Consider the following 72089-nt stretch of genomic DNA (forward strand, 5'->3'; position numbering starts at 1 on the left):
ATTTAATAGAAAATATTTGATTAATGTTGTTTGCATTGCTTACAAGGAACTTGGAAAAACTACTTTGTTGCCAGTGTGAATACTGAGTTTCTCTGAAATGTTAAACTTCTGGCCTTGTCTGACCTTCTTTTCACGTTAAATTTGCCTTGCATGGATCTTACATATCCTCCTTTGGGTAGAGAAATTACATGTGTTTTAAAACTTGCTGGCTAGCACAGTTTTGATTTTTATAAGTTAATATGAACACTGATCATAGTAAATCATAAAATATTAACATGTGGAATATAAAGTAACCCTGTCTTTTCCAGGCAGGGTTCTAAGTACACCAAATAATTTAAAATGCTAATAGTTACTTATTTTACTCTACCTACTTGTGGCTTCCTTCTTGCCTTTCTTAATATTGCTGTCAGGCAAGTCTCTGGCACCAAATGCCATCTGAAGCTCATTCAGATATGGAGAAGTTACTACAGGGTAAGTCTTTGGCCAATAATGATAGAGCTCATTAAACCTAATAAGTTTTCTAAGCATATTTCTTACCAGCTAAGTAGAAGAAAGTGACCCTCTACAAAGACAGAGCTGAAAGTATTTAGAGTCAATAGCAAGTCCAAGATGTATGAGTTAGGGCTTGTCAGAGTCAGAGTAATACATGGTGCAGGAGGCTGGGCACTGTTCAAGAAAGTCAGAAAAAACACAATGAAGTGACTGAACAGCAGCAAGCAATGGTGAACATAGCCTTCAGTGAAGCTAACAAAGAAAGTTTCTTTTGGACCTGGTGGTGGATGGTGGGACCTGGATTTCTGCCCAAGACTGTGGCTCTGGCTGTTGATTTCCAATATGCTCTGAGAAACAGGACATTGCAAGGGCCTGGGTATTAATTACATAGACCAAAAAAAAAAAAAAAAAAAAAAAAAAGAAAAGAAATAATAGCAAAGGGATTGGGCTTTGTCTTAACAACAAAGAATAGGATGAAAGGGATAACACATTGCTTTGTGGCCAGTGCCACAGTAATGAGTTTGCTGCAGAATAAAAGGAAAGTGGGAATCTATAGCTTCTACACCACAAAAGCATCTCAGAAGACAATTCCATCCTCATTACAGTTTCAACAAAACAATAACTTTCACTGCCTGTCCAGATAAAGAAAATCAAGCACTTCAAAAGTCTTGTCTGTAGCAGGTGAAATGGCATCTAACCAGATCCTGGGGTCACACTTAGGAAGCAATTAAAGTACTTCAACTAAAAGCCCATGACCATGGCCTTGCATCAAATTGGATAGATACAGTGGAAAATTGGTCTCGTCCCTGGTACCTGCTTTCTGCTGAGCTGAGCCAGGGAAGGATCCTGACTTCTGGGTCACAATAGAAACAGGTCAGAGGTGGTGCCATTGCATCCACCTTCCCAAGAGTATTTTTCCTATGTGCAGATACTCCTCATCTTTGAGGAAATGTTAGATTGTTAGATTTTTTTATAAGGGCTGAAACACTAGAACAGCCCTGGGACATTTTGTTCTTTGTCTTAATCTTTAACTCAACCTATTTAACTCAAGCCAATACCTTGAGCAGGACTGCTCACTTCGTATTCTGACTGAAACCATGTGAATGCTGTCTGACAGTCTCTCGGTGAACTAGTAGCTGGAATGTAAATAAACTCAGTTACGTTAAGAAAAGTCCTGTTATATCACTTTCCTCTTCCAGTGGAGAAGAGAGATGGATATGCAGGCTTTTCACACAAAGCCTTCTTTCTTGGAGGACTAGAAGAGGGTTGGCAGCTTACACTGGATTTTGGATATCACATCTCTTACTGAATATCATTGCTCACTAAGTGCCTTCCTTCATCTCTGGTCCTTAAAAGCATGGATATTCACCTTCTCAGTGACACTGGTCATACCCTGAGAGCTACCAATACTGGCTTGACAAGCCACATGTTCATCACAGGATGAGATCTGCTGCCCTTGATGACAAAGAATCCAACATCCTTGTCTTTTGTTGAAAAAGTCAAAGAATGGTAATAAAAAAAGCTTTTCCTAAAATCCTGCAATACAGAATTTCTCCCATGACATTTTGAGAGTTACCATAATTTTCACAAAGACTGTAAATGTAACAAAGACCTAACTGGAGTTTCCTAACAGACTTGGAAATATGCCTACTAAGTACAAGTTAAGATTTTGTTTTATTCTAGAATTAAACTGAAAAATATTTCTCAAAATAGAGGTTGGGAAAGCAGTGCGGATGAGCAACATTTACATATATCACTCCAATCTTCAGAAAAGGCAAGAAGAAGGACCCAGGAAACTATAGGCCAGTCAGCCTCACCTCCATCCCCAGAAAGGTGATGGAGCAGTTCATCCTAGAGATCATCTCCAGACATGTAGAGGACAAGAAGGTTATCAGAAGTAGTCAACATGGCTTCACCAAGGGAAGATCATGCTTGACCAACCTGACACCCTTCTGTGATGGTGTGACTGGCTGGGTCAACGAAGGCAGAGCAGTGGGTGTTGTTTATCTTGACTTCAGTAAGGCATTCGACACTGTCTCCCACAACATCCTCATGGACAAGCTAAGGAAGTGTGGGTTAGATGTGTAGACAGTGAGATGGATAGAGAACTGGCTCAACAACAGAGCTCAGAGGGTTGTGGTCAACAGAGCAGAGTCTGGATGGGGGCCTGTCACTAGTGGTGTTCCCCAGGGGTCTGTGCTGGGTCCAGTCCTGTTCAATATATTCTTCAATGACCTGGATGATGGGATAGAGTGTAACCTCAGCAAGTTCGCTGATGACACCAAGCTGGGAGGGGTGGCTGATACACCAGAAGGCTGTGCTGCCATCCAACAAGTCCTGGACAGGCTGGAGAGCTGGGCCCAGGGGAACGTCATGAAATTCAACAAGAGCAAGTGCAAGGTCCTGCACCTGGGGAGGAACAACCCCATGTACCAGTACAGGATGAGGTCTGACCTGCTGGAAAGTGGACCTGTTGAGAAGGACCTGGGAGTGCTGGTGGACAGCAAGCTGACCCTGAACCAGCACCGTGCCCTTGTGGCCAAGAAGGCCAACGGTATCCTGGGCTGCATTAAAAGGAGTGTGGCCAGAAGATCAAGAGAGGTTATTCTCCCCTTCTACTCTGCCCTAGTGAGACCACGTTTGGAGTACTGTGTCCAGTTTTGGGCCCCCTGGTTTAAGAAGGACAGGGAACTGCTTGAGCAAGTCCAGCGCAGAGCTATGAAGATGATCAGGGGACTGGAGCCTCTCCCTGATGAGGAAAGACTGAGAGACTTGGGTTTGTTCAGCCTGGAGAAGAGAAGACTGAGGGGGGATTTCATCAATACCTATCAATATCTAAAGGGTGGGTGTCAGGATGATGGGACTAGGCTCTTTTCAGTGGTGCCCAATGACAGGACAAGGGGCAATGGGCACAAGCTGGAACACAGGAAGTTCCACCTAAACATGAGAAAAAACTCCTTTCCTGTGAGGGTGCCAGAGCAGTGGCACAGGCTACCCAGGGAGGCTGTGGAGTCTCCTTCCCTGGAGACATTCAAACCCTGCCAGGACGCGTTCCTGTGCCCCCTGCTCTGGGTGTGCCTGCTCAAGCAGGGGGTTGGACAAGGTGATCTCCAGAGGTCCCTTCCAACCCCTACCAGTCTGTGATTCTGTAATATTGGACATTCAAATTATGGGACTGTTATTCTAAGTTTTTCATACAGAAGGCAGAGGAGCCATATATTCTCTTCCATTTGTCCTGAGAAAATTTTTCCAGGAATAATGTGTCCATTTAAAAAAAGGAGTTGATGGAAAGCCTGGAAAAGAACAATAAAATTATCTGAGAATCAATCAACATGGCCTATGAATGTATTCAAAGAATTTGGTTTACACAGATCGGAAAAAGCAGGATAAATGTGGGACAAGATAGCAGCCTTTGAATAAGTAAAAAGTTATTACAAAGAGAGAAAAACTGCCTGCTATTTCTGTTGAGTAATTTGCAGCAAAGAAGATTTAAGTTGAATGCAAGAAATAAAACTGAAGAGGCTGCTAAGAGAATCCCCTTCAGTGGGAGGATGTAAAAGCAGGTCATGCACCCTTTGTTTAGTCTGGTCAAAGTGTAAGCTTAAGCCTGTTTCTGAGGAAGGAGTGGGAGGCCACTTGAGGTCCCTTCTTGATGGCAGGTTTATGAGTCATAGTGGCAGCTAGAGAACAGAATTAACGGGCACCTGCCAAAATTACCTCCGGAAAGTGCTTTTCTTATCAATCATCTAGAAATATTGTTGCTGTCGTGTCACACTGGTGTGGTGTTTTCTTTCTGTCACTGACTCAAACTCCATAATTACTCTTAGGAAAGTGGATTTGCAGAGGACAATTATGTTATAATTTCAGAAATCCAAAGGAAGGTCCTGTTGTAAATTCCATAAATACTTACAACTTTTTTTAATCCAGCTTTTGAACCAGCTGAGAAATGCCTCTCACAGGTTATTCCTGGTACTTGTCAGCAGAGGAAGCACAAGATGAACAGGACTAATGGGCATTCAACCGCAAAAGCAAACCAATATTTATTACCACCAGCTTAGCAGGAGGCAGTGTCCCAGGCCCAGGTCTGGCAGGCTAGTGTCTTGCATTCACAGGTAGGTGCTTCTATTGAGAAATCGGTAGTGTAAGGAGAAATATGGAGTCTCCCAGTTTGCATCCAGAAAACATCCCAACATTTGGATAACATTGGTCACCACAATGTTAAGCCATAGCTGATTACCGTGATGCAGAAACACCAACAGATCATTTCTTACCAATGGTTCCCGTTGTAAAACTCTCCAGAGCTTTATAAAGAAAATAGCATTTTACAGGCTTTCTAAGCTGGTATGCCTTTTATACACACCTCTGTACACCCATATACCTTTCTGTAACTTATATGGAGGGTTAGGCAAGTTATATAAGAAAAGTTAAGTTTTTTGTTAGGCCAACCATTATAATTTTTAGAAATTTTCTCACAGGCAGTAAATTATTTCAGGCTCAGAAGCCCTCAGCTGGTTCTAAGGAATTAGGACTTTTTCCTTCAGGTATGACACAGAAATTCAGAAGTATCTTTAGGCCTATTAAATTAGTCACCATTTTGCAAGGTGATGTCAAAGCAGTATTTTAAAGGCATTATTTTTTGCTTTCCCAGCTAGTGGTTTTCTTCATCTGAAGGTTATTCAGACTGATAATGTGTGCTTGACCTTTGGTTTGGGAAGGGAGAAAATAGGCCCAATACCTCCATCTGTATTTGTCTCTCCATTAGCATTTCCTTTCTTTATAAATCACTCACAGGTCTAATGCTGCCCTAACTGTTGAGAAAAGACAGGCTGGAGAAATCAGCTGGTGATCAAGGAAGCACTTAAAGGTGATGGGCTGCTGCTTCAAAAAGCACTTGCATAAATAAATCTGCAGCACAGGGCAGGAGGGAAATCAAGCTAGAAATCTGGCTGACTGCCTGCAGTCCCCAGGCCCACGGCAGTGTTACTGCTAAGTGAGAACAGGTGGAAACAATTGTATGTTTTTGCCTTCCTCTCTTCCCTTTGGACATGCAACGGGAAACCAATGAGTCCATTCAAAAGGAAACTGGTGAACACTGGCAGCAAGAGGCGTTCCTTTCTCCCATGAGATCCCAAATAATGCAAGGTCAGACTAAAGCTTAACTCCCCCTCCAGCCCTGCCGATGTCAGGTGAGCTCTGACCTCCCTGTTTTTCCTCCAACAAAGTCACTGCTCAGCCTCTGGCGTGTAAAACACATTGCAGGAAGATTGTTTCAACATAACTTTTATATTCCTTACAAAGCTGGGTGGTTCAGACAGCAGGACAAGACACTGAGGTGTCCAGCTGCATGAAGGCAACAACCCTTCCCAGCAGGCAGAAGCCACAGATAGAGGCAAGGGCTCTTGGAACCACTATATATGGAGAGAAACTCTAAAGAAGATGCAAACGGTATGGGGAATAATATACGATCAGGGACAATTTAAGTATATATGACAACAAAGCTATTGTTAGAACAAAAGCCAGCTGAAGGGAGATGATTAATAACGATTATGGTGTGTGGAAGAGCAGTAGGAAGTAAGAGGTGCAAAGGACTGAGGGAGAAAGATTAGGATGGCTGTATAAGCGAGCACCATGCAAGAAGAAAATGGGTACAATATGGGCAGCAAGAATGATTTAAGTAAAAACAATAAGTAAAAGATCTTCAGAAAATCTGGGCTGGAACAAAGCAAATCAGATTTGGAGAGCACCAGGCATCACCAAATTAATTAAACAGGTAACAGAGCTGCTGTAAGCATGCCATTGATTAGACCTGTCATTGATATACAGAAGGCAATCACAGGGCAGTTCTCTGACTTCCTAAAATGTTTCCTTCAGGCTGTACATGACGCTATATTTAAAAAAGAAGAGCAGGTTTTCTTTCTTTTTTTTTTCTTTCTTGAGCTTTGAAGTGAGGTGCAATCACTTCATTTAGTTTGTCTCCCATGGCTCCCTTCTGGATGGCTTTTAAAAGATACCTTCAAAAGTACTGAGGTTTAATGATCTGACAGTGCTCCCACTGAAGTCACTGTTGAAATTCCCATTGACTTCAGGTTCTAAACAAGCTTATGAATAGGGTGAAAAATAAGTACATGATATGTGAAAGTAACGCTATAACCAATGGGCATTTTCATTTCGGTTCCAGCAGAACAAGGTTTTAAATAAAAATAGAAGCCAGGATTCCCATTTCCTAGATGACTGCCTAGGCACTTAGAATCCTTTCTGGATATCAGTGTTGTGACCACTTATTTGCTCTCTGCCAATCAATCTTTCACTTCAGAAGAGAATGAGACATTTTTGCAATAACAAAAAATTGCCATGATGAACAAACCACCTTCATCAGCTAAACTTTATGCTTTTGTTTCCACATGTCCTGGCAGAGGTGAGCACGCCTTTGTGGGGAAAACACATATTGTCTGAGGCCTCTGACCAAAATAAGACTTTGCCCCTCAGCACCTTTCATAGGGACTCATAAGTTTCCTTACCTGTTGTCATTGTACCGTGACCTACACAACACTGATAGCAATAAATGTGAGATATGTTGAAAGAGAGAAAATGGAATAAAAATCCAGAACATTTCTAAAAGCTCTGGATTTCTAACTTTCAGAATAAGTGAGGCAACTCACCCCAATTACAGAGGAAACATATCTTACAGGCAGATTTGATATTAGCTTGCATCTCAGTCCATGTTAAGCCTCTTGATCAGTGCCCTCTCTTTCAGTAAGATGTCTAATTTAAGAGTTCTCATGGCAGATTGTGTGGCCGGCTTTTGTAGCTGTGACAAGACAGCTACCCCCACTTTCCAAATGAGTTTTCTCTTATTACGCATACACAGACAGCAAGTTTGGAGCTCTTATAGGCCATTGTATATGGGCATTTAAAGACACAAGATACAAGTAGTTACCTTTAAGTAACGATTAACACTTTTCAAATGCTTAATTGCATAAGTTAGTTTCTGCATCTGTGCTCTTTTAGCTAATCAGGTCAACATGACTAGGAAAATAATACATATTCTTCATTAAAAGTTTCATCTGTCTGCTGTGAACCATGAATTAAGGAAGAGGAAGACAGCCTTCCTCTGTCATGGAAAGCTAGTGGGTCAAGGAAAGAAAATGCCTGAAAACATGCAAGAACATGATACTAGACAAGAGGAGTAAGTGCACTGGATGAATTCTTTTAAATACATGCAAGGTACCATAAAAAGTCAATAATGAATAGGCTGAATAAATAGTTGCATAGAGAATTCACACCGTTGTCTCATTAAGGCATCTGTTGGTAGTTACCTGCTCACAATGGCTCTGTTAATGCAAACTTTTTGATTTCTTTCCATATTACTTTTCCAAATAACAGACTTTGCTTTCAATAGGAATAGCACCGAAATGAAAAGTCAATGGTAAGTGGAGATTTCACAGTGTTTTGGTGGTAAAGCAGTGTCAGCACCAATTTAAAATTGTTTCCATTAAAAAATTAACAAATATGAGAAGATACTGGAAAGCAGCATAAATGCTGTGTTGGTCAAGGAATGTCCAGTTTTCTTAATTGGCTTCAGGTCCAATTCAAATTCTCTCCAGTTCAATGGGAGTCCTTCCATTCACTTCACTGTATGGTACCTCTGGTCCTTAATACTAGAGTGGTATGTGTCTAGGAAATAGACTAGATTAGTGATAAAAATTGTCATGCATCCAAGGGGTCATTAACTTCTCTCTCATGTAAAGAGAGTGATTTTCTGAACATGAATAGGCTGGCCTTGTGAATATTAATAATGACCATTATATGCTCCATAATTTATCACTCAAATTGCAGCTTCAGCTATATTGGGTATGCTCAAGTATCCTAGAAGGCTGTGTGATTAAGTACTCAGTAAGTTAACTAAGAGCCTGGCTTCTCATTTCCTCCCATCTAGAGGGATCATTTACATTTGTCAGATTTATTACTTATTTCTATAATATTTGCAATGTCATAGCACCTAGGAGTCTGAAGTTATGTACCTGGACCTAGGGTACTTAATAGTTCATAGACACAGACCAAAAAAATTGATCCCTACCTCAAGGATCTTATAGTCCAAGAAGAATCGAGCCAATGGTTGGGTACAGCAGGTTCAGGAGTCTGTTACTGGCTGGTATAACAGGCAGTAGCCTCAGCACTCTGGCAATATACCCATTAGCCAAATTGATGGTTTGTTTTAATGTTGCTGACATCTAAGCAAAGGTGCTTTTTAAGGAGTGTTCGAAGGATAGCAATGAAGGAGCTTTAAGGCTGTGTGCAGGGAACACCTCCCACAACTGAGAATGACAGCTCTGGTTCAAAAACCTACCAAGGGGTGGGTTACTGGCTGGCAGCTGGGGGTGATCAGAGTGGCAAGCAAGCCTTCCAGCACTGAATGAGTGATGATAGGTTAAATTGTTTGTAAACCATTTGAGATCCTCAGGTGAATGACACCACATGAACACAAGTAATCCTGAAAAGGCAAATGCTGAATATAAACCTGGTAATGGAGCTTCTGGAGGAGGCAGGAGGCAGTGCATGACACTGTGGCTTCCACTGATGCAAGTCTGGTCAACTTGTTCGTCCTTCCTTTCCTGTCCTACTTCTTCTTATCTTTAAAAATTAGAAAATTAAATAAATGTAATCTAGTGAAGAAATTATTTTATAAGAAAATTTACTTTCTCCTGAACAGTAATGACAGTTATTGCATTTTTTAATTTGAACCTGTCTTGATTTTATTTCTTTTATGTTTATTTGATCATTGAAATGTAGGCTACTGGGAATGCGAAGTAAAGAAGTAAAACCAGTAATGTACCTTGAATTTAAATATATATTTTGTTTTTAACAGTAGTTTTTTATTTGCAACCATGGGAAAAAGGCAGCTTAGAAGTCCCAGTATGAGCCCCGTCCTGTACTACATGTGTGAAAAACACTGATTATGTATTTCAGAAGTTCCTGTCCAATACTTGCCAATTTTAATGTCTGTAATCCTCGGAAAACCACATTTTACATACCTCTATACCACACATACCCTCAGGACCAAATTTTTCTAGATGATCCCCCTCTCAATGCCAGTAAACTTTGCAGTGTACCTTCTCTGTACCTTAGGCCAAACCTAAACCAAATTGCTCTGAGCCCTATGGGAAATAAACCTTACTCATGGCTTTTACTCTATAAATAGCCCATTAACTCCAGAGCAGGGGTCTAACATAGATATATGCAGTCATTATTATGCGTTTGGTATCATAATTCATGTGCCTGCTATATGAGCAACTGTGCAGGTAAATGCATGGGCATACTTGTGGAAATCCTGGCCCTTCCTAAATGAATGGGAATCTTACTGAAGATTTTAGTAGAAATAGGTCTGTCATTATTCCTTAAGTTGATCACCACCAGTCATATTCGTGACAGTTTGCAACCCTACCAGTTTCTCTGGAAAAGCAGGATTGATAGTCCCTCCATTACCAACAACATCAAACTTCTAGTGTGGCTTTGAATGTAGTTAGCCGTAATTTCCTTCCCCTGGAAAGAACCTGGGTGCAAGATAAAAGGAACTAAGTGTTCAATGAGGTTGAGAGAATGATGCACTTGGAAGGATTTCAAGTATCAAACTTTTAGCTGTACACAGAGGGTCTAGTCTTGAGAAACAATGTATACCTGTAATTCGCTAATGACTTAGTGGAAGTTGTGGGTGCTTGACTTCTTACATGGCCTCCTCTTGGAGATGTCCAATGGAAAGCACCAGCTTGGCAGGCCTGAGAGAGCAAGTAGTTTGTGTAACCCTTACCTATGCAAACTTGTTATTTTGGCTGACAATAAGAGACAGTGGGAAGAAAATAATTAGACTAACCATGCTGAGTGTCCTCATCAAAGAGAAAAAAGAATCAAACCTAGAAAATATGAAAGGTTTGTGGTTTTTTTTTTTGTTTTCTTTTTTTTTTTTTTTAAGTTGTAACCTTCAGACTAACAGAAAGAAAGGCAATGTGAAAGCAGAGATTTGTGTCAGACTGTAAGTCCTCATTATCAACCCTCTGGCCTGAGATGGAAAAAAAATCGCCACAACTCGATTCTTCACAGTAAACTCTGATTGCTAATTATTTGCTAAATTTCCTGCTGATGTTCCCTGAGTGAAGTCAGGCTTGATGAAAGTTTCTAATGGTTGTCTTGTCAGCAGGAGAACAGAAAAAGTGGGCCAGCTTAGTTCAGAAAGGACCCTCACTGCTCATCACTTATGTTTCCACTGAACATGTGTTGACACTTGTCTGCCACCAGCTCACAGCATCCCATCCACCTTTCTTCTTCATGGTCATTTGAAGTACAGCTACTCAGTTTCTCCAAAAATGTATAGCAATAAAAAACACCAAAGAAAACAAAAAATGATATCATGTCACCCATCTTCTACAGTCTCAGGAAGAGAGGAAAACTTGCATGTCAGAAAATTATTTTGACAGATATTCATACGCTGACTTCTACATGCCTATCACCACTCCTTGCACTCATAAGCCAAACTAAAAGTAGTAAAATATCCCTGTCTGGTGTTATTTCATCTTTGGTGTTCATGTGTTTCCCAGCACAATCTTATCTGAGGAACTGCCAGGGTTGTATTTCAAATACTTCTGTAAAAGTATGATATACCTACATAGAGGAAGCCTGCAGTATCAGAAAGGGGTCAGTTTTTAAATGACATTGGTGATAACTGCAAAATTATGTAGGAGGGAAATTACAGAGGAGGAACAGAGGCTGGAATCTGGATTTTCTGTGCCACAGGGACAGCTCTGTACAGTCTAACTACAGATGTAATCACACTCGGTCTCCTCTTCCCTCCTGATGGATATTATTCCATGTCATGTGGAAGGGTTTTAATGGGGGGAAATTAGAGGATAGTTCTTGTCCTCTTCTCATTTTATGTCAACTACCATAGTTACGCAATAGTCTTATAGTTACCCCTTTTTGGGAAAAAGAAGAATCAGTATCAGTATCTCAAAACCCTGTAAATGTTTTAACTGCAGATGAAAGGAGGTTATCTTCTGCTCTCTGGCCACCTTTTAGTGAAAAGACTTGTCTCCCTCCATTATTGGTTTAAAAATTTGGCACTACAGCAGTTAGCACCACAACAGCTGTGGCCTTTAGAGCTCTAGTCCTAAGTTTTTGCCCAAGGTTTTAAGTGGCAGAACTGATAACTGGACAAAGACGCTGTAAGTCCCACTGAAGCACATAATGAAGATAAAGATTTATCCCCAAATCCAGAATCATTACATAGTTTATTTCAGAATTACAGCTGAGAGGAGGTTTCTGCTCCCAAGAAGCAATGTTTGTGGTTACCATTGAGAACGTGCAAATCAGGAAAGCCTTAAGGTGTTTGATCTTGTTTCCTTATTGCCTCACTTTTGGCAGCTTTGGTACTTTGGACCAAGAAAGTTATTCAACAGCCCAGATAACGAATATGTGATGCTATCCAGTGCCCTTTCCAGAGTGCATTTTTGCTAAGACTAATCCAGTGGCCTGCAACCTAGGGCTGAATGAAACCCATCACCTTTCCAATTCAAATAATATTGCATTTTCATTGTATCTGAGAAACAGTCAGATACCTAGTTATATTATCCAGATACCTTTGAAGAGCAAATAGTAAATATGAAAAAGGAAGTTTAGCATTTGACCCAAGAACAGATTTTTATTATTTTTAAACACCCAAAGTGATTATGTCTGAGTTTGCAAAGAACTCGTTATAGATATCTGAAAGCTTCCAAAAATATTATCACACCCATACAGCTTTTTATGCCAATAAGATTAGCCAAGACAGATAAAACAGGAAACAGAAGTTTATGCCACACAGAAGATGTTGAGCTGCTGAGAAAGGATGACACAGTGAATTAATGACTTAGTTTATTATATTTTTTCCTTATGACTTTGCTTTAGATGGGCTAGCTCTATAGACCAAATTTATTTTAATCACATAATGTTCAGCGCATTAGGTTTAATAGGCCTACTTCAAATGAGGTTAAAGAAGTCATATTTACAAAAAAAAAGTATTCTGGAATGATTAAAAATACCTAACTTCGCTTTATTTTCCTTAACTTTTATGTCTAGAATTTCTCCTGGTGTGAGAATGGAAGAAAGACTTTTTTTCCTAGTTATGTTAATTTTGGTGTTCATAGAATACTGTGCTTTCTTTAAAAGAAAAATATCATGTATTTTGACCCTTCTGAAGTATTCTGAATTCAATCCCCTTGAGTGCCATTACTTATTTCTGGGATATTAAATTAGCTTGAAGTACCGTACCATGAAGAAAAAATGTGTAAGCCTGTTCAGTACATAAACTTACTGACAGTAGGGACAAGAGAATCAGGAGTGCAGGTAAACAAATAAATAATCAGAATGTCACAACAAAACTGTCTGATGATTGCCTGTTCCTGTGGTGTGTCTAACTATAACCTCCTGGCAAACTCCAATTCTTCCAGTTTTGTGTGTATCTCATTTATCTCTGTTTTGGAGGCCATATTTAAAACTAATATAGTTTTCATGGCATTGGAAGGTAATATGGATGATTTCCAATGTTTAGCTCTGCGTGAAGCAGATGATACTTAAGTTCGTGATTAAAGATCTTTCCTCTGGAAAGATTTCCTTGAAAACTTGAAGACAGAAAGTGCTGCAACTTCGATGAGGAGGGAAAAATAGAAGGTGAATGGGTTATTTTAGGAGTTGGCATGCAAAATGCAGGCTTTCACTGTCATATGAATGAAACCCAAACACTAAAATTCAGAGACAGGTTTTGTCTTTAAGCTGCTTTCTGCAGCAAGATGGTCTAAGCCATGACAGAGGTCGGGCAAAGAGCAAGCATTATTGTGATCTGACTTTGTATCATGTATTACATTCTTGAAATTCACAGCTGTGAATTGGTGTAAAATACCATAGATGAGCAGTCAGGCTCAATGTTTACTGGGGCATTATGGAAATCCCATTAAAGCCACTGCTTGAAAAGCTTATTTACAACATCATGTGTTATAGTGCACTCACATCTAATGACTTGCAGCATGGTGCCTGGGATAATCATGCATGCTTGAGGGACTGTCAGTAGTTTTTCAGATCATTGGAAGACATGCACTTTTTAGTTAAGATCAAGAAAAACAATAACAAATTATGTCTTCTTGTACAAAACTAATAATACCCTTACGTGCTTTGTTGGTCACTCCTATAGAGAAAAAACTTTTTCTCTCATATGCACCACAGCCGAAATGTTGAGTGTGTGTCCCTCCACACTGTCCAGAAGGAGTTGAAGGGAGAATAAATATTTAACTTACTTTTCCTTCCCTCCCTCCCAGGTGCTGCATGCTCCTGTAAGTCCCCTAGTTCTCTAACAGTGACCACAGTCAGTCTTGGACTACCCTCAGGAGCACCATTTTGCTGTCTGACACCTCACCCAGCACATCCACCCACTCCAACCTTTTGACCATAATGTGTGGCACACCTCATCAGGCAATCTGTGTGAACCTCTGCACCCAAGTCCCAAGTGTGTGGCTCAATCTGTCCTGAACTGGCAATATTTATTTCTGGTAGGGTAAGTCTCTGTCTCACCTACTACATAAAGATTTTGTAGTTGATCTTGAAAAGAAATTGGTAGGAAACTAATTTTTTCACTACTACCACAGCCTTAGTTTATTTCCTTTGCTGCCTGGAGGAGGTTTTCTTCCAAGCTAAGAAAGACCTTAGATCCCATTATTTTTTCCCTGCATTTTCCCTTCAGGGTTGATCAAAATTTCAGTGCCTGAGATCAGGAAAGCCACAGGGTTCTTGGCAAAACCGGCAAGGAAATGTCACCACACAACAGCAAAGTGAGAGGCACGTGTTTGCTGATTGCTCGGCTCGTTACATACCAAGTCATGCCACACAGCAACTAAAAAACTATTACTGTATCTAAGAGGAGAGAGAAATGACTTCTTAATTTGAAAATTACTTTTCTATGTTAGGGATTTGGCAGGGAGGATGAAGGAATAGAGGAGATAAAGAGTTTCTCTGCTGAAAAAAAATTTTTTTTGTAAACATGAAATATTGATCTGGCATGTTTTGTGTGAGTGCTTAGTGTATGTGTATATCTGGTTCTAAATGTTGCACATTCAGAAAAGCCATGTTAGAAAAATCACTCACAGGCATATATAGACAGAGGTCCACAATCTGCTGCCTGGAAAAGCATGAAATGTTTATCTAGATAGGAAGAACATTCTCTCTCATACTGCTGAATAAGTTTTTTTGTGCCCACTAGCTTTGTGTGAGGAGGATTTAATGCTATCTAAAGTATCCTTAATCTGCATTTTTATGGTTAATTAATAGAGCTGATCTGACAAGTGCTTTCACTGGAATCTGTCTTCTGCTCTTTTCTGTTTCTTTTTTTCTTGAATTCAATAGAAATTTCTTTTGCAGCCCTGAAAATGAGGACTTTTATACCCTTGTCTTTTTATAGCTCCATAATTTATGTGTACTGGCTCTAATTGTCGTTACTCTCTGGCCCCTTTGCAACATCTTCAAGATGCCCTTATATCACCAGAGTGACATAAAATGGTCATAGTCTAAATGCACATCAAACTCAGAACAGCTTAATTATGGAGGTGCCATTAAGAGTACATTGATTTTCATTTAAGAAGGGGATTAATTCTTTGCTTTTTATAAATAATGTGGTGCAACTTGCACAAATTTACAGCTCTTCCTATATCTTTCACCATTACCATAAGAATGGCTAAATAATAAGATTAAAAAAGAAAGCTTAAGGTCTCTCTCCTGGTTTTTGAGGCTCCAGAGTTTTTGCTTTCATGCTCTTCTTTCTGATCATGAGGCCTAGAAAATTATTTCTACAGATAAGAACATTTCAGATTCTGAAGTAATAAAATAACTCAAGAAGTAATAATTAAAGAAAAGAAAACAAGTGTTGTGAGTCTTACGAAAACACTTGGAGAGCTAGCAATGTATACATTAAATACAATGAATATATTCAGGTAAATCTTTTAATTCAATGAACAATAAAGATCATCTAACAAACCACATGAATTTTTCATGATGAGGCTACAGTTTTGTCACCATTGTACAAAGACTGATATACATTAATGTGCCAGTTATGTATGTTTTATATGCAAATAATACGAGTCTTAACAATATGGCCATAATGATACCAGAATCACTAAATTATAAAAATTTTGAAAGTGTCTTTATTAAGTCCCTTAAAAAAAACTTTGCTACTTTTTTATAGGTGGATACAAAGCTGGAATAATAAATGCAATTAAGACAGAGCTTTAACATAAAAAAAGTGTCATCCAAAAAGCATAATCAAAGTTATAGCAAAGACAGTCAAGCTCTGAGAAGGAGAAAGAGGTGGGTGCAGAACAGGACCCCAGTTGTCAGTTCTTCTCACCTCTAAAAAATAATTACTCTTTCTCCAAAAAATGTAATGACTACAAAACAAATCTCAGCATCATTCATTTAAAGGATGCAGCACAGCAGTTTTTCCAAAGCATTATTAAGCTTTTCGTTCACAAGGAAAAATTAATAATTGCAAAGGTACTGAAGATGATAGTAGCTCCCATTCATGATGGTGAAGAGGACTGCAATGGCAATGGCAGTCAGAGTCATGCCAGTCCAAGGGAAACGCCTCAAGGATGCAGAATATTTCTTCACATAAGACACTAGAATGCAGAGGTTGCATGGGCACAGATGGTCTTTGGAAATAAAAACCCACTGTCTCTCACTGAGGAGTGGGCTGTTCTGCTGGGGAGAGGAGCCCCATAGAAAGGTGGGCACGCAGTGGCCTCTGTACCCTTGCTTTTGTTGCTGACAGTAAGATGAAGGTGTTTGCACCTCCCTCTGCCATAGTGATGACTGCTGACGTGCCCTCACTAGCAGGGGACATCAAGCAGGTATTTCTATCATGACAACAGAACCTTTGTGCTGCTTTCCTGGAGGCAGCACAGATCCTATCCAGGCACAGAAAGAGTGCTTCATGCCTAGTCCCCTGGGAAGGCCAGGTGGAATGTGACCCTAAGATACTTCCTTCCTCCTGTTTCACAATTAAAGTGAAGATCTGGAGTGGAGAGGCAGCAGCCAAATTACTAATTAGCACTCTGATGACTACATCTGCATTTTTAAGATTCCACTTTGATTTGCATGGGCCTGCACAGTCAGCTGTTAAGTTGCAATTCAGCTAAGTGTTTACTTGGTGTTGTTTTTTAGAAGAGGGAGAGAAAAGACCTAACAGAATTGGGTGTTTATCATTAGACCTAGAACAAAGTATGAGCCAGGAGGCTTCACTCATTAGTGAAGTGCTGGGGCCAAGACTACCAAAACAAAAGAAAATTATTTTATGGGTAGGAAAGGGGCAAACAAAGGCTCTTCAGGAGTAACACACAGGTGAATGATGTACATTGACATTTCACATACTCACATTAAGGAGGAAACAGGGCTTGAGGTGCATCTCTTGGTTATTCTTTGGCTATCAGTAAGCACAGCAAGGTATTTCTACCTAACTAATATATGCTATTACTTCATCACAGACTCACAGAGGAAGTGACATTTATATTTGTGACCTAAAAGTCATATTGAAAACAGAAAGTATGCTGTACACTTTGTGGGTGTTTACTACTGTAGTTGAAATATGTAAGGAGTTTTTAACTGAGTAAGTATACTCTGATATCTCCTCTTTCCAAAGGACTCACTACATTTCCAGATTGCCTCCCTCCCACCGCTGATCCTTCTGGACAGAGAGCATTAAGGTGATGCCTGCAAGTGCCATTCTGAAAGTTAACTCCTCTGACCAACACTGTTTAACCTGTGACTAAGCACCCCGCTCATTTTTGTCTTGCTATAGACTCTTTATATTCCTGGATATCTTCTTCCCAACCTGGAATGGGGAAATTTTGGAAATCCAAACATTTTACAAAAGGGGAAATTGTCTCATGCCAGACTGTAGTTATGAAGGTAACAGTATTAATTACTGTAAAATGCTGAACTACTGTGGAAATAAAAATTCCTAAGAATAAAGACTAATTCAAAACTGCATCATGAATAAACTCTTTCATTAAACTAAAACTATTTACAGAATACAAAGTTGTCAGTATGAGTATTGCAACAGGGGCTTACATGGACCAATTACATCCTCATACTTACATGCAGTATCACGTTGCTCATTTACATTGAAATTAATCAGATTTACTCCCAAATCCTTACCTTCAGGACTGATTCCTAACAATATATCATTTATACACTTGACTTTTCCATACTGAACTCAGTTTAGACATTCAAATCCTCACATACTTGAATATACAATTAATATATGTACAGCACTTTTGATGAACATCATTAAAATGCTTGTTCTTTTTAATCAATTGCTCAAAAATCAGAGTGCTCTTGAGCTATAACACTCTGTTCCTCTTTGCCTAGGCAGATAAAACTACATGGGACAGAGAGTATGTAATTATTTACATGCTTATCCCAGAAATAATTTTCTAAAGAGGTTACTGTGTTATGAGAGTATTTAATGAAGTACTTTCAGCTTTTGTGCAATTAATGCAAATTTATGTGATGATCTACTATTTTAACAATCACTGGCTGTGTGTATTTTAATTTCCTATCATTTCTTTTTACTGAAAAAAGTTGTTTGCATTATACACTCAACTGAGTTTAAATACAGCTGCTTTGAAATTTGCAGTTTGTGTTCTGTGGGAGGACCTACAATTCCAAAACAACAGAAAGAATTTCAGAATGAAAGGGAGAACATCTCCAAAATTCCCTTACAAAGGAAGCCTGGATTGGGAGCAATGGCCGATACCTGTGTCTTTAGTGGACAGGATGGCAGGGCTACCTCAGACCACAGGTATTTGTTCCAATGCCTTTTTTTAATGTGCTTTTTATTTTTTTACCCCTTTCTTTCCTTTTTGGTTTATCACGCATCAGCAGAGCCTGGTGTCAGTGGGCATGCTCAGTTGAGAAGGTGCTTGTGGAAGAAACCCCAGTGCTGTTAACAGAGCTGGTCACTATGCTGTATAGCAGGACACAGTATGGGCATGACGTAGGTCACCTGCCCTGGCCTCATGGCCAGGTAAACAATTAAGTTGACTTTAGGTCTGTACTCACCATGACACAGCCTCTATGGTGATTAACTGAGATAAAACTTCTTTCTGGATTCTTAATACTTGCATCATGCTTACTGCAAGATGTTTTTCTCTTGTTTTCTTATTGGTTCAGAAAAGTGAAACAAAGACATTTTTCTTTACTGGTAACTCAGCCGCTCCTTTTCCAGCCCTTTCCCTGCAGTGTGAAAGCTAGCCACTCCTCTCACCTGACATTCTCCCATCACTTGTGCTTCTTCTTGTACTGTCAATCATATCAACATATTGCTGCCCATCTCCAACTATCTAACTTCCTGCACCTTTGATATATTTCTTAACCACCTCACATATATTTTCTCCCCCATTGCCCCTTACACCAGGATATCTGCATAGTGAAACTCTTGGACTCTTTCAGATCCTTCCTTAAAAATCACCCTTCACTGCAAGGCTTGCAATACTTCTCATGTGTCTGGCCAGCAGCAGGCTGAGATCACTACCTACTATCCAGGCCAAAACTATCTAATCTTTTTTGTACATTTCCCTTTGGTTTTGTATTCTTTATTTCATCTTTTGTAATTAAAATGCAAACTTATCGGGGGGTGAGAGCTTTTTGTTCTCTGTTTATGTAGCATTTAGTACAAGGCATTTGGGACATGTGAATTCCTAGATCCTGCAGTAATAAAATAATAAACTTACAGATAGGGCAAAATATGAGAGGGAAGGTAGAATTATCTCTCAAACAAACATTATAGATCCCCGAAACTGAGGGCTACCCTCAACTTCAGAAAAATTCTGTAATATTAAGACACCAAACAATGTCTGTTTGGACAACCTTAGTCCTGGTGTGACACTGTGTAATAACAATATGATTATGGCATTATAGGGATTTAAATTGTCATTGGATCAAATGGATTCATAGATGATTCATTTTCTTTCTCTCCCCTGAGAAGTGTCAGAGCAAGAGGAACAGTGGGTGTCAGCTTAGGAGGAGAAAAGCTCTTCTGAGGACCTCCCCCCAGCAACGCTTTTCCATTCTCTGGCTGATAAATGAGAAACTCCCAGCTCTGATGAATAACAGCAAAAAGGGACATAATTCCTGCATTAATTACTTTGAAAATGTCCTATGGAAAGGCTTCAAAAATTCTGATGATATATGAATAATGAAGGGTCTGTATTTTATAACAGAATTTATTACAGATAAATAAACCTCTGAGAGAAGGTGCAAAAGGACCTATTTTCAATTAACTCTAACTCAAACTAATTAATAGATTTACTTATAAATTATCAGAAAATCCATTTAGTACTTAGCAAGTACTGTAATTTTAGGAACAATACAGTATATTTTTTGTGCATAACAAAGCGACTGGATCCCTCCTTTAAGTACGAACTTCTTTTCAGCCTCAACTTTGGAGCAGAGCCTGGCACCTTCATAATTCTCCTTCACTCTCTCTACAATGTAAAAAAGGAAGATGGATATACAGCAAGCCTCCAAGGAGACCTGATGTATCGTCAGGGAAAAATCTAGACACATAAAGAGTGTTCTATGAATCATGAAAATACATTTCAATAACTAAGCTAGAAGGGAAAAAAAAACCAACCTTGATTGGCCAATTATAAAATTATAAATGGCTGCACTTCTGAGAATGCTCCCATGGCATCAGCGGAGGTTTTTAACTAAGCCTGATGAAATCCTGTCCTGCTTGTGATAGTATCTCCGTGCAGATTTTCCATGCTGCCTGATGTTGCTCTCATACTGCTGTTGAAAAAATTTGCATTAAAAACTCTTCTGGAAATGCGTGTGGCTTAATTAAACAAAAGGAAGGAACACTTTGAAGAACACCATGCACGGCAATCCTTCAGATTTCTTTCCCACTTCATCTGCTTTTAAGGACAGTCTTTCAAAAACATTTTCCTCAGGAAAAGGAAGAAATCATGCGTAAGCATAATTTTATCTTGCAGTTTTAGTATGTCTCTAGATTTTTGACAGGTTCTGCATATTCTAAGCATTTATTTAATCTTTCTAACTGCAAACAGTATAAGTTCAAAAGTTTTTGTACTATTGCACATCTATTATATTTTATGGTATATGCTTAACACCACGAACAGGTGTGTGATGGACTACAGATTTAATAGATTTAATCAAAGACTATGCTGGGCAGGTAGTAGAGGACAGTGTTTCTGTAGGAATCATAATGTTATCATTTCCTGCTCTTTCAAGTATGTAGCCATAATATTTCAACAGTATATGGTCTGGGTGAGCTTTTAAATCATTTTATCCTGGCTTCCTAGGTCGATGTGGCAAATCTCTGCCCTTATGCTGTGGCTCTGCTCGTCTATTCTTCTCCCTTCCCTCAGAAACTCCCATCTGAACAGGAAAGAGCCACTGCAGGCTCAGAAATAATTGCAGCTCCAGATGTTACGCAAGAGGCAGTGCCTGATCTGAGGGAAGAGGTCCAGACTGGTACCGAGAAGAAGGCTGGGCAGATGCATCCCATTTGGCAACGCCCATGTTAATGTGTGTGCATTGGACAGGCAGTGGGCACACAGGCAGCTGCTGGCGGCACTGCATGGATGTCCCCTGTACTGGGGCATATGGCAAAGGACATGAAGGGATGGAGTGGGAGGGCAAGACTGGTGGGCAAAAGATGCATACCTTGGGTGAAACCACTTATCATTGGTTCTTTTGCCCAGTGATCGACAGGTTAAGTTTTGGTGTGTCAGCTCCACAGTGAGAGCAGGGCTGAATGAGACCTTTTGGCTTGTCCCAAAAGCACCAAGGGTTCCCATGAGATCTCCCACCTAATGAACTGCTAAATCCAAAGCAGCACAGCTTTCAGGATTGGAGGATATCAAAAGCATGCAGTCCAGCATGGCTGTGGGCTATTTTCTGCACTCAGTAAAGGTAAAACATGCATGGATTTGGAGCTGTATTTTTTCTTGATTATAAAAGGGTTAAAAAGAAACATGTTTGCAGCACTGAGGAAGAGCGACCTTGCGGGGAGCATTCTGGCCTATGCCAGCAGTTCTTTCTTCCTTTGCACACAGATTCTAATGGAAAAGTACTGCCTGCCCTCTGTAAATTATTAATTTCTTCATGTTATCAGATATCGTTGATAAAAAGACAAGTGGCCCCTGTACTGACTGTCTAGGGTAAAATGAATACTTGCTGATGCCCTTTAAACTCTGTATAGGTTTTCATCTACTTTCTACCGAGGTTGGCTTTGCACTGTGCAATGGACTGTTACACACTTTTAGCTGCTCACCAGTAACTCCCTATGGAATAAACCATTACTGCTTTCATTTTAGGTGCTGACTTAGATGAATGACTTTAAATTACTTACAACCTTCAGCTGATCTAAGATGTCAAACAAACTTTAAACTAGTATATGTTCAAGGATGTGTGAACCTGAAAACAAGAAAAGGCGGAGGTGCTCTTTCATTAGCCGCTGCTTCATATAAGAGAGAAGGTCATCCCCTGGAGCGGCTGGGCACAGAGGCAACAGACACCATCGCTCCTAGTCAGTGCTCTTAACTATTATTAATACAAACAACTCAAAGCAGTACCTCTGATAAAAAGCTTGATAAAAACTACTGGGATTAAAGATCACGTTAACTAGTGACGATAGCATAAATTATCAAGTGGAACAGCTCCAAATTATAGCATAAAGGGACCCATTTAAGAGGGATTATACGTCAGGTTCGAAAAGAATGAGGAATTGATGAGAATAAAAGCACATACCAGATCCAACAAGTGGTACCTTTTCCAGGACTGCTGTATCTCAGAAGGCTATATTTAACTTTTCAGGATAGGCAGTGGAAAGGAAACTGCAATAGGCATGACAATAAGGGCAAGCAGCTGTCTAAAAAGCTGTAATGTACTGAAAATGGCACTTAACGCATATTCATCAGGGGAAGCAGAGTATTCTACATTGCAGTTAAATGCATTAGGACTAGCAGCAGACAGCCTAGCTACTGAGGATTGTCTCCATAGTATTCACTTTGGTTCCTCAGAATCCCTTCAGAGGTTACTGTCTCATATTTGTTATGCCATTGCTGAAAGGTAGAGACCATTTCCAGACCAGATTAATCTCATGATCCTCTGAAAAAGACAAATGACAGCTAGGTTGCACTCATGTCTTCCAAAGCAGGCATTTAAAGTGAATGGCAGATCAAAGTGCAAACTGAATTAAGCTTCTACTTGGGTTTCTCTATACATCTACATAAAGTGATGGACTAGGACAACGTCTGTCTGACCAAACCCAGTCCTATGCTATGAGGACTTTCAGTGCTGTTTATAATTTTACCATTCTCCTTTTTAAACATGACAGGTTTCTGTGGAGCAACATCTTGCATGCCTTATTCACTTGTGTCAGCCTTACCCCAGCTATTAGTTCCTGCTGATTTTCCTCAACACTTGGCAGAACTGGATGCTCTACTTCTCTGGAACACTTCAAACTGTGAGAAAAATGAGCCATTTGAAAATCACTGTGGAGGAGAAAGTCCTGCAGACATAGTCCTCAGAAAAAGGAGCATCAGATCTGGTTGACATTTATAACACTAATTTATCCACTTTACTAACCAGACACATCTTCTGGCAAATACTGTTGCCAGTTGCTTGCTGAAAAGTTGAATTTGTGGGAAACTCAGAGGTGAAATAGGGTTTTCTGTAGATGGGCCAATGTTATTTTGGTGGAACTATGGGGAACAGCTTGTAGGATTTTCACAACACCTGGTTCTAGATCATGCCATTATTTCCTGTAGTTAATTAATTAATTATATTTATCCTCAAAATAGTATTGTGGTTGAGGTCAAATTATCAGACATTAAAAAGATACAAATTTCTTTATACAACAACCTTCAAAGCAGATCACAACCATGAAGGTCAGTAGTTTCGTTGAGTATTGCCTTGGGTATGGGTGGAAGGAGGCAGAAAAGCAGGAAGTAAAAGTGGGCTCAGAAATGTGTTCTGGGCAAAGAATTGGTTGTGGTCTTTTGGGTTGACTGTTGTCTGAATTAGACTTGGAGCAAAAATACTTCAAGTTGCATGCTGCTATATTCAGAGAAACAAGTCTTTATGGGTTTTTCTTTTAAGTAATTGCCATAATGTCAGAGACATCTCAATGAAATTCTTGAGATGGATCTAAAGCTTTGGTTTTTGACCAAAAATTCACTGAGATAAAAAAAAGGTAATGATAACACATAGCATTGTTGTAAGTGTATTTCTCTTTGCAGGAAGGTCTAAAAATTAAATGGATATGAAGAATGACTTGACTTTTCAATATTTTAGTTAGTCTGTCCAGTGATGTTCGAGGGTAATACAGACTCTACTGTTGCACTGCTTCATCAGCTAAACTGAAGTTTTCTATACCTAATCTTGGACTTTTCATGAATACTAAAATACTTTAAATGGTTATTTGTCAGCCTGGGCTGATAATGTTGCAAGTGTAGTTATATAGACTAACCTCCTATCTAACAGGTTTGGTGTCTACTGCACAGAGCAAACAGTACAGTTCAGGTGAATTATGTAAAAGCAGACTACACTGTCACCTTAAACCCCAGAAAAATCCTAACCTGTCTCTGAGGAGGATTCCTCAGAATCAAGAATGTGAGAAGCTGAATAAGTTAGTGGATATATCACTTAACAGATGGGCTGGAAGCTGCCCTCACCTAGAAATGTTAGGAGCTTGCATCCACCTTCTCCATTGCTTGTCTGCACTAATCACAGAAACAATTAGTGATGAGATGATCGAGCCAGATGTTGCCGCTGGTATCCATTAGATTCCTTATCCCTTGATTTGAACAAATGTAAGACAAATTAGAAAGCAAAGGAGGGCCTATTGAATTGCAGCATCACTGTCATAAGACATTATTCTTAAATTGTTTATAGAGTCTAGAAAGAGAAAAATATTTGACAGGAAGGAATAAATGCTGCCAACATTGATTGTTTCACATTTCAAGGGCAAATTTGAAACTGTACTTTCACAGTGTGTGAACGTAGATCATTGGAGAGATGTTCTCATAAACACTTGTGAGAGATGTGAAAATCTGGCTGCTGGCACAATACATTAATAATCTAGGGATGCCTCCATGCTACCTGTGGGAGGATGTAGTGAGCAGAAAGAAGAGAAAGAAATGGAAAATGGTTAAGAAGGAGCACAGAGGTTTAATAAGCCAGCAGAGAAAATAAAAATTGTCATAGCAGTCTCCAGAGTTTCCTTTTGGAAGGAGGATTTTCAAGAGGGAGCTCTCTGGAGGAGAAGTTCTGGCTTCTAATGTGAGGGTACATTTCTGACATTACAAAGTCCCAGAGATTAAGACAGTCCCCTTGTCCAAATATGTGAGCCCTTTCCTGCCCTGCCCTCGCCATATTACTTCAGATGCATCCCAGCTCCCAGTTTGTGGAGCTGCTTTCTTGTTCACGTGAATGACCTTTTTTACCTTGACACAGAAGAGACAGCAGAATCGATTTACTTTCCCATTCTCTGTTCCTCTGTCAGCTGCATTCCTAACTCTAAAACTTTGTTTTCTCCCATGGAAAGCCTCACAGCCTCCCCCGCTGCATGGTGCTCCTCTGCACTGCTCACCCTGCCATGCCTCTGCCATTATTCACAGCTCTTCTGGTGTTCTTTGTCCAAATATCCAGGTAAATCAGAGGTTTCCATGTGTGAACAATGCAATGTATTCAGGGCAAAACCAACAGTAATAAAGGCTATCAGAGCACTGAAAGGAAAAATAAGGGAGAGGAAGGAAAGAAAAGCTAGATCTGGCCAGACCTCTCTGAAAAGAGATAACAACCTACTGAAAAAAAGGAGAAAAAAATAAAATTAATTAATTAAAAAGTTGATAAATTCTTCCCTGTAGATTTCATGTCATCTTTACTGCAACTATTTCTGATTATAGCATACACATTTCCATGATTACTGGCTTTTTTATCTTTGTTTTTATTCAAATCTACTAAAGAACTTCTCTTCAAATATTCTTAATTTCCTTCAGAAATGAAGTTTGCTATGGAAGTTTTCCTAGCTCAACGTGCCTTGCCTGCCAGCACTTACACAGGCAGTCTTTGTGAGTTAATTATTCCAGGTGGCTTAATTCTTCATGACAAATAATAGAAAGACACAAAAACAGTTATTATTTTTGCAACCCTTACAGAAATTGAGCACTTGGCTGCATTAACTCTTGTGTGGCTTTTCGGAGACTGTACACACTTGCATCCTCTGCAGTGATCTAGTTTACAGCCCAGCAAAAGGACTGAGGAAATCCTTACTCTGAAATCAACAGCAAAATTATCTTTTACTTTCTTGCTAGGCTGAAGCTCCTCCAGTGGCTCAGTCCTGCAGTTCAGAGGTGGCTAGGTCAGATTCCACCATAAACAGTAAATGGCTCCTGCCTGAGCATCACATTGTGGGCAGCGCTTCTTTGGCTATGCAGCCCAGAGAGAACAGGAATCATCATTCTCCCAGGGGGTTTACATCAGAGCCAGCCCAGATTTTAGTTGCAGGTGAGATGAGATCTCCTGAACCTCTGCTGCTCCAAAGGAGGTATCTCACTAGTGACTCCAATACACACATCAGTGCTATGAAAGAGAGAAGGATGATCCTATCTTACAGGTGAGATTCAAAGACACAGCAGCAGTTCATCACATCCTTAGGTTTTCTGCACATTTGAATCTGACCAGACAGGTGATACTTTTCTTTCTCCCTCAGATTTTCTCTAGGGATCATTCTATATTTGACCATCTAAAAAGGTTAGAAAAATTGTTGTTAATCAGTCCATAATTCATCACAGCCAGTTTACAAACAACCTTTTGTTTGCTTTGATATTTTTATGTTACACTCCACTTTATTGATGCTGGTTTTAATGTAGACAATTTATATTTGGATTAATGACAGTTAAAAAAATTAAATGTGACACTACTGTAATGTTTCAAAATAAAGTTGACATCACAAGTTGGCAACGCCTGAGATTCTCAAGATGAAATGCCATAATATTAGTTTGGCAAAAATATTTGTTTGTAATTGTGCTATGCATTATTTCTTATTAAAAAAAAAAAAGTTACTTGAGTTTGTGAGCTGAGAAGACCTGATGTACTTTGTGCTATCATATTGTGCAGCAAAAGTTACTGTTCTTCAGGTCTGAGAACCATTGTGGGATATTTCTGCCTATGACTTATTTTCACATCACAACTAGAAGACATACCAGCTCTGACAAAAATGATTTTTCTGTTCTTTTACGCTGAATTTAACTTTTTTTTTTTTAGCAAGTATCTGTCAATATAAAAGCCCATCCTTATACCTAGGGGTCAAGCTTGAAGGTAGATTGAATCCTGTGTTACAGCCCAGCAACAGTCCCTGCTCATATGTTTTGTGTCCCATTTTCCTGCCTAGTGAGGGATAGAAGCTGAAGGAGTACAACTCCATTGACACGTCCTCCTCAAGAGTTTGCTGCAGTCACATGGGAAGACCTGCTGAAGACCATCCTCTCCAGCTCAGCCCCTTCTTCTTCTGCAGGATGAAAAGAGCCAACAACACTTGGAAATGGTAAGCCAGCTGATGCTATAACTCAGAAAATACCATTATATACTCTGAATAACGTGTGAGCCTGAGATACAGAATAAACTGAAGGAGGCTTAGAAACAGGCAATGAAAATTATTAGGCACAGGAAGAATTTATGAGAGGCATCTAATACGAATCAGAAGGGTTAATTTAGCAGGGACCTCAATAAGTAGTGGCCTGATGAAGGTGTACAAAGCAATGAATGGCAAGGAGTAGGTATGTATGTAGCCTCACCTAAGAACACTAGAACTATGAGACATCCAATGAAGCTGAAGGCAACCCATTTAAAGCTGATAAAGGGAAACATTTTATTGTAATAAATAATTTAATGGTGGAACGAATTCCTAGAAAATATTTCTGAATCCAAAAATTAGGCAGAACTGAAGAAGGATAGGGACCTTAAATTAGGACAGGAACACCAAGGGTATAAAAGTCTCCTGGCCCAAGATCTGCAATAACCAGTAACTGTGGGAGATAAAAACACTTGACCTGTAATTCTATGGTTCTCTATTAAAAGGGTTCTTTCACTTGATTTTGAAACAGCTTATACTAGCCAGTATCAGACACAGGCCAGTATATTAAATGGTCTGCTTTTCTTTCATGGTATCTAATTCCTCTGTTTCTTATTTTACTCTGGTTTGATGCAACCAGAAACATCCATCATTTATTTTCATCTCTGTGGAAGACTTGTAATACATGGTGACTTAGGGCAGCTAATGAAACAGTTGTCTATGCATGACGCTGGTGCTGTAATATGTTCCTTAGAATGTGGAGAACAACTGCAAAGATGTTAAAATTACACTGGCACATAATAGTGAGTGACTTAAAATGAAGTAATTATGATAACCAGTTATAACCCCTCTCCTCATGGAAGTTTATAAACCAGTCAGTAGGTGAATTTTGGGTAGGCTACACCAGTTTTTCTGCCAGCAAAATTCCCATAGAAATTTCATAAACACAGCAAGAGCTTAGGGCTGACCTGGGCAATTGTATAAGGTTGAATTTGAAGACTCTTAGGTCGTAGGGTGAACCTTATGCACGGCCAGGACAGGAAGGCAGACATGTTTTTGAAGATAAGAGGTATTTCTAGGCAACTGAGGAACTCATAAGAAATCTCAAATTTTTGCTAAACTTTTGCTGGAAACAGTTTCATCCCCCACTGAACACAGAAAGTGAAAGCACAGTGGTAAGGAAAAGCAATCCTTGCTTCTCTGTAGAGCTTATGTTTCTGAGGAAGTCAGAACAGAAACTAGCTCAAATCCATGCTAAATATCCCTTCTAGGTCGTTTACAGTGTTGTGTTAAAACTGACCAAATGTAAATATAGTTACACCAAACCTATTTCTCTAGATTCCTTTAATAAGTCAGTGGAGACAAGCACTTTTAGGGTGTGATTCATGTCATCCTAAAGTAGGTATCTAATTAGGCCAGCTGAATCACACCTTTAAAATGCCTCTCTTTTATTCAGATAAAAAGTAGGTCATGGTAATACGTTTAGATGTAAACATCTGGAGTACAGACATGTAAGGTTAGATGGTATAACTCCCACCCATAGTCACAGGGCTTAGGAAAAGGATGGTGTATACGTTCCATGTCAGGGTGGTTACAGTGTTTACATTTTGCTCCGTTTGTCTTGGCAGCCCTGATCTTGCTGTGGCCCTGTGGCCTGAACCTCGGAGCACCTCGAACCTTTGCTTCAGAATCATCTCTGAGATAAAAGTATGTTTTGCTTTCTAACTGTTCTTTCTGATGACCAAACTAATCAATGGGGCTTCATGCTGCAACCCTATGCAAAATACCTTGCTCTTACCTAGATACAAACACTCTTTAATGTGCTTCACCTTAATGGCTTTTTTAGTCACAGAAATACAGCAGGGAACAGCAGAAAAATCCATATATAAAACTGTTTCTGAATGCACTGCCACAGTCCTAAACCTCATTTGTTTTCTTTTCCCTTTCAATTAGGTTTTCTGCAGGCTCCAGCCATTAAGTCTGTTTTAAAACAAACTGTCCAAGGCTTTTCTTTGATAATGGTTTAATTTTAGCTTTTTCTCCAACCTCTGAAACACAATTAACTCTCATGCCTGGTATCTCTCATCAGATTTTCCTGCATCTCCTCCCTTGGCAGCCCTCCAAAGCAGGTTCATTTAACACCCACAAACTTCCCACAATTGAATCCCATCTCTACAGATCTCACTTTCCCTGCACATCAGCTCACTATAGAGAGCGATGGCTTCCTGTTTCATTTACATCAAAGCCATCAGGTGCCGTGGGCAGCAGTGCTTGTATGACACCATTTAATCCAATGCTCGCTGCTAAAGTGCCGAGCCAGGACATGGAAGGAGACTGCTGCTACTTATTATAAATGAACAGCACTGATACATTGCCAACACTGCCACCGTGAAGGTAATGGCATGGGTTTTGGCTTGGAGTTAATTACTTTCCCTTTTCCTCCCTCCACAGGCAAGACATGATCCGATCATTTAGGCTGCTCACTGAATCTTGACACAGCCCTGCTACAAGCTGCTTTCTGCTGCTATCTGCAGCCAGAAGTAACGATAACCATGCACGGGGAGACAGCACAGCCCTTCCTTCTCAATGCGCACATCATCAAACCAGCACAGCGCTGCTTCGGAGGAAAGCAGCAGCTCCGATGGGGACAGGAATACTCATCATCATTCCCTGCATTCCTGGAGAAGCTTTCATCTGAAGGTTTCAAAGAAAATATCCTTTTCCAGCATCGCATAGGATGCATAAACCTTACAATTTCACTGACACGCAGGCTAGGTAGCTGCATTTTGTTATGGCTTGCTGAGTCCCCAGGAGAGCTAACATCAGCACAAAGTAAACCAGAGGCACTTTCATTTGAAGGTACTGAGTTCTCAGTACTATGGGAAGCCAAGATGCTTCCTCTGAGCCGTGCAGTTCTAGGCAACTAGGACTGAAAATCTGGACCACTGGTTACCACAGGCTGAGTTTTGACATTGAGGAGCCAAAATGCCTTTGCTTAAGAAGGCAGAACAACAGCATATAACGCATCACGGTAGAAAATTGTGTACAAATCTCCTACAGCTGGTGTACTGAGGACCCATTAATCATTTCTGATCACCTACAGCTCTAATTTAGGGAATTCATCACTCTAGAGCCGTGCCACAGCAGTGAAGTTTACATCTCAAGCCTCAGACCATCCTGACATCCACCAGTGATATTTTTGTGGGGACAGATTTCTTTCTGCTGATAGGGAAAGAAGTGATGGACATATTTCTTCACAGGTGGTTTTCTGAGACTCTGAAAGTCCTATTCAGTGTTAGAAGACTACTTTGCTCTCAAGAGCCACATAATATTTTGCAAAAAAATAGACAATATTAACAAAATAACACTGAAGAAATGAAGGGAAGACTAGAGCAAAGGAAATTAATGTAGGCCCTAAATGCTACAGAGAACTGCATGACAGGATTCATAAAGGCACCCTTAGAAATGAAATTGGAAACCTGTCAGCACTGTTAGATGCCTGGGCATTTTTACAAATCTGCCCCTGAAGAAGCGGTGGCATAAAATAATTGCTAAAACAAGGGTTTTGCTTCCAAGAATGCTCTCAACAATGGACTGTGGAAGCTTAAAAATGTTTCTTTTTATTTTTCCTTAACTTTGTAGAGAGTTGGTAGGATGATATGTTAATCTCTGTGTACAGGGTTATATTCCTGGTGTATGTTTGGGTTAGTAATTCAGGACTCTGGCAGACTATAAAGTAGTGTTGTACAGAGCTGCTGTGTGACTCTAGGTAACTATCTTTTTTTTAGACTCCTTTTTCTCTCTATTTTGTAAATTTAGGTTCTAAGCATATTGTGCTGTGACTCTTGGCAGTAGCACAGTACTCAGAATATTCCGAGTAAAACTGATGAGATGTTTATCCCTGTATAATCTTCTGCTCATCCATAACTTGAAAATTGTCAATTGACAACTTTAAAATTAAATGTGTCTTTGGAAAACTATGGAACCGGCAAGTGAAATTTGTGCTGTATTTAGGTAAAGCTCCTCCATTTTGTTACCAAGAGAACTGTGCCTCAGGATGAGTCGCAGAGTTATCGATGGACACAAAGATAAATCAGCCCTGTTGTTGTAGATGAAGACAGTGGGCTTTACCAGAGAAATAGGCTTAATGAGGCAACGTAACATGGCAATTATATTTGTGTTTGTGACTGACAGTCTGGTTGTAGATAGCAAGAGAAAGAAAGGAGCATTTGGTGTGACCACAGAGGACATTTTTGCTATAAAGCAGGAGTTAGAAGGTAGGCAAAGTGAAGAAAGTACAAGCTTTGGAGAAGGGTGCAGCTGACAGTGTCAGAAATAGCTGCCAGGTTTCAGAGAATGAGGCTGGAGAGCTGGTGATGGAGCAAGATGTATAAAGGCCTATAAAAGCTTTGACAAAAGTGGTCTCAGTGGAGTAAGAAGAGCAATAACTGAATTGGTGAATGAGTAGTTAAATGAAGAGATTAGGCAGAGAAAATGAATAGCCAAGGGTTAAGACAGATCGCTGACATGGACATAGCTAAGGATGAGGGAAAGAGATAAATCATGATGCAAAGGGGAAAATAAAAATGGGTAAAAGCAAATGAAAATGTTTTTATGAATCTGAAATGAAAACTTTTCAGTCTTTTCCTTTCCATATTTTATTATATTTCATTTAGACTCAGAACCAAGTCAAGACTGGAAAACACAAAATCCTTTGTGAAATGGAATGTCTGTCTCCTGCACAGTCCTTATTGCAAGTCAGTCAGTTCTGGTTAAAATCACTTTCCACTTTCTATGTTTATCTGATACCAGATTGCTAAATAACTTGAATATTTTTGTCCATTTAAAACCTCTATGCTTTTGTATAAACTAATCTTGAAGAATTCTGAACTACTCAGTGCTAGAATGATTCTTTTATTTATTTATGATGCATTCAGTGGCAAGACAGGGAGTTCTCCATGAAAACTTTCAGTTTTATATAGGAAATTATGTTTCCAGAAAATTTAGGAACTACTTTAGTTCAGTCTAATTGCTGAAGATTTGAGTCCTTTTGTGATGCAATACATCACTTGCCACTTGCAATCTTCAAATATATCAACATATAATTTTTTAAACATGGTACAATCTCTTACAAAGAGGCAACACAATTCACTCTTGCAAACTCGTCACATGTCAGAGTAGTCAGCTTCCATTTTTTGAGAAGCTTCAAATCACAGGTGATTTTAACTATTGATCTACTGACTTTCATTGTTGTCATGACAACATCACTGAGAATTTTACTGCACATCTTTTCCATGCAGATTTGGCTTGTATATGTACAGTTTTCTTTTAAGATTGTTCAGAAGATGATATGAAGCTATATTAAGACAGTCTTTACTCTGGCATCTCTAACATTGACATCAAATTTAGATAAATGCAAGCTGAAATATGCATATGTTTCAGCTAAGACATCCCTCAGAGAAACAAGGTCTTTTGTTTGGTCTGGAGTAGAAATCAGCTCATAAACTCTTATGTTACTCTCCCAGGCAGAAAGACAAGCCTTTATGCAAAGAATAGATTCTTGTAAATCAAAAACAAGGCGGAGAAACTTCTTCGAAGCCTCCTGTATTGCATGTGATCACAGAAAATGTGTGGACAGTTGGTCACCTGCCTTAAAATTTATGAATTTTGATGGTGATTGATTTTTCAGTTGCCACAGGGACACTGCTCCTGCAGAGGCCAAGGGCAATGATGGGATGATTTCACGACTGACCTGCACGGAAACTGAGGAGCAGTCACTGACTGTAGTGTTGGCTGAAGAGGAGGAAGGAGCATGTGGAAGAAGCATCTCTGCCAGCAGTGCTCAGCCATGGACTGGTGGTGCTTCATAACACTGCATCCTGTTACATCTCCTCCTTTGGGCAAGTGCTGCTTTGCACACCAAACAACTGATGACCCTGGCTTGTCATAGCACATTCACATCTCTTGAAGCATTCAATTTTTATCTGACTTCTGTTCCTCTCATTCCTAAACATCTTGCCACATCGCAGTAAAAATACATTTTTAAAAACAAATCAATTCCAACTGCCAAGGATGCATTACTGAGCCACTTTGTCACGTGCTTTTAGTTTTCTTCTTGCTCTAGGTGGCTGGAATGAGAGTACTTTCCTCTTAACATCTTCAAACCCAGAATCTGATGCAGATATTTAATTATGGTAGTTTTATTTTCTGCTGAGAGTTTTGGCTATGTCCTCATTGCTATTGTGCTGTTACTTCATTGGAAACACAATGAACTGGAGAAAACCCACAGCTCCAATATTTTCTTACAGCTTAGCTCCACTCCCAGCAAAGCACCATTTCCCTTTCTCCAGGGTTTTTGATAGTCCAGAGCATTAACCTCTAGCGCCTGCTAGTTTCTTGGCACCTCCGAACGCTTCATGGCATCTCTAAATGTACTGTCTCCTTCATTTGTCCGCTCCCTGTGTCAGGAAGAGCTCTCAGGGCTCTTGTCCCCACCGATTTCCAGTTTCTGGCAAAGTACTAACAAAGTTTCATATCTCTCCCTTTCACTGGCAGCTGCAAATAAATGTTCTTATTTTCATCTGCTTTTTGGGGAGCTTCATGCAACAGTTTCTATTCTGTTCAATATGCAAATAACCCATCTTCCTTCTGTTCCCTCAGAAAGAGAATAGAGTTTATAAGGAGAGGCAACACCTTTTATTAGATTAATGGAGTGAGAAGAAAAAAGCAGAGGAGCTTGAGACTACACAAGCTTTTCTTCACCTTGCAGAGAGAGTGCTGCATAAATGCTGCTAACATATAACCATAATAATTTCTAGCTGCCTCGCATGAAGAAACATCTTCAGATTTGAAGGAATCAAAAACCCACTGCTAAATGGTAAACCTGGTAGAATTGTCAATGTAAGCCCCACAGGAGGGCCGAGGAGGACTTTCAGAGGAAAACACAGATCGTTTCAGGTATCTGAACTGCACACATCTTGAAATAATGAACTTTAGCAAAAATTATGCTCTACGTGAAAATTCATGGTCATATTCCCTTGTTGATATTTTTCTGTTTAAAAATCAAAGAGCAGAAGCTTAGGCAGTCAAGTCGCACAACAGGAGTAATGAACATAGATAGCGGGAGTTGATGGTTTGTAAGCAGTCTATAGCTGAAATGTTACTCATCTGGATTATTCAGAAAATACCAATGAATAACAAATGCTCAGAGAAAATAAGGGACAATTTAGTGAACAGTCCCATCTGCACTTCTCAAAGCTCATTATTCAAAGGTGGAGGCAGCGGTGGCGGCGGTGGTGAGTTTGACAGCATTGGAGTTACTGCAATAAAAACTCATTTCAAATGCAGTGATGGCAATAAGGGTAAACTATATGGGAGTGCAGGTGAGACCCAGAGGAAGGCTCTCACTCTCATTAGTTATGTACAACAGTGGCTCTGCTGTTAGTTACTCACTTCAGAATAAGCTCAGAAATCAGCTGATCAGTTATTCAACACTCTGGAGTCCTTTACACAATCTATAAGGTGGAGATTTTGTAAAAGGACAGAACAATAATGAGGATGTATGGTCATGAGGATGTGCACTGCAGTGAGGTAAATAAATAATAGAAAAACTAACTTAGGTAAGCTGCAGAAACAAAATCTTTGGCTGAGAATAATGAGAGAGACAGAGTATATCCACCTTCACAGTGGAGCGGGATGCAGGGATCTTAAATAACTGCAAGCCTGTGAACTCTGGACCCAGAAGCAACATAGTCACATCAGGGTGATACAGTGCTTCAGTTAATTAACTGAATTAGATGGCACCGGCATGTTTATGTTGGTGTAGATATGCATCTAATTGCTGCTAGACGGGCTTTAGGTGTTATGTCCAAAAATGCAATCTAGAAGAAAATGTAATGCCACGAGTACTCTGGTGCCAGGTAATTGAAATGAGAAGGTCAGAGCTGCATTCTGCCAAGGAGTGGGCTAAGACTGTCCCCAGGCAGGAGGCAGGGGAGCAGGCAGGGCAGCAGAGCCCTGCCCTGGGGTCCCATGGGAATGGAGGCACCTGCAAGGGCTGTGGGTTTCAGTTCCAGAAAAAGGTATGATTTACAACCTACTTTGTGAAGCATTTTTTTTGTCTAGTACTAAAGTTTTTTTCTGCTCAGCTGATTATCTGAATCACTAGTTTTATGAATTAAGTACCTCCTGGGTTTTAACAGGAAATATAGGTGTCTTCCACAGGATTCCAGTTTCCTTCTGAAGAAGGCAAGCTGACTTGTAAACATTTTTGTCCTTTATTGTATTAGCCCTTTTTTACTATGTAAAGGATGAGCTATCTTCACTAACCTAAGCAGATTATTGAAATCTTTGACTGAAAAAAACCATTACAAAGCACGACATAAAGAGAAGATAAAGTATGGACAAACACTGCTATGAGTGAGGAAAATCATGTCCCCAGGGATCTTTCTTACTGCTTAGCAGCAGAGCTGGGTTTTCCTTTAGAGAGGAGATATGTTCTTCCTTCAGCACATGACAGTGTTCAACTTTGCTCATAATCCAATAAATAACGTGTTCATATGAAACCATGTCTGTCGTGTTGTCACGTCAGTCTTACAAAGTGATACACCAGAGCTTTCTCACTTCATAGGAATCAATCTTTTTGTACAACCAGAGGCAACCCAAATCCATTTAAAAAGAAATCTGTACATGTAGTCTCATATATTGGAGGAAAAGCTTGCAACAAATGCCATTCAGGGTTGTCTTGTAGTTCATGATTCCAGGGTCTTACTTTCTGAATCATAGCATGCATGTGGCAAACTGCCACCTTGGTGGCCAAGAAGATAATGTACATTATTATGTAGACATTATCTAGTCAACAGCATATGGAAAGCCTGTGAAGCATTTTAAATTGTAGCCTTCATTTTGTTCTTCAAATAGTGTACCAAATATTTTGATCATTGCTTTTCATTAAAACTGTATCTTTAACTCCTCTCCCTATCTTGCTATCAGCTTCCACTAAACACATAAGATAGATGAGTGGAAGTAGGATCCCATGCTGTTCTGAGATTAGATAAAGAGATGATGAAAGGTCTTAAACTGAATGAGGAAATATCCCAGGTGTTCTAGAGAAGCAATAATAAAAATACTTGGGAAATGAATGAACTCTCATTTTTTGTTCTTGCAGTGTTTATGAAAAAGTATGAAGTACTTCAATGTTCACAAATACATTCTAAATTTTTTTTACTATTTATTTTCAGATGTGATCCCCAGCATGGTCATCTTAAGATTATCTTGTTTACAATGAAAATTATTTTGAATCCTCTTGTAGAAGTCCCCATTTATCTGTCATATGAATTTTATCTGTGTCTCACTCTGTTTCCCAATTTGCCATTGCTACTGCATTGAAAGCACAGTTGTGCTTTTCCTTTACATCTCCTGGCTCCTATAAAAGCCATAATGATGTCAAAGTGTGACAACACCCCCCCTGCCCCAAATTCTACATAAATCATATAAATCACCAAGACTGTATAATCTATGTGGGATGGGGAGAAAAGAATAACATAGAAGACATGGATGGCTCTTCTGTCCCATCCTGACTGTAGCAGCCCAGTTTCCTTGGAGGGTGACCTCTGTCCCTGGTCCCTCAACACAGTTCCCCCTGCCACCTTGCAGGCCCTCAGCTGGAGCGACCCTTAAGGACCACCATTGCCTTTCTTGTGTCAGAGGATATACAAACCTGACCTCTCCCCTCAGCATCCTGCAGAGCTCTGCCATGCTCCTTTTGTCTTTTATGGGATACATTCCATATCAGCTCAACTAACTATGCCCATCTCCTGCATTGAGTGGTAAGCTTCCTAAGCAATCATCTGATGAGTTTTGATGACAAAAATGATCAGGGCTGCTCTTGCCTTCAGTCTCTCCTCAAAAATGATTACATTTGTGAGACAGGAGCCAGATAAAGTAAGAGTTGGGTATTACTTCAGTTGCCCATAAATTTATTAATGAGAAAAATATTTGGCTTTCCCTCAGGCTGCCAGGCCACATAGCCTACATATATGCATTTGGGTGTGAAAGTGAAAAGTTTCAAAGCCAGGTGATCCAGCCACTTATATTTCTTTCTGCTGTAAGTGACCTTTCTTTACACTATGACTGGAATATCAGGCGTGTCTATATGCACACTGTGATTCAAGGTACAGCAAGGGCAGCAGTGCAGCCTCTGGCATGTCCTGCTGGTTCTGTCAGCTCATGGTACTCAGGAGACCTTGTGGGGAGGATGAAGTAACCTGGTGTTCTTCTTGGAAAACCCCAAGGTCCTCTGCTGAAGGCAGTTGGTATTTGTTAGATTGTACTTTGTCAAAGTGTGCTCATAAGCAAGACAGGTGTGTGGGAGGAGGTCTGGGGATAGCTGGGTGCTTAAGGACATACCTGCTCACTCATCCACCAGCTGCATGCTGAATACCTCCAAGATGTGTCCTTGACACATTCATCCCCAGGCACCCCTAGGAGGCAGCAGGACAGTCCATGTTGCAGAGGTGGAAAGGTTTGGTACCATGTTCCAGATATTGAAAAAATATTTATGCATTTCATTCCCCTTGAAATTAGTACCAGTCAGGCACCTGAATATTGACAAAACACAGGATCTTGTGTTTTTCCCAGCACCACTGCAATGGTGGGTAACAGAGCAGAGTGTTAAACTTGCACGTCTTAACTTCTGTGCCACTGCCTTATCTACTGGACCATTGCCCCATTCTGTGTAACAATATGGTCTTATCAACATTACCCTCATCCTCTGAGCACTCCCCTACCTGCACCTGGTACCTTCCTCTCCCCTCTTCTCATGGGAGAGCAGTAGCCCGGGGCACCTGTTACTGGTGCTGGTAGCTGACAGGGACTGATCTGTGCCTTCTTACTTCTTGCATGGGGTCTTATCCCTCTGTTTAGGCTGGAGATCTAAGGTCTAAATGTACATGTGCAGTTGGGGTTCCAGTGAAAATCAGCCCTAAAAGAAATCTTTGCAGCTGAAACAAATAACAAACTTGTCCTAATAGCCTTTCTCCCACCCCCTCTTAAATTCTGTCTTCCTAGAAAGAAGCGGGGATCTCAGCTTGGTGAGTGTTAAAATAAGGTTAAGATATAACCTGTGCATTTATAAGCACCTGTTCTTCTGAGTGTATTTATATAAAGCACATTTCTGAGTTAGAGCAGTTACTACAGTTTGTGTTCCCATGCTGCCATTTTACATCTACTCTCTAGAACTCTGGGGGAAAAAAGTTAATTTTCTTTAAAGGCTTTCTTTTGCACATCTATTCCTATGTGAAAGGGCCTTTCTGAGGGCTCAGTATAGCTCCCGACGAATTCAGCAATAATAGGAATACATTCTTAGTTTGTATAGCCAGGATGTGGATCCATTTTTTAGAAAGTATTTCAATTGTCTGATGTCATTCAAATTTTCTCTTATTCAGTGCTGACTACCTACCTCTATGTGGTGGGAGAAAGAAAACAACTCTTCTTCCAGGGGTAATCACACTGCAATCAAACTGTGCGATATGATTAGGTCTGCCTGAGTCCTTGGTGAATTCTCAGTGCATTGAAACAGTGGTCCCAGAGGACCCGTCCATTGTATATTGTTCCTCTCAGTACCGGCAGCTGATAGAAGTCATAGCCTAAAGAAGTTGCACAATCTGAAAAACAAACATACTAGCAGGGGAATGAAGTGGAAAGCCTGAGCAAAGAAAAACAACATGAAAGAAAAAGATATAATTGGGAAGGGGGAAAAAAGAGTCCAAAGGAAAAAATACATTCCAAGTAAGCAGAAAGAATATTTTTTTAAAAAATCAAGAAAGTATGTTAAGTCAATAAAAGAAGGAAAAGCTAGAACGCTTGCTATGAAAATGAAGGAAAGGCATAGAAAGAATAAACTCTACATTCCCTCCAAAATCAAACCCAGAAAGAACAAAACAACCAGAGAACACAGAGCAACCCAGAGAAAATTTAAGATTAAGAAAAAAATACTTCTGAAAAACTAACACAGCTCCTATGTGAAATCCAGAATAGTCTGCCAAGGTGAAGGTTTCTTCACCCTTGACATCTTAAAGGAGATACAGACTACAATAAGTACTGTCTGCAGAACGTGCAGTTTGGAAATTCACTGGGTATTAGTTAGCTGGGTTTCATATGTTTTTATCATTGAAGGCTGAGCTGTTTTTATTACTCACATAGGGCATATGATACCATTTCTGTTTCTCATTGGATAGTATTACTCTTCAAAGCAAACTTTAGGTGCAAATAAGTGATCATGACTTTCAATCCACTCTTTTCAGGCATCTGGGAATGTCAAAAATGGGGCCCCATTGGCTTCCTGGAGTTGAATTTCCATCTATGAAATTTATTCTTTTGGCAAAATTTCCTACCAACAGAAGCATTTTCTGGAATATTAATACAAAGCAAACATAAATAGGACAAACCCAGAGCTGAAGTGGAGGTGTTTGAAAGGTCAAACAAGAAGCTGCATATTTTTTACTACTGTCACTTAAAGCTCCCTGAAAGTGAAAGCAATTTAAAATACAGCTTTGTTTGTTTGTTTGTTTGTTTGTTTGTTTGTTTGTTTTGCTTTTTCCTTCTACCAAGTCAATGTACTTCTGGGCTAGTGGTTCTTAACGCAAAACTACCATCAGGTAAGACTGTCCTCCAGTGTGTGTAATCTCCTGATCCTCCATCCCCCTTGTTTTCACTGACTTCAAAGTTTAGATGTTCAGCAAAAGGCCACTCACTGGAAAGCAAACTTCCAGAAAATAAAATAATATGCAGTATTCTATGCAAGGAAACACACAAGTTTTTGAGGTGTTTTATTAACAAAAAGTATTTGAAAAGATTTCTGTTACCACTAAACTGAGGGGTTTGTGAGCTGTCACTGTGATACATTGCTGGGAGCTCTGGTTTCCATTTAAGATACTGTATAGAAGCTCCAGGAGAGGGTTGGTTTATGGTGGGAAAAACACATTGTCACTTTTCAAATCTTATTTTGCAAATCAAATGAGAGTGAGTTTGAGCATTGACTTGGGGCGTGACCACTTCACCAGTTCTGACTGGTTTGCTTTAAGTATTCCCACAGGAGTGCTGATGATCAGCACCCCAATTATAGATACCTTTGATATTTAAGACTTATTTTTGTCTCACTCACAATATAAGAAAGATGTTGATGAAGTAGAGCAAGCCCAGCAGAGTACAGCCATGCTGGTGGGGGCAGGAGTTCTTGCCCTTCATGGGTCTGAGGGGACCCAACAGCAGCCCCTGGTACCTACAGGGACAGCATCACAGAAATGGAGTTGGGTTCTTCACAACAATGCACAGTTGGAGGATGAGGAACAACAGACACTGACACAAGAGAGGTTCAGAATGGATGCAAGGGGAAACTTTTTCCCCATCAGGACAGTCCAGCAGTGGCACAGACTGCCCACAGAGATTGCACAGTCTCCATCCTTGGGGGTTTTCAAGACGCATCTGAGACAGCCCCAAGCAACTTGGTCTGGTCTCACAGCTGACCCTTGTCTGAGCAGGATGTTGGACTGGAGACCTCTTGAGGTCCCTTCAAATCTGAATTTTCCTGTGATTCTGTGTTTCAGTGTTAATGACCGGTGACCAGGTGAGTATTAAGGCTTACAATAGGTTTTACATGAATAACTGTGAGTAGAGCTCAACCAGTTACACGCTACTAATTAGTGCGAGCCAGTTTACAAAATCTAAAGTTTGTCAAGTACATTGGTACATATGTAAGACATTTAAGAGCTTGAGTCATCCCAGACACTTAAAATCTGCTTGACCAGGGCCTACACATTGCAACATTCACCAATACACTTGCAGTATAATAATCTCCTATGGCTAAAATATTCATGAATACAGGTGTCGCCAGGAAAAGAGAAACAAAAAAACCCCCAACAAATGCAACCAGATTTATGCAGCACAATTATACCACATATACTGGCATAAGACATACTTGATAGATAAGGCTAGACATACAGCCTTATGCAATGGTGGCGGTGAAATTGTTTTAGAATTAATATGAGCAGCTGAATGATCTGTGGTGTTTTGTTTACCATTTAAGTATTTGTTGTCAACTACATTTACTGCAAGTGCTAGTCTGAGGACTGCTCGCTTCTTTGTGTAGACTTAAGTAGAAAGGTCTAAACTGCATCCCTGGCCTGTGACTACCTCTCATGGAGAAGCATAACCCACAACAGGTATAAATCATGACATACTATACTCCATCCAGCTTCTAGGCTTGCCTTCAAAGAGCCCTGCATATTACAGTTACTTTTGCAAGTATTATAAAAATCTTTTCCTTGGGCTGTGAGGAGCTCAGCATCCCTGGTAAACAGCACACTGTGGCAGTAAGAGTCACTGCAGTTGCAACCAAAATTAGGTGTTTCTCTCCTAACAAGCATCTAGCAAGGTCTTCAGCTTGGCAAAGGAAGGATTAGTACTTTCTGCAGGTTGTTGGCAGCCCCAGTTTTCTGTCGCCGTCCCTGAGAGAGATGCAGAGATGGCATTTAGCAGCAGGGACTGATGCCTGGACACAAATTCCTTTAAGGTCGCTGGTCCAGAATCGCTTCAGTAATCAGCTGGTCTGGCAAAGGATCTTGTTGGGTATATGGTTATATATTTCTTAAGGCTGTCTTGCTGCTTTCGCTGGCACTGCTGTAGGTTATTCCTTCCCAATATGGTTGGGACCCACTGACCCCTCTTTTCCAGTGTCTGGTCTCTGACTGTGGAGTGCAGTGGGTGTCTAGGAGGAAATACAAGTGCAGGATGGGTGTAACTGTGATGCTTCCCAATGGTGCTCTCCCAGCCTCAGGACATGTCTGGCTCAGGAACCTGAGGGATCAGAGGAGGTAAGTGCATGGTTGGAAACCCTTGATGGCTTGTTCTCCTGTTAATTTGTCTGAGAGCATTTTGAATCTGTGTAAACTTAAACTATCTATAAGATGGCAGTGATCCCCAAAGTCGGCTCAGGCTATAGCTCTTCAAACCCCTACCTGTTACTTTCTGTCTCCTTCATACCTTTGACTGCCATAAGGGAGGACGAGCAAGAACTCCTTTACAGCACAGTTAGGACCATACCCACCAGGGATGCTGTGGACTGTTTCCACAAATTTTCTGTAGCCCGGAAGGTTGATGCTGATGTTACTGTTCCAAAGTGTTTGCCTGGTTGCCTTTCCTTTAAACCCCACTGTGTATTTTTCTTTCAGAGTCACCTGGCTGTTCTTTGTGAAAGCTCTGTCAAAGATATTGTGCATGCATCTGGTTAGCTGTCACAGGTAATCTGCTATTTTTGCTAATGGCTACAGTTGTCTGAAATTGTTTTGCATTTCTAGGCTCTCTGAATAGAGGTGGTGTTTGCAGTGTGCTCATTTCCCATTTTATTACCGGTGTAATGGTTCCTTTGCAAAGGTTAACTGAGTCACAGGGCCTCTTAATATATGCAACCTCCTAGCAGAGGAAAGAGAAATTGATATAGTTTATCCTAGATCTGAAAAATTCTTCAGATGTTTATTTAGTAAGCAGTGGCATGAATGACTTAAAAATACCCACCATGCCATGTCAAAAGAGCATCAGAAAGGCTACAATACAAAAAAACCCAGATGTCATGAGAAATCATTATTATGATATAAACATTACAACTTATTCTTATATTTACACATAATTTAATTTGCTATTTGCAGACAAAAAGCCCTGTCAGAGTCTTACCTTTTTGGAGGTGTGCCTGGCTGTGTAAAATATAAAGAAAAAGAAAATTTCTGTTCCTAAGGAACCACAGGACTCCCTAATGCTCATAAACTGTCATGATGGCCAACACAATACCAGAAGAGAGAGTGATTAAATATAAATCAATTACAGCAGATATGCCCGAGATAGCTCTGTCTGCAGCTGAGCCTGGTATTCACAGACTGTGCTTCACATGAGCCGGGCTGAGTCCAAAACCAGAACAGTTACGTTCTTGGATATATATTTTTGGGTCCCCATTAACTTTGTGTCACACTCTGCTGTGTGGTCTGGACATGCGTGCAGTTGCCCGAGGTGAGGATTTCCAGAAAGCCTCAGGTCTTCAGCAGAAAATGCTGGCAGGAGAAACGAAAGTCCTTGTACAGTGCTCTGTTGCTCTGCCAGACCTGACTTTCCCATACCCTCTGTGAGTGCTTGTCACTGAGTGAAGAGGGACACCCCATCACAGCAAAAAATCCCCATCGGTAGTTTGTACTGGTCCCAACCCTCTATAAGTGATGGAGAAATAAGGTGGTGGAGGAGTTCCTGGATGAGAATATTGTGTAGCTTTGCAGTATCATAGGTGATACAGCTATGTACATGGCCAGCAAGCCAGGCATCAGGAGATTTTACTGGCAGAGACCTGGGTGCTTAGAGGACTACAAGGCAGCTGATGGGAAAGTAGTGTGATGTCTATATCTTCAGACTTAGGATACTAAAGCAACGATAAAAGACCAAATTCTTAATTCTTAATGCTTAACACTAGTCCATATGATAAACTGCACACACACACACTCACACAGGCCCCTGCACGTGGGTATGTATCTGAGCTAATGGGGTTACACTGCTACCTGATTTATCTCGTGTTTTTAAGGCATTTCAGTGTTGCACGATCTTTCTGTAATGGCTAATAAGGAAAAGCTGTGGAATTGCTCAAGAAGGGATTGGGAGCCTGATTATCTCACTAGTAGGCTTGCAAAGTTAAAGTTTGCGGAAAAGACTGGAAGATCTGATCTGTTATGACTGGAGCAGAATACAAATTTTTCCAAATTTCTATGACACTTGGGTTGATGGAGATGAAATGAACTGATCTATTACAGAGAAGAGATCAGGAAAAAAGTTCATGTTCACATCTAGAGCCCTACTTACATCAATGGTTGGTGAAGTTTGGAGGAGAAGCTGAAAGTAATATCCATGTGTAATATCAGTTGACATTTTTATGCCTAAGAACTCCACCTGCCATCAGAGGATCTGGCTATTTTGTCTCAGAGTTCTGGCAGGCTGTATTACCTTCATTTGCCTGTCTTGTGTATTAAGTACTACAAGGATACATCTTTATCATGTCTTTATTACATACTGGTATTTCCACATACTGTGCCTTCCCTCCTAAATCTGTGCCTCAGTACACAGAGAGGATGAGGCTCGTTTAGACAGTAGTTATTCAATACTTTTTCATCTTTGTTCTTTGTAGTGGTTCCTATTTTGTTCACCATAGATTTTTCAAACCCTCTTCTGCAAACAGAATCATTATTTTTTTCAGTTTTTTTTTAGCTGAGCTTATTTGTATAGGCTTCTAGCTTTTCACAAACTTTCCTTTATTTTTGGAACACTTTTGAGAGATAAGTAGCTTCACCTGCATTTTGCAGTTAGCAAACAAAGGTGCAGAGAGAATAAAGTAAAAGAGAGAATAATTCGGTGCTTTTTTTCAAGTATGTAACGTGATACAGTATTTTACATGTTTGGAGTTCTGTTTCTTTTAACATCCATTGCAGCTGTGAATCTTCACTTTCTCACCTTCCTGCCTAATTTCAAGTGCCTTCTCTAAGGACAAGAGCTTATGAAAGAAGAGGTCACCAGCATTCCAAATACAGACAAAACCTAGCCTCGTTTGGAGAAAGACTATGAACAGTTAGAGGTAAAATGCTCCACAAAACTTCAGTCTGAGGCAGTCATGGGGCATATAACATTTCAGTCTGTATTATTAGGAATTGACAATTCGCATGCAAACATAAAAGTCTTATGGTAGCGTTTAGCAACCATAGTAACAGCTGATGCTTTCAGACAAAGAGCACTCCTCTAAAAAATGTGCTGTTGAATACATGATAACCCAAGGGTCGTGTTGGCTTCTATTTCAGTCCTGAAAGAACGGCTTGTGCTATGAATGCTTCTCTGTTCCTTACAACTACGAAAAATACTGCCCCTCAAACCTATAACATGATGGCTTTTTATATGAACTTTCAGTTTTAGACCAGATTTGGAAGTTTCTTGCCTTGAAATATTTCAGAATCTGTTTCCTGAAGATCATGTATTTCAGTGAAAGAAGGGTGGACTTAAATTCCTCCAAAATTTTGGTGCAAGTCTGGACAATATGGAATATTATTCATATAATGTCTTTTATGCGCAGTCTTATATCTTTGCATTTTCCATACCATATTTTGCAAAAATGATTGCCTTTTTCAAGCTGAAGAATGGTCTTGTAGTTAAGGCATTCAAGTAGGATTCAGAGAGCATGAATTCATTTCCCACGCCTGCTTGGAAAAAGCTCTGTGTGGTGGATTTGTTCTGTCTCTGGTACATTTTCCCATCTGTCAAATGGCTACCACAGTGTAAAGGCTGCCATCTGACAAGTTTCTGACTGGCTGACGCAGATTTTTTTCTTGTCTTGTCAACTGCTGGTGAGGTAACGCAACCTGCCAGTTTCATGTCATCTAGAATGTGGTGGACTCAGTGGACCTGTTTGTGCACTACAGCTGCAATAGATCTCAAATACATCAGATTCACCTCTTATGCATAGAGCAAAATTCACATGCGCAGTCTCTCCAACACATCCTGGGCCCACTGGAGATGAGCACAAATGCCATACTTGTACTCTCCAATAATTTCTGAAGGTGTCCGGTCCTGGTTTTGTATTGGGTCTGACAATAGTGGAGTTCCTGATCCCAGTATGGGCCTCCTTGCTTCTAATAGAACTCAAATGAATAAGAAAAAGCAGTTATGATTTTCAGTCTTAACTGCCCTCATGTTCTCAGAGACAGAGTATTTGAAGAAGGCAACGAGACTGTCTATATATCTACAAATACCTGCACACTCAAGAAGCTCCCAGTTACTGGGATAAATTAAATAATTAGTAGGAGTTTTAGTGATATTAATGCACTTATCAAAGCAGGAACAACAAGACTGATGTTATTAATGAAAAAAAGTGGACTGTTCTAGTGATACTTGAATTCCAGAATCTTAATATTGCTGAGATTTATATTAGTTACAAAACAGAGAATAATTTTGTCAGTAAAAACCATGCCCCTTAATCTTAACTCACATTCTTTGCATTTTGCCAAAAATATCTCCTCAGTGCTGTTTTTAGAGTGATTATAAATAAATCTGTACCACTTTCGTATGTAGTGTACTGTTATATTACTCTAACTAATCATGATATAACTATCAGGAAGTGAGTTAGCTGTTCATTCTTTTGTATTTAATGGATCCCAAGTCACATTTTTCCTAGATAATGGAAATGTGATGAGTATTCTGACAAATTCTCTTCATATGAATCTTTTTTCATTTTTACACTAGAAATAATGACAAACATTTATACAATCCTGCATCTGAACTAAGTAAATTAATTCAAGATTTTCACTCTGAATTTCTGTTTATGAAGCTATGAATATATTTCCTGTTCTCTTTATTTCTCCAAAGGGATGCCATCCATTCTCTCACCATAAAAGCTGTAATCTAAAGACTGCTGATAGCAGCGTGATTGGTAGCATGATGCTATTTTATTGGCATATGGGGTTAAGAAAGTAACATGCAAGAGAATAGATTTTGAATATATCTAGTTGTTTGATGTCCATCACTTAGAAGAACCAATTCTAATGTTAGCAATTATGGAATTTTTTCTCTGCTGTCCCACAAAGCAGGCTTGATTTTTCTTTCATTTATCCTAGCTGTATTCTGATTTCACTTCACTGACTTCACTGAAGTTATACTGATTTCCATGTAAGTTAAGAATTAGATTCAATTTGCTTTCGCCAGAATAAATTACTCTCAAGGGGCATGACTGAAGTTTAGAGGAAAGGAAAATGGAAAGACTGCCCTTTAATATGTGTTAGATCAGACTCATCACAAACTTTGCAATGCTTCTCCACAGTATTTTCCTGGCTAGCCTTGACAGAGGTTTTCGTGGAGCCTGATGAGGTCTGATGATAAGACCTGGGACCTTTGGCAGTAAGAAATCAAAAGACCTGAAGGGCTAGCCAAGAAAAGATGAGCATCATGTACTAAGGAAGAAGAATGAGCAGTTCATAGTGTTTTATTTTTATTACTATGACTAGACTGCCGGCGGTGCTCTGGCTGAGGTTAAGCTAACCACACAGGCTGTGGAGAACTACTGGGCATGGCTTAGGAAACTGCTGGATGTGACAGATAACTGTGTAAGAGGCTGGCAAAGGTTGAAGTTAGCACTGTGAGGGATAGCTGGTTTTTATAGGAGTTACATGAGAGTGGACTGAGCTTCATGGGAAATCAGAGGGGAGTGTTGGGAGCCTTTTGAGGGTGGTATCTCAACAGTGCCCATCAGAAATACCATACAAGGCTGAGATGACTGAGAAAATGATTAAAAAAAACCCTCAAATTTGTGCATTGATATAGCAAACATAGGAACAATGTGGAAAAAGTAATTGGGTATGAGTTGTGAGGAGACTGGGTTGGGGAAAAAAGATCCAAAGAGGTCTGAGTAACCAGAAAATGAATAATAAGGTGCAAATGATATAATCCTGGCTGCTGTAGGTTACCTGCCAGGCAGCTCCTTGCTTGATAACTGCAGCCTAATTGGGACAATAAATGGAACCTGTTTTTCTGACTGTATGACATAATGTCAAATCTGCTGCCGTGGTCAGGACTGGGGTGGGGACAGGATGATTTCTCTTCTGTGCAGGGGATCACCCAGATGGGCAGATTGAGCTGTGTCACTGCCCACCCCATGCCTGATAGTGTCAACACCTACTCACCAATTCCTATCACTAATATTTTAATAGATTACGTTCAGAGAGTGAAATATTTATTGAAGAATTTGACCAGCATTAAGATTGCAAGGCTCAAGGTGCTGCCCGCATCCAGACATTCCCATGGTCAATGAATGGCAGCAATCATCACTTGCATTAATACTACTCAGGTGCCTTCTGTCTTTCCCTACCCTGGCCAAGCCATAGTTCATCACTGAGTATCAGAGAGTACTTAAGAAGTAACATTTATTGATTTTTCTGAATTCAATCTACATTGCCAAGTAATTAGTTCTAAAACTTGACCTTTTAAAAGATGGTTACCCAATAAGCAATGCCCTTCTGAATTTAAGTATCAATATTGAAAAATCCACTGTCCTGTAGACAAGTATTTTTAGATATTTTCAAAAATAATTCTGAAATCATGACTCCACAGTTTTTTTTAGTTCCTATGGAAGCAGCTAATCATCCAGTAGAGGGAGCACAAGTTACCTTAAAAATGACTAAAGACCGGTTGAATCATATTAGTTGAATAATTTATTGTACAATTCTTATATCTTTCAAATAAATTATTCAGAAAATATATTTTTCCATTATTCACCAGTGTCTAGTGCTCCTGGAATAATTCACAACTATATTAATCACAAATTTTACTCAATGAATTCAATTATTATTTAAAAGATCCATGCCCAGAACTGTGCAAACCACAGAAAGTGATGCTGAAGGCAAATAAAGACATCATCAGCTAACTGTTCAGATGATTTACATGATAACAGAGCATATGAGCCACGACGTATTGATTTTAATGATGGGACAGTGGATCAAGACAAGCACAAAAATTGAAATAATTCTCAAAAATGCAAAAAATAGAGAATAGCACTGTGATAGCTTCTTCTAACATCAATAACCACCAACGATCTTTATGCTGTACTAGAAGAGATACTCTACAAGATTAAGACCAAGAGAATGGCAAGGAAAAAAGTTTCATTCAGTGCAGTTAGATATTACTAGAAATAGTATTGATTATGTCTCAGACTTTCACAAACCCTTAGGCTTGGACTGCTACTGTAACGAGAGCTGGATATTAATCCCATTAGGTGAGGGAAGGGCAACTGCAAATAAAGGAAAAAGCATAACCCTTGCTAGCTTCTTCCTCCAGTTGTAATGTGGCAGAAAGAGGTGCTATTCCACAATGAATGAGGCATGGGGTAAACTGACTGAGATAGGCAGTCTGGAAAATTTGAAACCCTCAGACCCAAACCAAAGGCTTATTCCTCTAAAATCTCTGGAAGCAAACTGTCTGCTTTAAGGATATTTAATTTCCAGTGTGAGTGCTGACAGCAATGGTAGGAAATCAAAATCTACTTCCATGACAGATCTACATCATCAGGATACGGTAGATCAACAAAGCTGGTCTACACTTATTTAAATTTTGTTGTACATTATGGCAAAGGTAATTAAAGCTATAGCTGATCCACTTGTTTTAGGGTTTAATAGATACTTGAATCCACTAAGCTTTGTGTCATGGCTGGTGCTTGTTTCTCCCTGGGGAAATAATGTCAGCAGGCAGTTGCTGTTGAAGTAGAAGGTTCAGAAGAGATCATGACAGCAAAATAAGATGGATGGTTTCTTTTCTGATTTTATATATATTAAGGTGGTATAATTGTGCTGTATAATAGTTTGGCTGAGTTAAATGAGAGTATTAAGTCCTGCTGAATTCCAGTTATCAAACATGTTTGAGGTGTTGTTACTGACATCTCTATGTTGCATGAGGAACAGATTTTGGGCTGCGCAGAGATTTTTTTTGTTAGTATCGTGACAAGCTTAGTCTTACCTTTACCCCGTGTCTGATAAAATCTTACCCACTGTTGTACTTAATATGCTACCTGTGCTACATCTGTGATTAAACTCAGAATTTTTAACAGCATCATGGCCTGTTTTCTGCTTTTTGCTGTGTTAGGAAAAGGCTAAGAAACAGAGTATTTGCTATCGTAACCTATGCAGGTAACTTTTATTGTAAAACAGTCTTGCCCACCCCTACACTGCACACGTTAGAGTTCCACTTTCTCCTGGAAAATGCTCTGGTGCTGATCACACTCACCTTGATCTTGCAGCCTTTCCTCCAGCTGGTATCAGTATGCAGCTTGTGAGATCAGGCTCAGAAAAGACAAACGCAAGATGCCATCCTTAAAAAGGCATTAGAGAGGGAGCTGACATGCTTGGTGCATTCCAGCTATGATGACCTTGTGGTAGGGTTAGCATGGGACCGATGAACCAAAGCATTGTATTTCAGGCTATTGAACACTGCCCCCTCCCTTACAGTTTCAAAGGGAGAGATTTGTATTCTAAATGAAGCAATGACCTTTGATCTTGCTTTTTAATTAAGCACATAGCTAGAAGGTTTCACAGGCCATGTTATTACCTGTGGGTTTATTATTAGATATTAAGATAAAAGATTCAGAGTATATGGTCCTGGGCCTTTTTCTTTTCTTACAATGCCTTCAAGCTTGCTCTCTGTCTGCAATTTAAAGATTTTATGCCAGCAATAAAATCCAAATTAGAAAAATAAGGCTCATCCTTATAAAGAGGTTAGGACAAATGGTATCAGTGTGACTTCTTTAAAGTTAGTAAGCAGAATTTGTCCTGTGGTATATCAAAGAATTAGGCATAGTAGAAAAGGGATAGTCATTGAAAAAAGTCAACTTAAATGAGACACCAAAGCTAACTCTAACTTGCCAAAACCCTTCCCACACATGGAAGCTTTGAAGTGGAATAAAAATGCTAAGTGAAGCCATAATTACATCTTGTTTAACTTGGCCCTTTAACCAGCTAGCCCTTTAACTTGTTTTTCTTTTTCACATGTCTGCATACAGCAGAAGTCTTCAAATCAGCATAGCACTTAATCAAGAGATGATTAAAAATCAGATCTATACTTTATGCTTCTGCTTTGCTGAATATTGCACATATACTTAAAGTTAAGTGTATGCTTAATAGCTTTAAGGAATCAGGACTTTCCTCCTTTTTCTTCAAGATGTCTTTTTTCTTTTGAAAAGGTGGTTGAAATCATGTACTATATGTCCTTGTGGGAAAGAATTAATCTTGGACTGGAATGTATAGGGATCATTGTCCTAATAGGATTGAAGCTATTTTTTTCCCCTTGCTTTTCAGTATTCACAGTGGCTGGGAAGAAATGGGTTTGTGTGGCTATTTCCGATACAAGTTTCTGTTAGAAAGGTGCTCTAATGGCCATTTAGTTCATGATGATTATGTAAAGTGCTAAAAATAGGATTAGTACCTTTGACTACCTTTTAAAAGATAACTGACTTTCTTTATATTTTGGTGTTGGGTGTATTTTTTTTTTTTCTTTGTATCCTATGCTAAACAGCTCTAAGTCTCAAAAAGAAGCAGACTGGTTACTGAAAGTCTCTGAGTTCTTTGGTTCCAATCACTCTGAAGGGATCCATTTGCACAGTAACTTTAACTATCTGAATCTTCATGTATTGAAATAGTGTTAGTAAAATGCTGGAGGAGGAGAGAAAGATGAGAAATCAGCTTCCAAGAAAAACAACTTGATATTTTGCTCAGACCTATATAGAAAGCTCTTTAGGAGAGAGTGGCATGATGCATATATATTCAGGTTAAATAAGTCTTGTTCCACTGGTGGTTGCTATCATCTGTTCTGTACACTTGAGTGTTGTACCAGTTAGTTCGCCTCCTTTCCCAGAGTCATAAGAGCTGTTCCTCTTGCTCAGCTGAAGCACCTGCAGCATGAGGTCTGCCTACAGCCTGAATACCATTGCTAGCAGTATATCAGGCTCCCAAAAGATAATGAAATTACCTTACAACATTCCCATCCTAAAGTCTCATCTCACTGAAACTGATCTAAAAAAGTCCTCTCATCACTCGGCACTCCAGTCCTGCTTCTTCTGAAATTAAACAGATTTTTTCCCCCAAAAAATTCAGAAAAACAAATTTGAGTGCCACAGTATCAAGAGGAATGACTGACACTTCAGGTTTCAAACTGGAGAGAGACTCTGTGTTAGATACACTGAAATATGATGCTTAGAGTATGTCCAGAATATATAAACATGCATGACCTGTATACAAAATAATTCAGAACCTCAGGAAAGATATTCTTTTCTTACCTGCCATCTCTTTGTCATCAGTGTTGCTTGCAGAGGTGAAAAGAGTCAGTGAATTAATTTTACTCCAAGAGGATTTTAAAAGTGTGAGAGTTTTAAAAGCCCCCTCTCATTCTGGTTACTCCTGCCAACTTCATTAGCTTTTCACCCCTGCAAGTCACAGGTCAATCTCATATTGAAAACCTGCTCCCACACTGTTAGGTAATGCCCTCAGTGGGAAACTGCAATTAATAAATAACAAACAGTAATATGGGCAAGGCAGTGCATATCCTGAGAGAAGAAAGCCTGAGACTTTATAAGCAACTGAACAATATATTTTCAGGTTCTAGAGGAGAAACTAAGACAGATCTCCTCCGTCCTATGTAGCAGTATATTGCTCCACAAATTTATTGCAAGAAGTTGTTTTCTCCCCTCTGTAAACAATTCAGATAGATGTGAACAACTTCCAAATAGCAACATAAGTTTAATTCATCTGTCTCAAGTGACATAACATATGTCACTACTGCCTGTTGCAGAAGCAAGGAAGTCTGCTACACCATGTAGTATTATGTTTTATAGCCATGCAAACCATGCTGTTAGTACTAGAGCATTTTGAAAGAGAAATCTATGTCGCAACTACGGCAAGTACGCAACTACCTTTCTGCATGCACCTCCCTTCTGCGGGGTGTTAAATTTTGCTTTTTTTGGGAGGAGCTTGGTAGGAAAATACAAACTTTTGGAAGGGATTTGGTTACTGCACCTTTTCTAGGTGAAAGATTCTTTTCTAGTCTAAAAAAATGTTCTCTTTCTCTTCCTTTTCATTTTCTATTTGCTGTGAATGTTAAAGGAGATCTGAATGAGAAAACTGAGGTAAACTCATTGATTGACTAAAATGCTGAGTATCCTCTCTGAACGTTAAGCAATTTACAATTTAAATTCTCCCTCTTCACTAGTCTGTGCAGTATAGTTTGGTATTTGACAGTGCAATTGTTTCAATTTAAAAACATAAAATCTGGATTAGGAGTGGGATTATATTAATGTAGTGGAGGCATTTTTCAATAGTGTCAACAGGTGACACTAACTAATTGTATTTCTACCATGAGGAAATATAGTACAAACTCAGGTGACTATAGTCACCAAAGCATAAGCTTTAGACTGCTATGAAACCAATGGCCAACCTAGAACAGCCCTTTTTAGAGAAACTTGAAGCCAAACGGGTAGGAAGACCTTGGGCAGCTCTGATAGCATTCCACGTTCTGAAGCTGTTTTTTCAAAAGCTACCCAGTATTTGTGTAATATGCTCAACCAAGAACCCAGATCTGTTCTCCAGCCCTACAAACAACACAGGCTTCTTAAATTTGCATACAACTTCAGGGTCTGCCTGTGTAGACAATAATACTAATTCTTTAGAAGTAGTAAGGTAGAGTGGTGGTATCTATTATCTATAAAACTGACCATAATATTTTAACATAAAAAGCTTTTCAAACAATTTAAAAATATTGAGACCTAGGAGTGAAACAAGCCTGAAGACATGATAGTTGCACTTTTAAGAGTCAAACAAGACATTGAAAAAGTAAACTTTCCATTTAGCCATTTCTATACAGTGGGAGCCCCAAAACTATTTATCAACCAGAGATGACAAAAAAACCTCCAAAGAATATATACAACCCTCCATACTGAACAGATGTTTTACCACTTACATGCTACAGTCCTGAAATTTTTAGAATTACTCAGATGCTGCAGAAGCTGTGAGGCCTCTCTGTTTATTGCTCCTAGTGGATATAAAATCAAATAATGATTTGTTTGTCATTTTATTTTATGGAAAGTTTTACACTGTCTAGTCCAGAACGACTGTGTTGATCTTTCAAACTAAACATAAAACTTGAGGTTTTAACCACTTCTGTTGGTTAATATCCCTTGAGGGTGTGAGGGGATTGTTCTGGGCAAGATTAGGAGTATTAGCAACCCGACTAAATTACATTCTTATCTACATATTCCCCTGCAGCTTCAATGGAATATGGTTTGTTCCCCTCCTGATGTGTTATGCAGTGCTGTTATGTGCTGTTAAATGATTTGCTCAAGTGTGCCCAAAAGCTGCCACTGACAAATTTGCTAGCCTACAAATTGTAGCCTAAATTTTCTTATGAGGCACTTGTTTTCCCCTCTCTTTCTGACTGTTTGGGCTGGAGCGGGGCTAGAGAGGAATGGACATGGGGGACAGTGGCCTCCTCCTCAGATGTAAGCAGCACCTTCCCGGGGTAAAGCCTTAGGAATGGGCATTACTTTGACATTTGTGGACAAAGAACGAATTTCTTTTCTCATACCGCACGCCCTCCACAGGTTTCAGAAAGGACTGCAAGGATGAGTTTAAGGGTGAAAGCTGATGGGAGCACATAGGAAAATCCTCAGACCACTAATATTTTCTGTGCTGCACGTCACTTTCCCTCTTTGCTAGAAAGGGTATGGGAAGGGATTTTTCAAAACAGCCTAAAGGACTGAAGTGCAAAATTACATTCAGTTTCAGTGAGAGTAAAGCACCTAAACCCACAGGCCCTTTGGAAATCCCAGCTGTTGAATATAATAGCAGGGAGCAGAGCCAGAGACTCCATGTGGTCCTCTGGGAATTAAACTAAAGCCAATCATTTTTTTTTTTTTTTTTTTTTTTGTAAAATGCTCTGATACTGCAATGACAGGAGCAATACAAAACCTTAAGTAGACAGATAAAAACCCATGATTAAATATAAACTACTGTCTTTTCTTTCTCAAAATAAATGGTGTTGGGTTTGCTGTTTTTGAAGGGTGTTCTTTGGCTCTGCTCTCAGGGTAGTGGAAACTGATGATAAGACAAGTAACACAGCAAGCAATAATAAGGTGATATTGGCCAGGTTAGGGAGACTCTGCTCTAGGAGATACCTTGGCACACAAAGAGAAGTCAGCCCTGCCTAGTTGGTGGATGATAAGGCTTATGAAGTTAAGGTAGAGGCAAGGAGTGGCTGTTTTGGGATTGTGATTAAGCCCATTATGACTAAGAAGTCAGCCAAGCCTCTTCTACCTTCCATTTGAGGGGAAATGATCACCAAGAATAATCTGCAGCTGCTATGTCTTAAACCTTAAAAGTGTCATGAGTTAGAAAGAACTACCAGTATGTGTAAATGGTGTTTATTATTGGCTGGAGGGATGCGTAGCTGTAATGGTGAAGTATTCTGTGCGTGCGTACAACCCTTTTTTGTACATTGCTCTGTTTAGATTAATCTTAATGATACAAACATGATTAACAAACAAGTGTTGATTTCTTTATTGACAGCTTTGGTTTCCTCAGTCACAATTTTCAGGGAGGAATCCCTTTATCCCAGCTCATTGTGAACCTATAAATGTATACCTATAGCTGATATAAGAGAAAAAAAGTAGTATAGTCATATCTGGTCAGCTTTATTTTCAGAGTTGTGCATTTTGCAATAGCATAAGTAGTATGACTGGGCAGTGAAAGCCATTTTATTCTTAAAACAAATAGCAGAGAAATGGTTTGCTATACCACATTATTTCATTGGTCTTGGAACGGCTTTTGACAACATCATTAATCTATGTGTTAGAAGGATAAGAATGTAAGATAATATTCCTGGCAAATTGCATGTTATTGAAATTGGAATGAAAATAAAGAGTTAAAACAGAGCCTTCATTCGTCTCCTCTGCAAGTAAAAGTAACATGTTTTGTGTTAGTATAGTTTGGATAAGTTATGAGCAACTGTCTGCAAGTGAATGATCCAAAGTTCTTTGAACTTCATCCTAGGAATGAGGGTCATAAACTCCCAGACAGTATGTGGGACTCTAAACTGAGAAGCACTGAATGGAAACAGGATTGAGGGAGAATAACGTGAACAGAAATTGCCAATATTTTGTCCAACAAGGCCCAGTGTGTTTGTTAGTAAAAGCAGGAATGTGGAGAAGGAAGAGGGTGGTTAGGTGAGGACAGCATGCCATTGGGTCCTTCCTGGGATTCTTGGTTAGTTCAAGGAAGGCAGTGGGAAGTTAGAAGAGCTCCTGAGATCTGTGACAATGATTTAAAAATCTGAAAGCAAAGGATTCCAGCAGCTAATTTAGTTCAGTTTATAAAAACAAGGTTCCTGGCAAGCTGAGCAGAATCTCTAATGGCTATGCAGGGAAGGTAATTAACTCTTCAATTTGAGAACCAATAGTAGAACTAAAACAAAGTGCTGGAATATAAGGCTATGCATAATATTGGATATTTTCTATAAAATAGTCTATATTTAAATTAAATTAGGACTGTTATATAGCATATGTTAAACAGAACATCCTGGCACAGGTACGCCTTCTGGCTTAATTAGCCAATTAGGCATCTCAGAAATCAACAGCAATATCCCTTGTATCTTCAGTAGAAGGTGGCAGAGACTTCACATGAGGGCCTTGCATGCATTCCCCCAGCTCCTGGGAACCTAACCAGTGTTAAAATTTGGCTGTCACTACTATGACACTGTCAGTGGACATCAACTCCTTGCTGTTATGCATGACCAGTTCAGAAAGTAAATCCCACTGTTCCTGGCATTTTGGTTAATAGTCTTAGGTGCTGATGCAGAAAATATGTGAGCACAACCAGATAGACCTGTACTCATACAGGAGCTACTTTCAAATTTGTTAAGATGCAGATAGGAGATGGGTAGGATGCTCAAAAGCTGGAAGCAGATTTCAACCTGAGCACATCACGCACAGTGCTGTTTTGAACTTAGCCCTTGAGACAGAGTGAGTAAGTAGGCAGATAAACCTCTCTTGCTCAGCCTGCTGGTTGAATTGATTTTCCACAGAAAACATTCATGGAACAAGCACTATTGGAGATACCAGTGTATGTGTTGGCTGGGGATTATTTTTGGAAGTATTGGCTGTTTAGGAAAGGTTTGTATTTATTAACCTGCAGCAGATTTTTTTTTTGGTGGTTTGGGTGTATCTTTAAGGCTTTGTACGAAGACACTAACAAAACAACCAACTAACCAGTCCAAAAAAGTACAGTTGCTAGAGCAGGAATGATTTCTCAGAAGGTCAGTTAAGCAAAGTGGGAGTGATAGCCATTCAGATTTTGCAGTCATTCTCTACAAAGTAACTAAAAGCATTTAGAAGTCTTCTATGCTGAGATGATTTTTGCGTGTTAAAAGAAAATAATTCTGCTTGCAAGAGTTGGGGCCACATCTACTCTCTGCAGTAAATTAACAATATTTTCTCGATGTTCCACTGAATCTATACAAGACTCATAAATCTTTCAAAATTGTTTTCAATAATGTCCTTATAATGAATAAATCTATGGCAGCTGAGAAATGAAGTCAGCTACTTACCACACACACGAAATACTCAAGATTTATCTGGGCATTTTGTTTGGTGTCTGTAAAACTCTCTGGTTGTGAATTTTATGGTATTGCCTGAAGCATATGTTTTCTGTCAATACAGTAGGATCAGATAATCATTGGATTGAGAGTTAGCTAGTAAAATTTAAACAGATGAACTTCTGTATTTTAAGGACCATATATTATGTCCCAATGCAGGAAAGTACCTAAAGCCAAATCTAAACAGGACTTTGATGCCCAACGTGAGGCAGAATTTAGGTACATAAACAGGAAAGTGTAACCTTGAAAATCTTTTTTCGGCTTCTGTTTAACCCAAGGGGTGTCAAAACTCCCTTGGCAGCTTGTTATTTTAGTTTTCAAGGTATCCAGTGTTGAATAATGCACTACTTGGAGATGCTGTACTAGCAGACCTCATCCACAAGTTAATTAGCACTTTGGCATGTCATTCATTCCTGCATCCAACCATAGTCCATAAACTGTGTTCCCTTGCCTAAATCCTTGGGGGGAACTTGAGAGAGTAGAAAAGCCTGACAGGACCAGCAGTTGTGATTGTCCTTTCTATTTAGATGTGACTGAAACAAGATTGGTATCCTCCTTTATTTCTGCTGACTTAATGGCCACAGTAATCTTGCAGAAAGTTACCAATCCAGACTCTGCTCACTTCTCTGATCTCTTTTAAGGTGACGAAGGCCAGGAAAAGTCAAGGTTTTCTTGGTGACTCAAGGCAGTCCCAGACCACCAAACTTTAGTCTTTTGGTGGACATGCTCTACTCGCTCTATTGCAACAGGAACACAAGACAGAGAGGAATTCAGCATTGATTAGGAGATAGAAAGAGCAAGACGAGTTGATTTTTTGCTACATGGTATAGGCATTCACCTGATGTCTCTCCTCCAGAGGCATCACAGAGTCCTCACGGACTCTAAGGGAGTGTGGATCAAATCCTTAAACATTAAGTATGATAGCACCTAAATTTTAAATGCTTTGGTGTTTAATTCTGTCTCTCTCTCAAACTGATATACATCAGGTTCAGGTATATGTTCAAGGCATTCAGTTAGGGGTCCGTGATCTAAATCTGCAACTTGGGTGAGAGTTGTACAAGGGGACTGCAGTTGATGGTGCAATGTTCAAGCTCCACCAACTGCTCTATTCAGATTATGAAATTCAAGGCTTCCACTGTTAGGCTTCTAGCTTACCTGTGGACTCTCTCATGCAATTACTCCAAAATACATTTATTTCACACAGGCATTAGTTCCCATTTTTAACAGTAAAGCCAACAATTAATAATCACTTACACTGTTCTTTACATTTTCAAAGTGCTGAACAAATATTAATTCAGTTTCTTCATGAAACCTTAGGCTCCTTGTGATACTAATAGGCTGGCTGAGTCATACCTTGATATTCATAAGCCATAGTTTCTTTCCCAGTGTGTTGCAGAATTTATACAAATTGATTTTACAGCCATTTATTAAAAGGAACAGCAGCACCTCCAAAACACAGGTTTATATTATTGTAGTTACTCTATGAAATGAAGTTTGCAACATAAAACTGACAAGATATTTTTTATTTTTACATAAGGTTGAAACATCTTAGAAAAATTGTTTTAAAATTTTATTTCATTAAGTGCTGGAAATTTATCTTTCTCAGCATATTTTTTGAACAGGCATGGAAAAATTTCAATTCAGATTAAAAACTTCTTGGAAACTTATGCAATAGACCAAACTTCTGTTAGAAATACTCAAACAACAAAACTCACAACAGCTTAGAAAACCCAGAAGCCTTGCCAGCCTTTTGTTGCAACCTTTCATTTAAATTGATAACTAGAAGAGCAAAAATATGTGCTTTGGAGATGGTGAATTTGCTTGAACAAACGACTTGACTTTTTTTGTATTCTGAAATGTGTGAAAACACTAGTTATGGTTTATAAATATGAAGGTATGACTCAGACAATCTACGAGTGCCACAACGAGCCTGGGGTTTTATGAAGAAATTAGACTGACTTATTTAATCCTTTTCCAGTTCATGGCCAGCTTCAGCTCTCAGATGTGCAGTATATACAAACAGTTGCATAACCTGAAATCTCAAATTGCTATGCCTTTGTATGCAAGTAGGGTGGTTAGATTTTCAAGCTCTATTGTAATCTGTGCATTATGCTCTTGAGACTAGAATCTAGCACTTTGGGAAATGTGCTTTTAAAATAAAACATGACAATTGTTTTATTGGTCTTAATGTAACACAACTGCTGGCTTTCAGAACAAGTAATACATAGCACCTATTCTGACAGGATTGACTGATTGCTCTGTATGACATCAGGAATGTTTCTATTAAAGGGAAATTTAAAAGGGTATAAAATCAGCAAAAGAAAATGTGCACCTCACACCCTCTTGCACATCAAACTTGAATGTGCTTCCCTCTGCCCACCCCTCAAGAAAGCTGTTAAATGTTCATGGCCATGGGTGGGGGGAAAGTCTGAGTTTGAATTCAGGTTCTGCACCCAAAGCTATTTACATATTTTATCCAATGGGGCTTTTTTAATGAAATGCAAAACCAGTCTCTGGTACCCAAGATTGTTCCCTGTCCTTATAGGGCAGTACCTTCATCAGAGGTATGTGATAATCAGGAACCTTCTTATTTATATTCAATCTGATCTTATTTGTCTTGCATTTGTTGTTGCCAAGGGTCCTGCCGGGTCAGGACAGATGGACAGAGATCCCACTGGCACTGTGGTTCATTCAGCTAAGGCAGTCCCTTGGGAGTGGGAGTACTTCCAAGAAGACTAGGTGAATATGCTAAATCTGCCTCATAATCCATCTGTCTCAGTGCTTTACCCAGCATCTGTCTGTCTAGGTGATGACTCTCTGCTTTATTTAGGTTCCGTTTGCAGGAAGTTTGAAGGAGCAACCCCTTCTAAACACCACTTCTTCCCCCTCCAACCATTGATTCTTCCCTTAATAATGTAGCTCCAGAAGGAACTGGATGAATCACAGCCTCATGATTCCTAACCTTTAGGTGTGTGGAAGCTTAATGGGATTCACAGCTCTCAGACAACAGCCCTAGGCTCCAGAAATGATGGATTAGTTAAGCATGCATCAAAAAGTTAAGCTGTTAAGAGTCAGATTGCCAAAAGGTCACATACTGTGCAGGAGGAAAAATATGTGCCCTAAGTGTAGGTCCTTTAGCCTAGATCGAGTGGCGCTGCTTCCCACTGCTCAGGATTCATACCCCTGAGCCTGCTTCTGCAATTAGGTGCCTAATGCCCTTCTTTCAGAAACTGCCACCAAGTCAGCCAAAGCTTTGGGAGACAGGAAAAGTAAAAGTTACCCAGTTAAATTATTCATGGAAGAAGGAAACATGCCTTCTTCTGGAGGATAGTGGAGCTGTAACTCCCCTCTACCAAGGGAAGCCCCAAACCTCACAACTTAAGGAAATCTGTGGATGGGGACATTCTTGGTCCTTTGCCTTGAAACTGGCCCATATTACACAGATGCAATTAAATATCTATTAGGACAGATGATAGAAAAAATCATGGACTTGAATACAAGTTTACAGCTTTCTAGATACGACATTTATCTTAAAGGAAGGGGTTTGGGTTTCATTCTCTGATCCCAGATGTATGCAAGATAAATTAGGGAAATTGTCCTTTGGAATAGAGACTAGCAGACTAGTTTTCTTTATCATGGGTGAATGCTTTCATGATTATCCTGGATGCTGTTCTCTCCCCATGCCTAACAAAATTAATACTATTTTTTTTTTATTCCCACCCTAGCAAAAAAGCTTCAAAAAGAAGTTTAGGGAGTTTAGCTTCAAATTCTACTTGTCAGGGTGATTTTTCAAAAGAAATTCATTGACTTAGGAGCCTCAATTCCACTAAATTTCCTAATTAGAAACTATTTCTGTGGTGGGGGTGAATTGGGGTACTATTATCACTCTCAGAAATAAAATACAGTTTAAAATGCTAGGATTTCCAAAGGATGGGCTCTCCATGAAATGTCTTCCATTTATGCCTCCAGAACATTGCATGAGGAAGAGACATGTCACAAGGCATGACACAGCTGGCAGGTGTAGGGGCTCTGTACGAGCTTGCAGGGTGCGATGACGACCCAAGTCCATCAAGCTGAGATGAAGAGCAGAGATATGCCGTGACTCACAGGAATCACATGAACAATGCTGCAACAAACTCACTCATGGTGAGCAGAGTCTGTGGAGTTACTGCATCCCCTTCTTCTGCCCCTGGGCTTTTCGAAGAGCATCTCTGATGTATTGCACTTAGCTACTAAAGGATCAGACACTGTGGTAGGTGAAAGATCCACAGAGCATACCGATTTAAAAGATCATGTAACCTGCTTAGAAGAGACAACAACACACAAGGGCAAATATTAATCACACAACATCTGTAAAACATTTGGCAATAGGTAGGTGGCCAGTAATTGTAACTGTTGTGATTATAACATTTGTCAGGATTATCTTGCTGTTACCTCTCAGTCCATTTCATACATTTAATACCTGAACTGAAAGCTCTTTGAGCCAACGTGTGTCCCCACATTTTAGTTAACACAGGGATCCACTTCAGGCCTTGCGGTACCGCCACAGTGTACGTAACTGGCACTGATGCCATCTGACCAGTTGTTCCCAAACCAGAGATCATAACCCTTACAAGCATTCTTAACCTAATAGTAATACATGTTCATCCACTGTTGATGCTGATATCTGGGGCTGCTTGAAAACAATTGATCTACAAGAGAGTCAGAATCAGAAAAAGGTTAATAATTGCTTCATTAGACCATCTGCTCTAGAGATGTATACTACTGACATTTTCTTTTCAATGTTAATTATTGCATGTCTTACGTTCTTTTCACTATCTTCTTTTGAACAACAGAATGTCAGAGTAGTCCAGAATCTCATGTCTTTGATGCCTATGTTGGAAGACATCTGCTTAGGCTTCTTTTTATCAGGAGAATATTTCCAGATCCCTTTTCATATACCCATCTTCAATATTCCTTTCCCTACTGACTTTGTCTTTTTTCTAACACTTTTGCTATAGAAGCTCTCTGTTAATGCCAATATAAACAGCTTAGATTAGAGGGAACCACTGCAGTGTCCTGAAAACTGACTGTGAGAGGAATGTGCACTTGAAAATTGTCTTGAATGAATTTATTATGCTAACATATGCTAAAGCTTAAAACTGCCAGTGATGCAAAGAAAACTGTCTACAGCTTCTACTCTCATTTACAGGACCAAAAGGGATAAAATTTTATTCTAATAAAGTGTGGTGTGTTTGCAGCTGGGAGCAGGATAGAATCAAGATACATTAAATAAAATAGAATTTAAAAGTGCAATATAACAGACGGATGCAAAAGTGGATTTTTATCATGACAATCCATTAGTGTTTTGCAGCCAGGCAGAGAAAGACAGTGACCTGGAACAAATCAAGAAGAATGATGCTTGACTTATGCTTCCTTCTGCAAAGTGTTACCCATATTCATAGTTTTTAATTAGAAATGTATTTCCTTTATGGGATGATGGGCTAATTTCTGCCCATTTTTGTAATTCATTAAGTACCCAGGTTAAATTACAAATAAATGGGGAGAGAATGGGCCAGCCTCTGGACCAGTTACAAAAAAGATTCCCTATGAAACAGAGAAATCGATCAGCACATAGCTGTGTGCTGAGCAGTTGCATAAGCCACCGTTATCCTCAGACAACCTTGACTAAATCTTACCATCAATATTTAAAATAAGCCTAGCACAAACCATGTTTTTTTTAAATCCTAGGCTAGTCATCTAGAAGACTGATTTTGTCCCATAAATGACCTCTGGAAATAAAAACCACAGGCACAGCACTTTTTTCCCACTAGTAGAAAGATGTTCCCCACATATAGGACTGGCAAGCAGTGCAAAGGAAAGTATGTTGACTTAAAAACACTTTAAGGGACCTTCTGAATGAACACAGCAGTGCTGTCTGGAGGGGTAAGTCCATGGGCCCACGTGCTGAGTCTCCAATTTGAAAGAGACCCTGCCACTGCTAATTACTGTCTGACATTGGACACATACATGACCCTGCCTGTGTTCCTTTTAGCTACTCCGCTCAAGCGCAATGTCACAGGCAGTAAGATTGGGCTCTGCACTCTGCCTGTGGAGGGACGTAACTCCCTATCATGTGCAGAGGAAACCAGCTGCTACAACACTTTCACACAAGCCCTGACATTGCATTGTTTAGATCAGAGGATTGAACACTACACCAAATACTGGACACGCCGTGAGTCTGGTCTTATGCACAGTACGTGAACAATAGGTTACTGGGGCCTATGACCGAAAGAGTTCATGACCGAGCAGAAGAGTACCATGTATGTTCAGAGCTTTTGAAAACCTGCAAAAGCAACTGCAATAATTTGTTGATTTACACCTGTGAAGTCAGAAAAGCTTCTTCAATCATGTTTTTATCAATGGTTAATGTGTAAGTTTCCATATTCCAGTGTCAGTCTACTGTAGAGATAGCTGAAGCAAATTGATTTATATGAACCTATTTGTCACTCAGATTGTTTGAAAAGAGTTTGACACTTAAATATTGGCTTGCTATTGTTCTTACTTTGGGCTGAAGTGGCACATACATTTTTGTCAAAAATGGTGGATATACAAGAAAGTGTTCCAAGTTCCAGTAATTTCTGTCTATAAAGCTTTGAATTATAAACTAGTAGTAGCTTAACAGCGGATGGCTGGAGCAGGATAGTCTTAATATGGGCTGAGACATTCAAGTCTTGCTCTGGACTCATGTTAAAAGCAGCACCCAGCTGTTCAATTAGCTGGTAAAAGGGAGGTGGATGAGAAGTTTGCTTTTCAGGTGAGGTGACTGCAGAACTAACCCTTGATCATGTGAGCGTAAGGTGCTGTGTAGGGATTGGTTGACCTTGCCACTTATGCACTGCTGTGGCTGAAAAAAACAGGTTCCCCTAATTATCAGCAATGTGAATACAATGCCATTTAATCACCATTCCCTTGAAATGGCAACTTTAATTTCACAGTAGTGTTTACTGTTCTAGACTCACTAGTTGTGTCAGAAATCCAGGCTCTAGTGAGCAAAACCTCTAAGCTTGACTGGAAAAAGCTTTTGAACTCTTTGCCTCTTGCTCAAGAGGATGAAAAACAAACCTTAAAGCTGCCAATATTTATGTTTTGGGGAAACCAGTTGAAAAAGAGAAAGAGATTTTCTGAGCTCAGAACAAAAATAGACCATTAAAAAAGCTTATTTTGTTTTCTCCCTTTGAAAATTCCCTTTTCATATTAATTAAGCTCTCACAGGATTCATGGTGTTGGAGAGTTTTCAAAGAAACAGAGAATTTGCTTGCCAGTGTTTTTGTCTTCTTTTTTTTTTTGCCTTCTCTGCCCCCACCCCCCCCACCCCCGGCCCCCACTAGCTTATACAGCTCTACTTGTTGCAAATATTTATCTGCTCTGAGAAAATCAGCTGAAGCAGAGGAATGGTTGGGAGTGTTCAGAAAACCTAAATACAATAATGTTAGTAACAACTTCTACATATTATATAGAGAAAAGTTCATAAGATTCTTCTATTGTAGATAAACTGATCCAAACTGGAAAAAATCTGCTCGAATTTAAACTTTGTATTACCTTATAGTTGTAAACCAGGGTCATAGAAGCATGATTTTTCTACTAGGACTAGAAAGATATAGCTGTTGCAATAATACATTGATTTGCACTAAATTCTATGCAGTTTTGGCCTCCATCCTACAAACACCAAGCTGGTCATTTCAGATATGGGTTTCCTGAGGGGCTGACAAAGACTTTATCTCCTTCCCAATAGCTCTGGCAGCTCCTTGCTTCCCAGCACAGGATCATGACTTTTCTCTCCATTTGGGAACTGGGTACTGAGTACATCCAGAGTTCAGCAAGGCTGCTGCTCAGCAGCTGCGGGGCAGGGGCTTCTCCTTGACTCCAGCCAAGAGCACTGTGACTGCTGAGCACTGAGCAGTACTGCCAGGTGCCTCTGTACCCAGGTCACAGTATGCCCAGATCCTATAGTCTCACTGGGCATAAAATTGCAGGCATAAAAGGTCTGAGGCCTCTAGAAGAGTGGTTTCCATACCAAAGCACAGGACAGAATTGAAATATAAAATGAAGTTCATCAAGATGCTTCAGATTAAGTATTACTTATATTTAAATTCCTTCTTTTACAGCTTGAAAATTGATACGTGGATCAGTTGCTGATTGTATAAATGTTCTTTCTTACGTCCTATGACATTCTTTTGAATATAACAGGAGTCATATTTGTCTATATGGGAGTAGAATTTGGCCTAATTAGATATTAGAAATGTGGTTGTACTTGACACTTACACAAGGCTCCAGTCATTCTCAGATCTCTAAGCACTTTACAAGGCAATAAAATAGTACCATCACCCTGTGCTGAACAGAGAAAATGACAGAGGAAAAAGTAAGGTGATTTCTCCCAAATCACCCAGGTCTTCTGATTCCAGTGCACTGTCAATGGGACCAGAGTAGCTTCATTCCCAAATAAGGAAAAATCAGTATCACATCACTCAGTTTATTAAAATCTAGGACAAAAAAAAAATGACTGCTGGATGTAGATATTAGTTTTTGAAAGTTATTTCCCAGTTTTGTCTTGCCAAAGGAATACATATGAAAGGTTTTTTACGACTAATATATAAGTTTCCAGAAAACATGCTATATTTTGCAGTGTTCTTTTGTTTTGTTTTGTTTTCATTCTTTCCAAAGGTCATATATGGAGATGAAGCACTTTGATGTAATAGGCAAATTCCTAATGCTTTACCTATTTGAATTTACTACATGACTGCAAGTCCTTTTCTGGCTAAATATTGGTCATACAACAATGGGAAAACCTGGCCTTTAGGATGGCAATCAAGCACGTGCTCAGGTCTCTCTTTCTCCACAAGTACATGCATATATGTGCATATATCCAAGGGTATTGTCAAAGGCTTTTGTCAATTTGAATTGTTATTAGTGTTTGCAATCTGAAAATAAAGCCTTTTTTTGCCAAGATTGAAATATCTTCAGGCACTACTGAGTAATTCACTGTGTGCTGCAGTATATAAGTAATGACTGAAGAGTGTGAAACTACAAACAGACCTTTGCATTAGGATAAATCGACCAGCAGGCTACATTCACTGCAGTGCTTTCTGTATGGGTGAACGCAACAGTATGTTTGAAATATATCAAAAGGAACTGTTGTATATTTCATACTTCTCAACAATGAGGGCAAAATGTATTGTATGCGGTACCATACAGGTAAGAGTTACAAGAAAAATAACAGAAGATTATCCTCTGAATATTAAAACTAAGTTCAGAAAATGCAGCTATAGTTTTGGCAGCTGGCTGATACACCAGCAGCAAACACACTGGGGAGAGGGGGCTGAAATTAGCTCCTTTCTCCGCTGATATCTTGTCTACAATGAGGTCCCAGATTTTTCCCGTTTGTTTGTTATTTAGCAGTTCATCTGAACAAATATCAGTGCTCACAGAGTGTTCATGATTACAGCCCTTTGTCTGAGCATTTGCTGTTTGGGATTTGCTTGCTGAGCATGCTGGTTGGTCACTTAAGGACACATCTACATTACACAATGCTGTGCCATGGGAGAGATAGCCAAGATAGCCCAGGAAGAAGGATGGTATGTCTGCATGGCATGGTGCCATACAGCATACTCGTTTGGGTCCCAGGGGCTGTATAAATGAATTAGCTCAATTCACTTGGCACAGCTCTCTGCTGACCTGGCTGTCCTGATCCCTGGACTGGAACCGGCTTGTTTGGAGGTAGGTCAGCCTAGATGGACATTCTCTTCCTCATTTGGCTGACCTCAACTTTCCTTCTGTAGTTTATTTCCAATAAATACATTATTTTCTTATTAATTTCTTTTTTGTTTCACGGTTAAACAACAATAAGGCCTAGAAATTACTTCCCATGCACATTTCTGTAAGAAAATCTTTGCTCAGTTGACTTGTTGGAAAAAGTGAACAAAAAGAGTTCACAACTAAGAATTCATAAACATTCTTGTAAATATACTTTCCCTTAGTTCACCCAACACTAAATCTTACTCTTGGCAAAGCTCACTTATGCCTTTGACTAAAAAAAATACTACCAGTAAACAATAGAAGATAATTCTGCTGGTTAATAAGTAGTGATAGGCCATTAGTGTATACACATCTGAATTTCTTGCATTTTCCTTTCTGGGTTACAAGCCTTTGATAATCTAATCACTCTAAACTACCAAGAATTATTTGTTTATGACATAAGTGAAACAGAAGAATAACAGGAGAGATAATTACTTGAATGATCTGTAAATCATCCTGCTATCAAACTGTTCTGGTTTCTTACTGCTCCTGGATTAAATTATTTCCATGGTTTTCCAATTATTTTTGTGGTTTATCAGATGGCACAGGAGCATATGATAACTGTGAAAGAATGAGTCAAAGCAAACTTAATGTAAATTTACCATAATGCTAGTTTGCTGTGAAAGTGTGAATCTTGGTGGGCTTAAAGCATTTCATATGGAACGTGGCCTTCTTCATTGCCAGAAGGACATTCAGGTGGGATGGGAAGAGCTCAGGCCCTATGTACTGATTACTGATGAGTTGGGTGTATGATGTAATATCAAAAGCACCAGGAGCTCATACCCCCTATCTCTACTGGGCATTTAAGGGCCGTTTGTGAATGAACCAGAGCCCAATGTTACAATATGTCAGCAAAAAATAGTGACAATTATGTGAAAATAATCTCAAATTATTTTTTCTTGTCATATTCTATGATTTTTCAGCATAGAAAACAAAAAGCATAGGGAAAAAATGTAAGAATACAAGATGAAGACATATCAGGAAGAGGAATTTTACATAAGATTTGTAGAGAAATTCAGGAGGAAAATTCCTTCACAATCTCCCAAGAAAATCTGATAGAGAAACATATTTAATGGTGCACAGCACAACAGCCCTGTGCCAAAGGCTAGGAAAAAGTCAGTCAAACAAATGAGAGAAATTTGTGTCCTAGGAGGGAAGGTTATTTGTATCCTCTGGGCAATCTAATTTTACAGAAGTTCATTGAAGGTCTGTTACTGGATAGACCAACAAGCAGAGAAAAGGGGTTGTTAAGGGATGGAAGCCTGATAAGAACGTGCACAAACCAAGAAACCGAAATGGCAGAGAAGGAGAGCAAAGCCATACACGCCCCATCCCTTCTTCACTCTGTGAACAGCAGTGTGCATATGGTTGAACTGGGGGTGTCATGAACTGCTCCACATGCAAGAAGTGTTGCTATTACTCCTGACTTTGCCTGGCAGATGCATGGACCCTACAGTAACAAGTAACAGCATACAAGTCAGTGTCTGTTTTTACCTGGTATGAGCCTACTTTCATGTAGCTGTATTAGGGAAATTCTGAGTCTGAACAGATGAACCCTGTAAAAGGGCAGGTATTATGTTATAGAATCATAGAATTGTAGACTCATTTAGGTTGGAAAAGACCTCTAAGGTCATTGAGTCCAACCATAAACCTAACACTCCCAAGACCACCACTAAACCATGTCCCTAAGTGCCACTTCTACGTGTCTTTTAAATACCTCCAGGGATGGTGACTCAATTGCTTCCCTCAGCAGCCTGTTCCAGTGCTTGGCAACCCTTTTGGTGAAGGTACTTTTCCTAATATCGAACCTAAACCTCCCCATCTATTACCTATTGCAGTGTGGGCAGAGAGTCCCTCTGTACTCCCTCAGAGCTCTGGGTGGAGGTACCCTAAGACAAAGAGACTGAATGTCTGCAGGAAGAAAAACCCAGAAATGTGTGTGTATCCAGAAAAAAATGAATTCTTTTAAAAAGGAAATGAATGCTTCCCCTTCACTCAGCCTAATAATTAATAGTTTTACACCAAAATGAATGCAGTACATACGCAATGGATTAAAAACTTAGCATACCCTAATGGACTAATGCAAGCTTCTCTATACCGAAACAGCTGAAAAATAAAGGGTGCCAGATTCATCCTGGAGTTAGCTCCATTGCTTGCAGTTGTGTTGAATTACATTGGCCCTTTTACAAACATGTCAGCAGCATCATAGTCAGCGTTTTCTTATCACACTTGCTGTCTTTCCTAGAGTAAGCCCTAAAACAAAAAAAGAAAAAGTAGTGGTAGACAAAGAAACCACCTCTTCTCATACAGCGCTCAGCAGGCACAAACTGCTAGGCTTCAGCGAGCAGTTCTGCTGGCTTCCATCTGTCAATTTCTTCCCTCGTAACATCAGCCTTTTCTTTGTTCACTCCAAGGTTTGTGACCTCTGAGCAAGTTTTCCAGGGTCCAGACTCCAATCTAACCAGGCTTTCTCTGACTAGCATGGGAATCGGTGTGTTTGTTTGTTTTCCCAAAAACAAGTCTGGAGTGCATTGCAGCAGCTTGTTTTATACCACCAGGAAAGATGTGTCTGTATCATAACTTGGTTAAACATTATTCTGTCCTGGTTTCAGAAAAAAAAAGAAAAAAGAGAACCACAACCAACAAAAAAAAGAACCGAACCGAAAAGGATCGTCACCTCTGTTGGTTGTTGAGACTTCTGCAGCCTTGAATGATAGTTCATCTCTTGGTGTAGATTAACCTTCATTTTGATGGACTCCAACTCTTGCTAAGTACATCATCTTACCTGAGATACTAACTGGAATGGTTGTCAAGCATAAACACCATTTCATCTATGGGAAGCCACACAGCATGTGAGGGTGAATAAAAAGTTGTTGATTTGCAGCTGGTGAGCAAGTATTTCAGGATAATAATAAGACCATTATTAAATGTCAGTATGACTGCACTATATAATTCTGGATGGCAAATTAAAATACACCACAGAGCAGATTCAGCATTTTGCCCATCGGAAACAGCTAGCAGTACACAACAGCTGAAAATGGTCTATTTTTACACCCCTATCAATAGAAGTCTGAGTAGCTGCTAGCAGTTTTGCATCCATGGATTTACAGCTGCAGTTATTAATACAAATGTTCACCTATCACTGTCTGTCATTTGTAACTCTAAAAGACCTGTTGGTGTAATATCTTGAAGATTAGGCCTTTTCAGTTTACTTGCATGAAGTACATATATCCCCACCCACCTTTTCCCAAGCAGGGAACACATATAATTCATTTATTGTGGTGAATTTGGCAGCAACCCCAGTATTTAAGTTGCTCAACAGTACTGCTTATAATGTGATTGTTGCGGCCTTTCCATTCCTCCTTTATTTGTATCCAGCCTTCTGCTGAGATTAATGTCTCCAGGCTACAGCAGCATCTTCCTCACGTTCTGTGACATTTTCTTAATCTTTTTTTTTTTTTTTTACCTTTAAGTGGTTAAAATAGTAATTTCCCTTCTATGTGTTGCTGACTTAGGACAACTTCAGCAACCCAAGAAAACAACTGATTGAATGTGTGAATATCCTGTAACTAGCTTTCAAGGCTAAAGATACTTCAGAGCTGTCTTGTGTTTTAGGTCCAAGGCCAAAGCATGTTACACAGAACATTCATCCCTTGAAAGATGTGCTTCTCATCACCACTGTGTAAGGATACTTGTTGCATTTTGTGTTTTCCTGCCAATGTGCATTGTCATCAGAAAGGAGAGCCTTGGGCCTTTTATTTTCATTCTGGATTGTAAAGGATCTCAGTGTCCGAGTCAAGATGTGATTTTCCTTCTGTTCAAAGTTTTTCTGTACTTTTTGGCTACTGAAAAAAGAAAGAGATACTTTACTCCTTAAAAATCTCAGTTTCATCCCGGGTGTGACACATACTCTTTAAAACTTTATCCTCCTGTGGAAATGTGTCTTAACCATAAAATTGTCTGCTCAGATAAACATGATGGTGTCTTACTCACAGACAGAATTAGAAACAAAATAAATATTTATTAACCTGATGCCGAAGCATAGCATTTTCCAGCTCAGAAAGAACCTAATAATCCCTGCTGGTTTTTATCCTTGTGGGTTCTAAAATTGTACCCTTTCTCTGTCAGTATGACTGGAAGATCAAGATGATGTATGATAGAAAGGGAGGAAGTTTTCTCTGGGAAAAAAATAAAATGAAATAAAATGAAATAAAAAGGTATTATTTCCAGCACAGTCAACCATGTGCTTTTTTTACATGTTTCTCCTTACAGGTCAATATTCACAGATATCTAATCATCAAGGCATTGTATTTATCATTCAGTAAAACACCGTGTGTAGCACCTATTGCTGGCACCTAACCCCACACTATAGTATTGCAGGTGTATAAAAGGTAAAACCGATCCTGATAAGGGGTATAAAAAGGGTCTGCTAAATTACCCCAAGTTTCTCTTCTCAGAGTGGATGTCAGCCTAAGAGATAGTCTTATCAACCAAAGTAACAACTGTGCTCTTTAAATAATCAATGCTCAATTACAATGATGACACCCTTGCTGCACAGCTTTATGCTCGTCTCTTGCACAAAGACCATGAATCAATGGACACAGATGACAAGGAAGGGGGATTTAAAACAGACAAGCTAGTGGGCACAATGAAGTAAGGTGGAGGTTCTGGTGCCTCTGGAGAACAAAAATTTTATTGAAAAACAAATACTTTGTTGACTGTCCTGGACATGAAAAGGGATACAGGTGCTGACACTGCTGTACCACACTTTAAGAACTTCTCTACATTATTATCCAGAGTTTTGGTCAGCCAAATACAGGAAAGATGATTTAAAACTGCAGTAGGGGAA

General features: G+C 39.6%; 1 long non-coding RNA gene across 2 annotated transcripts; it reads left to right on the forward strand.

The window, feature by feature from the left end:
* Nucleotides 1-25098: 25098 nt before the first annotated feature.
* Nucleotides 25099-36287, forward strand: LOC135313038 (uncharacterized). Of its 2 annotated transcripts, none has more exons than XR_010372595.1 (4): nt 25099-25239; nt 26896-27136; nt 28792-28870; nt 29615-36287. It is a non-coding gene; the product is annotated as an uncharacterized LOC135313038 (long non-coding RNA). The 2 variants fall into 2 exon arrangements; XR_010372596.1 differs by having other exon boundaries at nt 26984-27136.
* Nucleotides 36288-72089: the final 35802 nt, after the last annotated feature.

Source organism: Phalacrocorax carbo, chromosome 4 (assembly GCF_963921805.1).
Source record: "Phalacrocorax carbo chromosome 4, bPhaCar2.1, whole genome shotgun sequence".
NCBI lineage: Eukaryota > Metazoa > Chordata > Aves > Suliformes > Phalacrocoracidae > Phalacrocorax > Phalacrocorax carbo.